This window comes from Meriones unguiculatus (genome assembly GCF_030254825.1).
Source record: "Meriones unguiculatus strain TT.TT164.6M chromosome 13 unlocalized genomic scaffold, Bangor_MerUng_6.1 Chr13_unordered_Scaffold_39, whole genome shotgun sequence".
In the NCBI taxonomy this organism is placed as follows: domain Eukaryota; kingdom Metazoa; phylum Chordata; class Mammalia; order Rodentia; family Muridae; genus Meriones; species Meriones unguiculatus.
In genome coordinates this window covers 4,129,525-4,201,613 of record NW_026843648.1, presented here as the reverse complement: position 1 = coordinate 4,201,613, position 72,089 = coordinate 4,129,525, and the positions used below count along the sequence as shown (strand labels likewise).

Here is a 72,089-nt window from a genome sequence, read left to right as displayed (position 1 = left end):
TTGGGAAGACAGAACTTCAGTGTGGGTGTAAGCCAACATTTCTTTACACGGCTTTATCTGTCACGAGTTCTGTTGTCCATATGGGTGTACAAAGCGCGTGTCCTGGGTTCACCACCTTGCGTGGCGGCCAGACCAGGAGAGATAGGGTGAGCCCCAGTAGGTAGGCAAGCATGGGCTTCTCAGATTGCCCAATACACTCCCAATTTTATGGGGGTTGCTCACCGAACCTGAGCTAAGGCATTCTTTGGAGACTTTCTAAGTAGAGAGTTTATGCTGCAGCTGCAGGTATTAAATAGCTACTCAGGCAAAGCCAGCAAAATGTTCTCAAGTCTCTGAGAAACTCTCAGCTAGGAGCCCAAGTCCTCACTAGACCCTAGCATCCATGAGTGGGGCTGTATCACCCTCTGCTGTTTGTCACACATGGTCCCTGAGAGTGGTGGACAGTTTAATAAGTGCAGTTTAATAAGTTCTCCTATGTGGGAGTCAGCACATAGCCTTAATGAAAGAAGAAAGAAAGAAAAAAAAAACAGTTTGCAGATGCCAACTGCCCCCCCGCAACTGCATGATGGCTTGCTGTGCCAGGATAGTTACTCGATGCCCTCATGCTGTGCAGCGAGCAGCTGCTGGCCAGAGACCAAAAGACAGACAGACAGACGTGCAGCCAGAATCGTGCGCCTCTGAGGGCCTGAGACCTTCAATGTTCCTTCTCCCCCTCCAGGCACCTCTTCCTTTCTCTTTCCCAAGTCTTTTTCATGCTCTCTTCCCTTGCCTCTCTCTCCCTTTCCTTTGTCCTTGCTTTCTGTCACCTCCAGAGCAGGTGAGGAGTGCTAGATTCTAAGCTTGAAGGCCAGGTGGCGCCATATACATGCCTACGTAGTAGGCTGTGTATTGTCTTGATCAGCCAATCCTGGAAGATCAATTATTGTGCTTTCCTGAAAGATTTACTGGCCATTTGAACACTCTGAGTTGCTTGTGTCTCTAGCTAGTATAGAATATCTGGAAGCTCTTTGGTTTGAAGGATGGAAGTGTCTGAGAATGGCATTAAAGAGCCCTAGCTAAGGGGCAGGATCTTTTCTTCCTTGCAGAAGAAGAGAATTATACACAATGAAAAGAACTGGGCCTGGGTCTGAGTCTACACACAACCTGATAGAGGCAGCTCATGCTTCAGAAGAAAGTAGCCTACATAGCATGTAGAATGTCCCCACAAGGCTTCAATTGTTGACCCCTTGATATAGGTAGTATCAGTCCCATCCAGTTCCATGCCCTATTTGATCTTAACAATTTCATGAGGCTCCCAGTGAGAGAAGATCATAAATTCAGCAACAGACCATCCTGGCCCCAAGTACTTCTTGCTAAGCAGTAACTCAGAACTGTGCCAGGCACTGAAGAGGCACAAGGCATGTATGCAAGAAGAAATGACTAGAAGCTCCAATCCTGTGCCAGTGGGTTCACGGTGGTCTGAAGGGCCTATGGAAACTGACAAGAGCAAAGACTACTTTGGCCTCATTGACAGTGGCCCAAGCCTCTCACTCATTTCCAAAGTTTGTCCCATAGCCACAGAGACATCCAGCCAAAACCTCACTCTGGCAGAACTTCAACTTACCAGACAAAGTTGCCAAAGACAGGTTGGGCACCAGCTTAGGGGCAGCTGCAAGCAGCGAACAGGCATCTAGCCTTCATCTGAGGGATTCTTATGACTTCAGGGAATTCAAGGCAAGTATAAGCACTGTGGTTCAGCTGCTCAACTAAAGTCTTTCCCATTGCTAAACCTGTGACTTGAGACATTTCGGAGGAGACAGAGACCCTCTTATGACCAGCCTGGTACAGTATTTGGGATTAACTAAAGGTCATCACAAAGCCTTGGACCCTACTCTGGAAGATGTTCAACTGACTTTATGGATATATATCCATCTCTATACAACAGCATTTTCATTTCCTGCATGGATTATCATTAGATGAAAAAACATCACAATTTGTTTAACTGTTCCTGTCTGCTGTTACACAATATAATTTCCTTTATTTTTCCCATTAAAAATGTTTCTTTTGCATTTATTTTTGGGTCATTTTATGACTTATTTAGGATAAATAATTGGAAGCAAAATGTTGGCAGCGTGAGGGGGGCAGAAGTAGGAGGATCTCTATGAATTCTAGGCTAGTTTGATCTACATAGCAAGTCCCAAGCCAGCCAAAGTTACATAGAGAGACCTTACAAGAAAGAAAGAAAGAAAGAAAGAAAGAAAGAAAGAAAGAAAGAAAGAAAGAAAGAAAGAAAGAAAGAAAGAAAGAAAGAAAGAAAGAAAAGACTATGATTTGGGCTTGTGGGTGTGGGCATACAGGTGGGGGCAGAAGACAGCTGTTGGGAGTTTGTTCTCTCCTTCCGATGTAGGCTGGGGGTCAGTGGGGAGAGTGCAGGAGGTCAGTCCTGTGCAGAGCTTCTGCCCACTGACCCACCTCACAGGCCCTTATGGTTCTCATACTGTCCTTTATATCTTGAGTACTTAAAAAATCCTTAATTTATTATCTTGTTCTAATAACATGGTTATAATTGTCAGCTGAATCTTCTTCATGCTTCATTTCCTACTATAATCTGAACTTTCTGGTTCATTTTATTAAAGCTTGTTCTGTGTTGTCTGTGTGGACTGGACAGAGGTGAGTCACTCCAGAGAGGCTGTTTGCTTCTTTTTGACTGGTGTGTGTGTGTGTAAAATATAAAATGACTTTTTCCTTCTATGGAGATCAGACAATGTCTTGATCCAAATATTTCCTATTGTATGGAACACTAACATTCAGCCTGTGTCTTGCCTCAAATGGTTCTATTTGTAAATAGCAGTAGGATACATTTTGAGTGCAAAAGCTTAAACAGAATGACTCCATGTCTTGTTTGTGTAAGTAAACAACTGGCACAGAGAATGAAGCAAAAACTTATAAATAACACACACAGCAAATACTAGCACCTATGAAGTTATCAAAGTAAATTGGGAACACATGGATATATCAAAACCCTGTCAGAATAAAATAAAATAAAACAGGCTTGTGAGTATACCAAACACACAAGACCAACAAAGGATGCAAACCTTCAATTGGTTCATGTAAAAAGAGGAACTCCTTGCCCTGGGGAATGGCACACATCAACCTGTCCTTAGACCATCAGGTATGCATGTCTTCAAGGCGCACCTGAATGCCTGATTCCTTCCCCAGGGCTTCTGCTCTGTGCTGGATCAGCTTTGTGACTGTAGTGACACCAGCTCTTTGCAATAACTCTGGGCTCTTTCACTAAGGTCATTGGAGTCCTGTTATCCTTTTAACCCTTTATTTACAATTCTGTAACATTAAATATATGTGTGTATGAGAAGTGTAATGTGTGGTCTGAGAGTTAAGATTAATAATTGTGGTTGGAATAAAAGACTTGTGTTTGCCCTTTTAAGGCTTTGGCTACCGAGTGATATCTGTAATACTTGGTGATATAACACCAAGGGAACTGATATAGCTGTTAATTTGTTAATTCAATAATTAAAAGCATCCATCTGTATGTATGTATATATGTGTGTATGTATATATGAGTCGCTATGAAGGGCTGGCTTGCTTGGAACTCAAAGCAATAGCCTGCCTTTGAATCCCCACTGCTGGGATAAAGGAACTACAAACTGGCTCAGGTATAATTCTGACATAGCTCCCTTCTGCCACCTTCATAATTTACATCTTCAATGGTCTATATGCAGTCTTTTTCTGCCTTAATATCTTAGAACATCCACTTTTTAAAATAATGTCATGTTTTGTTTGTTTGTTTGTTTATTCTTTAAACATTTTAATGTAAAGGAATTTATTTTTGCTTATGATGAGAGGCAGGGATTTCTCTCTCCAAACTGCCAGCCAGTTGTTTAGCATGCATATGAAATAAGATGCACACAGCCTTGCAAGCTGCTTTCTTCAGTCTCCACAAAGAAATCTGAAGTTCTCTGGGGTGACAATGGGGAGAAAGCTAGCCAGGCTCTGTCTTCTACTTCCAGGAAAACAGCTCCACTCCTTTTCTGTTTTATATGTTGGGGCTTCATGTCAGGTTTACATCTTCTTATAAATGGGTGCTATGATAACTTCTCCAACAGTAAATAGTTGAATGTTTCTGTTCCTCTCGTTCTCTTCTGTTGCTCAGTTTCTCATTTCCTGCACTACCTTAACAATATTTGAAAGCTTATTCTGAAACTGTTCAAACTCATGCAAAAGGTACAGATGATAAAATGAAGATTCTTATATTATTAAAACCCAGCAAATAAAGTTGGTTGTGGTATGGGCCAGCATCCTGTCAACTGTATTCTTTTGACTGCAGGAAGACTGACTGTCATCCACAGCACCCTGCAGGTCCTGCTTCAGATGATCCCAGTGTGACTGCTGAACACCACCCTCCACCTCCCATCCAGATTGCTCTACTCCACCAAAGACAGTCATGAGCTACCCTCACATTGTTAGACAGGCGGTAGTAGTGCATACCTTTAATCCTAGCACCCTGGAGGTAGAGGCAGGCAGATCTCTGAGTTTGAGGCCAGCCTGGTCTACAAAGTGAGTTCCAGGACAACCAGAGCTATACAGAGAAACCTTGTTCTGAAAAACAACAACAAAAATGCTCACTCAAGTTACACAAGTTGCACGTGGTCCAGGATTGCCAGGCTCTTGTTGCTTTTTCATTGAGCCTAGTTGGTAACCTTTGGTGTCAGTTTGATGGACACCAGTTAGAACAGCGATCCTTAACCTCTTTAGCCTATTACAAACACATGAACTTTGTAGAAACTCTGATAAGACCACCTTGCCAAACTAACTGAACTGGATGCTCTCTGGGCATGGCATGGCACCATTGCTATTTCGAGTGTTTAGCTCCTGAGACCACTCCACTTTGTTTAGCTCATACATTGTCATACCTAGGCATCTCCAAAAATGGATACATAACAGATTAGAACAAAAGGTGACTGGTTTATTTGTTTTAGACTCAGGGCTTCATCTAGTGGAACAGCCAGAAACAAAAGGGTTAACTGCAGCCAGAAGGGCAGGTGTTTAGAGAGAAGGCAAGCTGTAGCAATGGGAAGAAAGCCAGCTTGTGATGAGGCAGCATGAAACAGGTGTTCTGGTGGCCTGTGCAGGCATCCAGGAGGAGCTGCAGTGTGCTACTGGGCACCGGGAACAGCAGAGAGCAAGTCAAATTGTGTGAATTTGTAGTTCCAAGCCTCAGGCAGGAAGACTGTAGGTTCAATGCCAGCCTGGGATGCATACTGAGACATTGCTGCAAAAATCAAAACAACAGCACAAACTTAATAGTAAATAAACAAATGAAAAGAATGAAAGAAAGCCTTCTAGAAACAAGCACACCAAAAGAAGTCCTCCTTGGAATTCAGAAAAATAACTGGAATTACTGATGAATTGTATCCACCATTCATATGTTAAACTCTTAACCCTCAGACTCTCAGGACCTGACTTTGAAAGGAAATTCAGAAAAATTTAAGAGGGCTGGAGCCAGGACTCAGCAGTTAAGAGTGCTGCTACTGCTGCTGCTGCTCTCATAGTAAAACCAGGGTTCAAGCCTGCACATGCCTTCAATCCCAGCTGTAGGCAGGCAGAGGAAGGCAGATCTCTGTGAGTTCCAGGCCATTCTGGTCTGCAGAGTAAGTTCCAGGACAGCCAAGGCTACACAAAGAAGCCCTGTCTTGAAAAACCATTTTTTAAATAAGAGAGAGAGAGAGAGAGAGACAGAGAGAGAGAGAGAGAGAGAGAGAGAGAGAGAGAGAGAGAGAGAGAAGAAAGGAGAAAGGGAAAGAAAAGAAAAGAAAACTACAGTCTATTCCCCACCATCCACATCATGGCTCACAAACATCTATAACTTCAGTGCCAGAGACTCTGCTGCCCTTTTCTGCCCTCCAAACCCAGTGGCACCTAGCATGAATTTGGTGTACATGCACACACACAAATAAACACTCACACACATAAACTTGAAAAACGAACAAACGAATAAATGAATGTTTAAAACAAGAAGAAAATAATAATATGAGTGTCTCTTAATCTAATCTGTACCTTCTTGTTTCTATTTATTTTTGTGGCCATGAATTTAAGACTCTTTCAGCCTCCTGAGTGCTGGGATTAGAGATGTGCCCACCATTTTCTGTGTCCACAGGAAGGCCCATCCCTAAGTACACAGAGAGAAGTTAGCTATCTGTAAGCCAAGGAGAAGGGACATCCAACCCACAGAATCACAAGAAAACATATGTCTACTGCTTAATTTACCAGCCCTTAGTATTTTGTTGTGGTCCCAACAATTCAATACTTGTTGAAGGAATTTGCAGGAACAGGGCATAGCTAACACCTCAGAGACATAGTACTGTGGCTAGATCTCAGACAATTATGTGACAGGGTCACTAATTCAGGACAAATAGAATTTCGTGTGTGTGTGTGTGTGTGTGTGTGTGTGTGTATGTGTGTGTGCATGCTCACATACATGTGTTCCCATGATTATGCCAGAAGACTGTCCAGTGTCTTTCTTTATTGCCCTCATTTTTGAAACAGAGCCTCTAATTGAACCTGGAATTGACCAGTTCAGCTGGACTGGCTGAGCAGGTAAGCCCTAAGGTACCCCTGTCTATCTTCTCGGTACTAGGGTTAAAGGCATACTGCTACTCCTGGCATTTTATATACAAGTTGGGAATCTGAACTCAGGTCCTTGTGATTGTACAGCAAGCACCTTACCCACTGACGTATCTCCCCACCCCATGGTTTTTATTCATTCATTTAATAATTTACAGCCTTTGCATATACTTTGTACTGGGTCCTGTTCCAGGCATCAGGTATATTGCCAGTGGGATGCTCCAGATGAGAGAGGATGTTGGAGTGGATTGGAGTGATAGAGAATGAGGTATTGACATTGGAACAACTAGCCATGGAGGTGATATTTGTTAAGTCAGCTTGGCCTTGAATATACTGCTCACAGAGGGGATCAGAGACCCTATTTACAAAGAGGAAACTGAGAGTTGGATCAAATGGGTTATCTATACCCATTCCAAGTATACTATTTTTTCCTAGAGAAGGAAGCTGATTTTCTGTGCCTATAGTTTCCATTGGCCCTAGGTGAACAAACTTAAATATTCCCACCGAAGGCTCCATTTCGTTTCATTGATTTTTTTTTCTAGATAACAAATTTATTCTTTATAACAAATTATAATATTAAAGGAAATATTCTTTTTTCTTTTTTTTTTCAGTGCAGTTTATTCAGGAACATTGAACAATCCTCAGACCCCGGGGAAAGCCAGCCCACAGCTTAAATAGCCTCTGGGTAGCCAACCCAGGTGTGCCACGGGGGCAATGCAGATAGGTCCACATACATGGAAGCAAGCCAGATCCTCGGCCTTAGCCAAATGTGGAGTTGTTCGTTTCATTGATTTTATAAGCAATATTACAACTGTATCTAAACTTTGCTGGTTTTTCTGAAAGGCCAAAGCCCCCCCCCCAAAGTGGGAAGCTGGTGTTTCCATGCAGTAATTCCCATGCCACTGTAGACATCTGTGCCACTCTAGACAACAATCAGATACCCTAATACAGACCACACTCATGGTCCAGCACTATATGACCTGGATTGAGGAAAAAAAGGACCAACAACAAAAAATGTCCTCCAAACTAATAGTTTGGTTCCAGATAAAAATCCATCCCAAATTCTCTCCACCACTTTTTTATTACATGATAGACAAATCATTAACACCAAGTCAGAAGACTCTCACTAGTATCTAGGAAGCTTTAGAGTAAACTATCAGGTTAGACCTGACAAGCTGATAACAGGAAATAGCCAGGCCTTTAAGATCTTGCTCTTAGACACAGGCACCCCTGTCTGCTTTATCACTGTGGAGGACTCTTCACTCACCTCATTATTTGAAGCCCTGAATTAATGTGAGAGTCCAAGAGAGCCTGGGTGACTTATACTCTGGCCTTGTTTCATTTGGCAGTCAGTAGAGAGGACAGTAAAGGGGTTGGGTATTGAAATCAGGCAACCTTGAATTTGAACACTGACTCTCCCTCCTCCGAGCCCTGTAATTGTGGACAAATGCCTTTAACATCAGTCTCTATTTCATTAGGTATAAAGCCAGGGGAATCATGTTTACCTTATGGGCTGGTAAGGGTGAATGATACAAGGTGTAGGAAAGCTTCAACCCCTGGTTGGCAGTACAGTCAATGCTCATTAACTGGCCACTTTTAAAAGTAGTAACAACTAAGGATGCCCTCTCCTAAAACAAAAGGTGTCTGTTCTTGTGTGTGTGTGTGTGTGTGTCTGTGTTTGTGTGTGTTTGTGGTGTTTTCCTACATTGATACAGGTGCATGTGCCTGGTGATAAATGTGGAAACCAGAAAAAGAGTTTGAGTGCCTTGTTTTGTCCTTTCCCTTCTCAGTTTCTTGAGACAGGATCTCAAGAGCTATGCTGGCAGTCAGCAAGTCCCCATCATTGTTCTGTCTCCCTCCCCATTCTCCCAGCACAGACACACTGGATTTTCACATGGTCCCTAGGATCTGAACTCAAGTCTTCATGTTTGCTCAACAACTACTCTTACTCACTAAGCCATCTCTCCAGCCCATTCCTGTTCTTTTTCCAACTGAGAAGAGAAAGCTGAAGCAGTTGATAGACTGGTTTGGCATAATTCATATGCAAGAACTAGACTTGAGGATTTCTAACACCCCACCCCAACTCCAATATTCTAAGATATTTTGTTCAGGGAGAGATGAATATCAAAGAGACACAGAAAAAGGCAGTCATGTTTTCTAAGCAGTTCCTCTGGACACATGCTCCCCAGAACTTCCAGTCCTACTTACAAGAACCAGTTATTCAAAGAGACCATGGCTTGGAAAAGGAAGTCTGGACAGAGAAGACCAGCTAATTTCATGAATTTCATGGTGCAAAATGATTCTTTCTTTGCAGACATTTGACTCTTCCAAGATGTTTTCTTGGAAGGTATGCACACAATCTTGTTTTCTGAGAGATCCTTGAAAAAAAATCTGGTGTATTAATGATCTCTCTTAAAATACCAAATATGGTGGCCAGAAGGGAACTTTTCTTTCTGAATAATAACCAAGAAGGGAATTCTAATGAATATTTTGGCACACAGATGTCATTTTCTGGCTCTTTCAGGACCCAAGAGCAGTAGGTCATAATGAAAGCTGCTGATGGCAACTCTAGTCAATCCAAATGTTTTCTCCATGCTATCAGTTCTCTACATGAAATGATTTAACAGCATGTTTGTGTAGTTGAATGTATACACAGAGTGAAAATTAAATGTTGATATGAAGTGTGGAACATTTCTGTGAAAGATATCGCTTATTACATTCAGTGGATTTGTATAGAGTTTTCCTCAGCTGATAAAGTGAAATGACCCTTTCCATGAAGAGAGATGAGAAGTTCATCCTGAAGATGAGGCCTATCTGCTTCCCTCCCTCTTTGCCTTCCTCTTCCCTTCCTTCTTTTTCTTGATAGGATATCTTGAAGTTCAGTCTGTCATTGAACTCTGTGTATAGCGGAGAGTGACCTTGAATATCTCACCCTTTTGCCTCCACTTCCCAAGTGCTGGGATCTTGAGAATGTGTTGAAACCCTGGTTTTATGCAGTGCTGTTGATTCAATACTGGGATTCAGATGCTAGGTAAGTACTCTACCAATTGAGTCACACTCCCAGCCTCAAGACCATGTTTGATGTAGGAAAGTAAAATAAGCTCATTTGTTTGGAGTCAAAGCCACACAATAAGGCAATGAATGTCATCCCCATCTGGTATACCACCTATCCGGAGGCTCTTCTATGAGCTGTTGATGCTGTATGTTCGTGTTTGATTGTGTAACTTAAAAAAGGTCAAGGCAGCTCATTTTTCAGTTTGCATTCCATGCCAGAGTAAAAAAAAAAAAGTAACCCTCTACTTCCACCTGCTGTTTTCTTTGAAATACATTTTGTTGGTTGATCTTTGTCAAATGTCTTGAAGAATTTGGGGGCTGTGAAATGTTTGTTTATATAGCTCTGTACTAACAGATCTGATATGTTATGTTAGGTGCTAGGATAAATTGTATGGTCCCATGGATGCTTGCTCTATGTTAAGCTAGTTTAATGGCTATGTACACCATCCACTAGAATAAGCTTGCTGAGACTCAAGAGGACCTAGGGAGTACCTATAGGGTCTTGCCCAGTGAGACCCCCAAGCAAGGTCCAAGACTTAAGAGTTTGGGTGTCTCTTCCTCATGGAGCATCGATAGCATAAGAGCCATAACTGAAGGCTGGTTCCCACACAGGACTGTTCTCTGATGGGTATGTCAAAGGTTAGCATTCCCATCCCACCCCACCCTGGAAGCAAAAAATGCTCTTCCTAGTAGAACTGGTTGGCAGGCTTCAGATGGAGTTCACTTGTGATGTCTTCGGGTGTTTTATCTTTGTCTTCTTTGAGGAAACTGAGGCAGATGAAGGAAGAAGCATTTTCCGGGAAGTGAAGATAACACTCCCAGGTGGAAGACTCTAGGTTACATATGGAGATATTGGTAAAGAGTTCACAGTCTGGAGAGCTGGACTGGCCTGATAGGGGCTCTTAGTCATCTTATGGGAGTCATAGAGGATAGAGATGAGCTATCTTGACTGTTCTAGAAAGTGGGATTTTCCTCTTTACCGTCTTCGGGAAGATGTAATCATTTGCAAGAGTTTCTTTCTTGTTGTCCCTTAGGAATTCTCTAATATTTTTATTGTAATATTTTAATATTTTTATTGGCAGAGATTAATGTGCCTGATAAATGTTTTTTTTGTAGTATTCTTTTTAATGTCACATCTAATATTTTTAAAATGACATAGAGCATTAAGGAAATGACCTTGGAAATTTTCTCCTATCAGATGGTGCCTGATAAAACAAAGTATGAGTTATTGCACTCCTGTGTCTTGCACTACAGCTCATACACAAGGGCACATTTGTTGAATACCTGAGCCCAATCACCTTTCCACATATCTTCAGAAGTCCTGGTGTGGGTGGAGGTAGGGAGGAGTAGGAGGAAGCTTCCCAGGATAACTGAGACGGACAGTTCATGGCAAACAAACCCTGAGTGCTTGAGTGTGATAAGGAGATGGAAAGCCATACTGTATAAGCTTCAAAATACAGATGCATTTCCTACAGAGTAAAAATGACTCTCAAAAAACTAACAAGAAAGTCGTACCATGGAAAATCCCTTCCTCCCATGTCTGGTTCTCCAACTCTTGCCCTTGTTAATGTGGTTCACAAGCCTGCTCTTTATACATCATACATTTTCTTGTTTATGTCCTGTTTTTCTGTAGGGCTGTGTAAAAGCTTTGGGAACTTTCCAGCCTGGCACAAGCCATGTCAAGAGGCCAGTTATTAAAGTAGTATTTTCTTGGAGGGTGGGAGCAATGGGATCATGGAAATGGAAATTAAGAGAACCCAAGTTGAAAGAAAACTCCTGAAGGTCTAAGGTAATGACTCAATTGTCCCCTCCTCCCAAGGTACTCTTGACAGTTCTTATTTCTAGAAGATTCTGGGTTGTCTTACTTTTCTTTTCCAGTCAGGGAAACAACTGTTCAGGTGAATAATAAGGTGAGTGCTTACTGGTATACTTGATTTGAGAAGTGTGGGAGCCCACTATTCCTTGCATCTGTTGTGTCCTTGGCTTACCCCAGAAGCCTTACCCCAAACTCAAAGCTCCAGCCAGAAAGCGCAGCCAGCTTCCTCACTTTGAGTTTGTTGGGAGAGTAGAGACAGCTATTGCTGAGAGAACTGAATATGACCAGTAGGTTGTACAAATGAACCGATTAGTCATAAGGTCACCACAGCTGCAGCCTGAGAAAGGTTTTCAATAGAAGGACATGGGTAGGATCCATGATGAACAGGTGGACAAGGCTATGCCTTCTTTAGCAAGTTTGTCTGTTGATGAGCAATAAGTCTGTTGGGCAGTGTTAAGGCAGGATTGTTTTGTAGTGTTTGCCATGCCAGCTTTCATGTCTCTTGTTGTGTCTGGTGAGTAGGATGCTGTCAAGAAAATACAGTGAGGCTTCTCTGAGCTGAAAAAGAGCACTTTTGCAATTTGCCTTTTGTCCCTTCCGTCTGTTCAGTCTGTAATCTTAGTCACTACAGACTGTTTAAGTGAGTCACCTAAAGCAAAGCTGCAGATATGCTATTATTTCAGCCATAACAGGTTTGACATGCAAGCCAGCTCCTAGTTATCACTCATGAGGGAGCAAGGGACTGTAGCTGTACACTCCCATGTATTTTGAGGCCAACTTTAAGAACATCCAGAGAGCATGAAATGCCTCAGATGATGCATTGGTCCACACATCTTGGAAATTCAATATGCTGCAGAGGCAAAGGGTCTTTGCAAGCTCCACATTCCTCAGGACCCAAAACACATGAGGGTTTGCCCTCATTCATTACCTCTCCCTTTGCCCCATCCCCACATGAGTGTGTGCAGAACCTTAGGGAAATTTCCCGGAGGCCACACAAAGGGGTTAGAGGACTTTGAGAATGCTCTGAGAAGGAAATAAAAGCTTTAAACAGAACATTGTGCCGTGCCTTGAAAAGTCATCTAGTTCACACTTGTGTCAGAATCTAAATATTGTCTGAAAAATGGCTAAATTTGCCAGGATCGTGAGCACTGAAACCACTCAAAATAGCTCTCAGGAATCTTGAAAGCCAATGTGGCTCTGGTAGGGAGTGGCACTCAAACCTGTAGCTGATTATAGGAAGGTTTTACTCTGCAACTCTTGGAAATGGCAGATGCCTCTCATCTTCAAGTGAGTCAGTCTCTCTTTCATCAGCTTCAAGTGTGGGAAGGGGACTTGTGCCTATCAGTAAAGTCCTTAGTACTGTAGGCTCTGAGCCTTTTCTCCCAGTTGTGTCAGAGTGTTGCATCTTAGTATGCAGCAACAGCAGCAGCAACAGCATCTACCAGCTTTCCTCTGCTTCTGACCCCACCCTGGATTGGCTAAATCCAGGTTCTCTTCTGCCAGGCAGCTGCAGGGTAGAATTCCAGAGCTGTCCCAAGGCAGTTCCCAGCAGTGGATGGTGCTGCACTACAGAAGTCAGTTTGCAAGTCCATCCTTTGGAATCTGGAAGACTGTTCCTCAGGAGAACGTTATGCAGTTTGGCAAGATTTCCAGGCTAGCCCAAACCACTGAATAAACCCAGAATGGAGTTAGAAGGAAGTGCTCTGATCACACCATTGTAGGTGATAGAGACATTTCCTGTGTCCTGTGGGATGCACTGTGATGTGTGATTTTAAAGTTATCTGAACCCCTGCTTTGTAGGGTGTTGACATAGTAGCTCCCACACTGCACTTCCCCTTGGGCTCAAGTCCAGACTGAATCATAAAGAGAAAAAAAAAAGCTGATTGCTGGCACTTCTTTCTCTGCTTCCTGACTTCACACATGATGTGACCAGATGCCTTATGCTGTCACCATAAACTTTCCACCCACAATGGACTGTACTCTCAAACTGTGAGCAAAAATAGAACCTTCCTTCCTTAAACTATTTTAGGTGTTTTTGAAATTTATTTTAATTTTATGTGTGTGGATGTTTGGCTCACATTGTATCTGTTCACCACATGCATGCACATAGAGGCCAGAAGAGAGAAGCAGATTCCCCCAAGCTGGAGTTACATATTGATATGAGCTACCACATAGGTGCTGTGGACCCAACCCAGGTCCTTTGGAAGAGCAGCCCATGATCTTAACATCTGAGTCTGCCCCCGCTTTTTATTCTTTGTTAGGGACTCATGTCATTTGCTGCTTCCAGCTCTTGAATGCTGAGATTAGAGGCAGAGATCCAATGTGTGGCTCCTTCCTCTCTCTCTTTTTCTCCTCCTCATTTTCTGGTATTCTCCCAACTCCCACTTCTCATCAGGGCAAGGATAGAGAGGGAAGTGAGAATTGGGACAGATCCCTGGGCAGGGAAGAACTATTAACTTGAAGGGCAGAGAGGAACTTCTTTTAGAGAAATTATTGTTTTACTAATTATAGTTTATTCACTTTGTATTCCAGCCATAGCCCCATTCCTCATCCCCTCCCAACCCCACCCTCTCTCTTTCATCTCCTCCCATTTCCGTATGTCAGTCCACTGATAGAGGAGATCCTCCTCCCCTTCCATCTGATCCTAGTCCGTCCGTTCTTATCAGGATTGGCTGCATTGTCTTCCTGTGTGTCCTGGTAAGGCTGCACCACCCTCAGGGGGAGGTGTTCAAAGAGCAGGCCACTGAGTTCATGTCAAAGACAGTCCCTGTTCCCCTTAGTAGGGAACCCACTTGGACACTGAGCTGCCAGGGGCTACCTCTGTGCAAGGGTTCTAGATTATCTCCATGAATGGTCCTTTGTTGGTGTATCAGTCTCAGAAAAAGCCCCCTTGTGTCCAGATTGTTTTTCTCTCCTTGTGAAGCTCCTGTTCCCTCTAGATGTTTCTATCTCCCCCTTCTTTCATAAGATTCCCTCCCTCTGCCTAAAGTTTGGCTATGAGTCTCAGCCTCTGCTTTGATACCATGCTGGATAGAGTCATTCGAAGGCCCTATGTGGTAGGCTCCTTTCCTGTTCCCCGTTTTATTCCTCTTATGATATCCATTCCATTTGCCTTTTTAATGAAGATTGAGTATTTTACCCAGGTACCCCTTCTTGCATAGCTTCCTTAGGTGTACAGATTTTAGTATGTTTATCCTATATTATATGTCTAATATCCACTTATAAGTGAGTAGATACCAGGTGTGTCTTTCTGCTTCTGGGATACCTCACTTAGGATGATCTTTTATAGTTCCCACATTTTGCCTGCAAATTTCATGTTTTCCTTGTTTTTAATTGCTGAGTAGTATTCCATTGTGTAAATGTACCACAATTTCTGTATCAGTTCCTCAACAGAGGGACATCTGGGTTGTTTCCAGCTTCTGGCTATTACAAATAAAGCTACTGCAAACATGGTTGAACAAATGTCCTTGTTGTGTACTAGAGCATATTTTGGATATATGCCTAGGAGTGGCATAGCTGGATCTTGAGGAAACACTATTCCTAATTGTCTGAGAAAGCAGCAGATTGATTTCTAAAGTGGTTGTACAAGTTTAAATTCCCACCAGCAGTAGAGGAGGGTTTCCCTTTCTCCACATCCTCTCTAGCATGTGTTGTCACTTGAGTTTTTGATCTTAGCCATTCTGATGGGTGTAAGGTGAGATCTCAGGGTTGTTTTGATTTTCATTTTTCTGATAACTAAGGATGTTGAACATTTCCTTAATTGTTTCTTTGTCATTCGATGTTCCTCTATTGAGAATCAGAGAGGAACTTCTACAGTTTTGTTCTGGTAACAACTTTGCTCACAGCATCCTAGGTTTCAGACTAAATGGAAGATTTAGAGTCCTACAGAAGTTTGGTAAGACTGGTCTCTTGTGTCTTTGGTGGAAGTAGGAATCTAGGAAGGACAAAATGCCTGGTTAAGATTAAGGCATGGGAGTCTGGAGTATATATAATGGCTGAAAAGCATGACTTCCACATTTAGGCCCAGGTTCCAAATGAGAAGAGACTATAATAAAAGAATCACTTAACAAAGCCAGTATGGTGGCATTTTCAGGAAAGAACCAGGTTATCTGGTTAGTACCACTTTGTTATCTTTATATGTATAGTGTTTTGTTATATTTCTTTGTCTGTTCTCACATACTGTTTTCAAAAACATGCCGGAATGGAGAACAGAAAAGGCATGTGAGGAAACATTTCTTCACAGTAATGAGGTCAAGCAGGGGGTGGAAGGATTGTGAGATGGCTCCATGGTTAAAGATGCTTTTTGCCATACCCAATGACCTGAATTTAATCCACAGAACCAACATGTAGAAAGTTGACTCTCAGAAGTTGTCCTCTGACCTCCACATGAGTGCCATGACACTTGTATGTGAATGCAGAAATACTTCTGAAAAATAAATAATTGTATAAAAAATGGTCAAGGATGCCGAGTTCCAACAGGGAAATGGATGCCTCACTGTGAAAATAGTGTGTGGTCTGCCTAGAACAGGATCAAAACGCCACCATCTTATCTAGACAGTAGATTTATGGCTGTGTTGAAGAATTGCCCTAACCTTTGTTTTTATCAGCCACATACCTTTAATGCCTCAGAACAAATTTGTGGTCAATTAAAAGCCCAGTTGTTTTTATTTTATTTTATTTTATTTTATTTTGTTTTATTTTATTATTTTATTCTTTTTTTACATGAATTACTATCAATCCAGGTATCCCTGTGAATCTGTGCTCTTGAGGGTTTTTTGTTTTGTTTTGTTTTTGTTTTTTATTCTGTTTTTGTTTTTTTAATTTCTTTTTGGAAACTAAGTGCAAAAGTTTACAATGGTCCTCATTGAAAAGCAGGCCAGCTCACATCTTGCGTCTTTATCCAGCAGCTAAATTTAAACTTTTTCTTACCTTTGTATAAGTCAGACTTTAAAAATGTAAGTCGGGGCCCGGTATAAGACAAGTGACTGGGTCACATGGCAGGCTCCTTTGTGGGGCATCCAGTGTATCAACTTCTGTAGGGAAGGAGATTCAGACAGCTGGAAACCCAGCTCATAATAGCTTTATACCATTCATCTTCTGGGGCTCTGTCATCTCTGACTCCAGAGAGACTTTGTGTAGTATTTTAACATGATCAAGTAACACTACCCTTGACATTTCTACCTCTGGAATTTTGTCCCTGCGCTCAATTCCTTGCAGGTAAAGGATGCTCAATAAAAGTTTGTGGAATTACATTGAATCCTGTGACTCATAAGTCTCTCAACCATATATTTACAAAGGGGAGCAGAGGTGCATTTCTCTTGTTTTTTTTTTTTTTGTCTCCTTTTTTAAAATTAAATTTTTATTTTTTATATTAATTACAGTTAATTCACTTTGTATCCTGGCTGTATCTCTCTCCCTCATTCCTGCCCAATCCCACCCTCCATCCTTCCCATGCTCCTCTCCTCCACTGATAGAGGAGGTCCTCCCCCCTTCCGTCTGACCCTAGCTTATCAGGTCTCATCAGGACTGGCTGAAAAGTCCTCCTCTGTGGTCTGGCAAAGCTTTTCCCAGCCTCAGTGGGGGTGGGCAAAGAACCTGCCACTGAGTTTATGTCAGAGACATTCCCTGTTTCCCTTACTAGGGTACCCACTGGGATACTGAGATACCATGGGCTACATCTGAGCAGTGGGTCCAAGTTATATCTATGAATGGTCCTTGGTTGGAGTATCAGTCTCAGTAAAGACCCTGTGCCCAGATATTTTGATTCTGTTGCTCTCCTTGTGGAACTCCTGTCCTCTCCAGGTCTTACTATCTTTCCCTTCTTTCATATGATTTCCTGCACTCTGCCTAAAGTTTGGTCATGAGTCTCAGCATTGACTTTGATACACTGCTGGGTAGAGTCTCTCAGAGGCCCTCTGTAGTAGGCTCCTGTCCTGTTTCCTGTTTTCTCCTTCTTCCAATGTCCATACCTTTTGTCTTTTTGAGTGAGGATTGATCTTACCCAGGGTGCTCCTTGTTGCTTAGCTTCTTAAGTGTACAGATTTTAGTATGTTTATCATATATTATAGGACTAGTATCCTATAAGTATCCACTTATAAGTGAGTATATACAATGGGTGTGTTTCTGCTTCTGGGATACTTCAATCAGGATGATCTTTTCTTTTTTAATATTATTTTAGTCATTTTATTATATATGTGATATAGAATTTTATCCTGTAGACCATGCTGATCCAGAACACAGTGTGTAGTCCAGGTTGACCTTGACTGCACAGTGATTTTCCTGCCTCTGCTTCCCAAGTGCAGGGGTTGAAGGTACAAATTATGACCTCTTTTTGTTCTTATAAAACAGAGTTTCTCTGTGTAACCTGAGTCCTGTACTCACTTGTAGACTAGGCTGGCTTTGAACTCACAGAGATCCGCTTGCCTCTGCCTCCCTGAGTGCCGGGATTAAAGGTGTGCACCACCACTGCCCAGCTTTATTTCATTCTTAAAAGGTCACCATTAATGAAGAGTGTACTTATATATGTCCACTAGACAAGACTCAAATTCTTTAAAGAATTTTTAAAATTATGTTTATTTTATGTGTATGTCTATGCACATGTGTATCAGGTCCCTGAGGATGCCAGAAGAGTGCAATGGATCTCCTGAGACTGGTGTCAGGCAGTTTTGAACTGTTATGTGGGTTCTGGGAATTGAAAATGGGTCCTTTGAAAGAGCATCCAGTGCTCTTAGTCACTTAGCCATCTCATCTCACCAGGCCCCCTAGACTCAGATTCTTAAATGCTACAATAGGTTAGTCATCTATACTGTAATTCCCTCCTGCTTTTATGAAATAAGATTTATGGATGCACACAAAGTGGAACAAATAGTGCTTAGCTCCCAGTTCCACTATTTTTAAAACTTATTTAGTTTTTTTTTTGTTTGTTTTGTTTTGTATTTTTTGAGATAGGTTTTCATATAGTCCTCGCTTTCCTCAAACTTTTTATGTAGTTGAGAAAAAAGCTTGAGCTATTGATTCTCATGCTCTGGCCTTTCAAGTGTTGAGATCATGAACACACATCACCACACCTTCCTTCTGTTATTAACACCTTAAATCAGCATGGTGCATTTGCTACAACTACTGAATGTCATCCATCCAACCATTCATCCATCCATCCATCCATCCATCCATCCATCCATCTGCAGTACTGAGGGTTGAATCCAGGTGTCACTTGTGCTAGGAAGCTGTTTCAGTACTGAGCTATATCTTCAGCTCCTGTTACTTTTTAATTTATTTTGTTAAGGGGTTTTATGAAACCCAAGTTGGCCTTGAACTTGCCATGTAACTAAGAATGATTCCAAGTTTCTGATCCTCCTACCTCCAAGTGCCAGTTTCCAGGCTTGTGCTATTATCCACAGAATACATGGTGCAGGTGATCAACCCCAGGCTTTGTGCTCCTGAAGCAAGCATTCTACCATGTAGACGCTATCCCCATCTCCTTTCCCTTGCTCTTTATGCCCAGGTCTGCAGGCTTCTACTGGCTTTTGTTTCCTTCTCCTGGAAGTGCAAGCTTGCCTCCCTTCAAGACACTGAATTCACTTTTTCTAGGTGGTCCAGATAGAAGATGTCTTCAGTCAGGAATTAGAGAAGAAGAGGACAAGTTTAGAGAGCATTTATGTGGTTCTATGTAAAAGTAAGGGAATCTGTGAGACCAGATTATAAGTTTGAGGCCAGGCTGGTCTACATTGAGAGTTCCAAGATAGCCAAGGCTATATAGCTATCTAAAAAAAGTCTCATTTATTGATTTTTTTTGTCTTAGAGCCTGTGCTATTGGTGTTTTGTTCACGAAGTTGTCTCCTGTGCCAATGAGTTCTAGGCTCTTCCCCACTTTTTCTTCTAACCAATTTAGTGCGTGTCTGGTTTTATGTTGAGGTGTTTGATCCACTTGTACTTTAGTTTTGTGCAGGGTGATAAATATGGTTTATTTGCATTTTTCTACTTGTAGACATCCAGTTGTCCAGCACCACTTGTTGAAGATGCTGTCTTTTTATCACTGTATCGTTTTGGCTGTCTTGAAGCTCACTTTGTTGGCCATGCGACAAACTGGACTTAAACTCACAGACATAAGCCTGACACTGTGTTCTGAGTGCTGGGATTAAAGACATGAGCCACTAGGCCCTGCCCTATCCATACACTCATATACAACTTGAATTATTTTCTCTTCTTGCCTTTCATTAGCCTGCATTATAATTAAATCTGTTTATCTGTATCCTGCCCTAGAGGGAAACAAACAAAGCTTGATAGAATAGGGTCTATATAGGCAGTACCTATTAGTTTATCACAGTGCTCCTTTACATCTGGACACAGCAACTTTTTTGATAAGTAATTATCATATAGTTTCTGGAGAGGTTTGTGTGTCTATGAAGTGATTATTATATAGAACTATGGTAAGATAATAACAAACTACAGTAGGTGCTGGATTCAAGTCCTCGCTCTCAATCAATCATTTAGAGCCACTTTTGGGGAGTGCCAAAAATATTATGCAGAGCTGTCTTGAGACAAGCCCTAGAGTCTCTTCCCCATCTAACCTGTTCTACAATACTAGGAAGAGACCACAGATGCAACCGAAGGGAAGAAGCATTGTTAACCTTTTCTTATGCAAAGTATTTATCCCTTCCGGATTTCCATGATCCTGATTCATGTAAAGCATTTTCATTTAATAATGGAAAACTGTTCAAAATGGCCAACTTTATGCCTTGGAGGGCTGGATGGCACCCAATTCATAATGGGGAACTTAGCTCCCCTGATAACTTGGTGACTTGTGGTCAAGCATCTACAGTCATTCTTCAAAACACTTCTGTCACACACATGAAAAGATAAACCCACAAAGATCTCCATATACTGTTCAGTGAACAGCTAGGATTTCTAGGAAATTGGTTGCTTGTTTGGAGGGAGGGATGTTGGCTGGTTGTTTTGGGTTGGGTTTAGTTTTTTTTGTTGTTGTTGTTTTGTTTTGTTTTGTTTTTTTAACAGGTTCTTATGTGGGTATCCTAAACTTACTATGTAGCCGAGGCTGGCTTTGAAATACTGAATCTTCTGCCTCTATCCCCAGGCTCTGGGCTTACAACCCTATGTCAGTCATGTTCTCTTCCTCCTGGGAGCAGTTGTCTGGTACAGTGACAGGATGAACTTTCAGAGATTTGGTTACAGTGAGGATTGTATAAAGCTCCTTGGAGCATCATCTTCTAGGATGTTACACATGTGTAAATTAGATTCACACATGTTGCTGTATTTCTCATCACCAGTTTTTAGGGCTCCAAGAATCAAGAATAGAGATGTTTATTTTTAACTATTGCTTTTAGCAATTCACTAGGAATTTGTTTTTTCTTCTTGCTGCTACCACTTTATGTTTTCCTGGACTACAGGTCTTATTGACAAGGCAGGAATTGGGAAATGGCACATTGGCATGTATTTGAAAGCCACTTGGAACACCTAAGATGAACAGGAATGAAGAGCTCTCTTAAGTTTTTGAAACAGGATGTCCTAGTTAAGGTTACCATTGCTCTGAAGAAATACCACAACTAAAGCAACTTCAGGAGGAAAGGGTTTATTTGGCTTACATACTGGCATCATTTATTTATCGTTGTATATGTGTATGAGTGCTGCCAAGCAAGAGGAACTTACAGAAAAGTGTTTTAGACTTACTTCTCTCCTTGTTCTTTGGAACTGGGTGTTTAATTCAGGTTATCATGTTTGGGCCAGTAAAGTGCCTTTATCTGCTGAGGCATCTCACTGGCTCTTATTCACTTATTTTTGAGATAAGGTCTCACAGAGAGTGTGCTGCCTGAGGATGGCCCCTTAAGGCCTACCTGGGATATTTCAGCAACTTTTCCTGGGCTGGATTTTATTCCCATGCTCCATGTGTGTCTGACTCTGTGGGATATGCTGATCCTGGACCCAATTTCTCACAAGCAAAAATTAATGAGAACAACAGTGCAGTTTTCCTACATTTATTATACCTGGAAATTTGCCAATTATCTGTTACATGATGAATTTAAACTCAAGCTTATGAGGGTTCTACTTGAGGGAAAACTAGATATTGTGTTTGTTTGTTTGTTTGTTTGTAAAGATTGGGGATTTTTTTGCATGGTCCTTGTAGACCAGGCTGACCTCGAACTCACAGAGAGACCTGTGCCTTGTTTCCCTTAGTGCTGGGATTTACAGGTATGCACCAACATGCCTTGATATTATGGACATTCTTGATATTGGCTGAGTATTAAGGGAAGTACCAATTTATCCCTGTGGGATAGGACAGAACTAAGGCTGGAAGTCCACTGAACAGACCCTGGCAGGTATTTTTTTTAGGCCACATGATCTTCCCTCCTTTACGACTTGTCCTGTTTAGAAACCAAACTGTGTGCCTTTCCACCATTTCTCCTAACAGTGTCTTCTGGGAACAAGAAGCCACCATCTCAGTGATCCTCATTTATCCTTTTTTTTTTTTTTTTTTTTTTTTTTTTTTTTTTTTTTTTTTACCTGGTGTTGCTGTGTCTTTGTCAGTATTTCTATTATGGTGATGAACCACCATGACCAAAAGCAACTTGGAAAGAAAAATGTTTACTTCAACTTAAATTCTGTAGTCCACTAGACAGAAATTAATGATGAGAATTCAAGGCAGAATCTGAAGCAGAGGCCATGGAAGAATGCTGTTCACTTTCTTGATTATCACGAATTGCCAAGCCAACTGTCCTCCTCCTCCTTCTTCTTAAATTTTTAATGATGGAAACAAAAATGCACCTAAAAGTGAAGCTTCTGGAGAAACCACTTGTTCTTCCCTGTCTTGTATCATTCTTCAAACTTGACCTTGGCCTCCCACCTGGACTTGTACATCAGAGCTACATCGCTAAAAATAAAAATCCCCTTTGACAACAGTCTTGTCCAAGGGGATGTCCGCAGTATACCTTGTGGCCACAAGGTGATTGTAGTTATAAATTTTCACAAAGGCTTGATCTTTCATCTCTTGGCAATTTTTGTCTTCTCCATGGCAGCTGTCACTTTTGGGGAATAGCAGTCAATTCCAGCCACCAAGGCATGGCTGTAAGAGATCTCTGAGGTGTCATTATCAATATTCTTCACAATGATGGCTTTGCATCTGGAGTGGCATCCAGCCAGGACCAGCACCACTTTCCCAAGTTTCATGAACTTTCCCATTTCAACAGCAAGCAGCCAGGACCCAGCAGAGAAGAAAGAAGGACATTTTTTGCTCAAGCCAGCTTTTTAACAGTATCCAGGACCACCGGCCAGTCCAAGAATGGCACTGACCATAGCAGCCCGGAGAGACCCCATATGGACCATCATTTAAGAATACATACCACAGGGCTTGCCTACAGGCCAGACTGGTGGAAGAATTTTCTCAGCTAAGGTTCCTCTTCCCAAATGACACAAGTTTATGTCAAGTTGATGTCAATTAGCCAGCACAGCTTTCAGTATGAAGAGGATTACAAGGAGGATGTCTACTAAGCCAGCAAGACATCTCAGTCAGTAAAATCACTTGTTGCTAGGCCTGATAAACTGAGTTTAATTCCTGGGACCCACATGGTGCATGGAGGGTAACCATTCCCTCAAGCTGTCCTCTGACCTCTGTGAAGGAGAGTCTCTGGAAAGAAGTTGGGTCTGCAAAGTTTCATTGCTTAGAGATGCAGTGATGTGCAGAGATGGGAAAGTTGCAGCCTGGCACCAAATTGTATCTTAGCCTGCAAGTAGTTTTTTCCTTCCATTAGCTATTTTCTTGCCCACCTATGTGTTGGAAGAAACGTCCTGTAGTTAACAGATAAAAACCATCTGCTCAGTTAACTGAGCAGACCACTAGCATCCACCAACCTTGAAGCTGATGATGTCATCAGATAGCATCTGAGACCTGGGGAAGTGACTCCAGCATTTTGCTGTCACTGTCTCTTTGATGAACCCAACAGTGTATTTTAAAATGGCTCTGGTTTTAGGGTTTTCTTTATTCTGAAACTATAAAACATAAACATAAAACTACATTAGTGAAACCTGGGCTGACTTATCTGCATGTTTCCTGGGCCTCTGTCACTCAAATTTGGCTCCAGAATAAACTGAGTTTTTTTTTTCCTTTGAGGCCTGAGCTGTGCTTTTTGTGTCCATGTATACACCACTACATCCTTGTATCTTTATATTACCTCTCCTGCCTACACAATAGGAAAATGAAATGTAGTTTCTACAAAAAGATTTATTTAAATTTTTTCTATTATTTATTTTATGTGTATAGGTATTGTTCCTGTGTATCTGGGCACTTTGTGCATGTTTAGGGTCTGTAGAGGCCAATAAAAAATAATAATAAGATTCCCTGTAACTGGAGTAATCAGCATTTGTGAGGTGCCATATGGGTGTTAGGAATTAAAGCCTAGCACCCTGGAGGAACAGCCAGCATTCTTAACATTCAGGCCATCTGTTCAGCCCAAGACCCAGTTTAAAAAAAATGTCTATATGTGTATGTATCTGTATATATGAGTTTAAGAAGAGTCAAAGAGGCTGTGGGATGTCCTGAAGCTGGAGCTACAGGTTATAAGCCCTCTTTGGTGGGTGCTAGGAAGTGATACATGCTTTTAACTGCTTAGTACCTCTTTTACTCCAATAAAATGTAACTTTCTTTTTTTTAATTTTTATTAAGTTTATCCACTTTATATTCCAGCTGTAGTCCCCTTCCCCACATCCTCCCAATTCCACCCTCCCTCCCTCTTTTTCTCCCATGCCCCTCCCCCCAGTCCAATGATAGGGGAGGTCCTCCTCCCATTCCATCTGATGCTAGTCTATCAGGTTCCCTCAGGACTGCCTTCTTTGTCTTCCTTTGTGGACTAGTGAGGCTGCCCCCCACTCAGGTGGAGGTGATCAAAGAGCCAGCCCATGAGTTCATGTCAGAGATCATCCTTGTTCATATTATTGGGGAACCTTCTTGGACATTGAGTTGCCATGGGCTACTTCTATGCAGGGGTTCTATGTTATCTCCATGCATGGTCCTTTTTTGGAGTATCAGTCTCAGAAAAAAACCCTGTGCCCTGCTTTTTTGCTTCTGTTGCTCTCCTTGTGGAGCTCCTTAAAATGTAATTTTCAAAAGCAGGTGACTCATGGATTTGTAAATTAACATAGTAAAAATTATCAAAAGCCATTTACAAATCCGATGCAACCCCAATCAACTTCCCCTCCATTTCTTTCTTCATGGAAACAGTAAAACAAAAACAAAAACAAACAAATGAACAAACAAAAAACAAAACAAAAACTACCTTAAAATTCACATGGAATCACAAAAGACCTGGATAGCCGGAAGAACCATGAACCATGCTGAAGGAATTTCCATCCCAGATCTCAAGATACATTACATAGCTATACTACTAAAACAGTATGCTATGGATACAGAAACAGAATTGGAAACTAAGGGAATAAGACTGAAACCCAAACATGAGTGTATTTAGCTGCAGCTATCTAATATTTGACAAAGAACCCAAATAACAAACAAACAAACAAACAAGCAGCAATCAATCACTGGAGAAAAGACAGCATCTTCAACAGATAGTGCTGGGAGAAGGGGATGTCCACAGGTACAAAAATGAAATTAGAGCCAAACCTATTACCTTGCACAAGAACTGACTACAAATGGGCCAAAGACCTAAATTTGAAACCGAGAACACTGAAACTTCTAGAACAAACAAACAAACAAAAACCAGGCAATGTCCTGCATGGTGTAGGTACAAAAAAAAGAAGACTTTCTCAATAGGACTCCATTTGCTCAAAAATTAAAGCCAACAATTAGTTTTATGAGTGGGACCTAGGAAAACTCAAACGCCTTTGCACAGCTAAAGAAATGATGGAGTGAAGAAGAAGCTCACAGAATTGGGGTCTTGCCAGTTATACATATGACAGGATTAATATTAAGAATATTTGAAAAACTCAAAAAACTAAACAAACAAACAAAAACCAAAGAGACAAAAATAAAACAAAAACAAAGTATTCATTAAAAAAAATTGGGTCTTATCAGGAGTGGCTGCATTGTCTTCTTCTGTGACCTAGTAATGCTGCTTTCCTCTCAGGGAGAGGTAATTAAAGAGCAGGCCAATCAGTTCATGTCAGAGACAGTCCCTGTTCCTATTACAATGGAACCCACTTGGATACTGAACTGCCATAGGCTACATATGTGCAAGGGTCTTAGGTTAAATCATGCATAGTCCTTGGTTGGAGTATCAGTCTCAAGAAAGAAGGAAGGAAAAGAAGACCTCCCCTATCAGTGGACTTGGGGAGGGGCATGCATGGGGAGGGTGGAGGAAGGGAAGGATTGGGATGGGAGCAGGGAGGGAACCACAGTGGGGATTCAAAGGGAATAAAGTGTAATTAGTAAAAAAAAAAATGGGGCCTGGGACCGAAACAGAGAGTTCTCAAAAGTAGAAAAAAAATGGCTAAGAAATATCTCAAAAATATATATTATTCCGAGTAATTATGGAAATGTGAATCAAAACAACTTGAAGTTTCATTTACCCTACTAAGAATGTCTAAAAGCAACAAAACAATAAACAAGAATGCTAGAGAAATGCAGGGGAAAATAAAGCCTTATTCATTGCTGGTGAAATTGCAAACTGCTCCAGCCACCCTGCAATTCAGCGTGGAGACCCTTAAAAAGTTAAAAACCAACCTACAGTATGAGTCAGCTATACTACTCCTTGACACATGCCCAGAGGACTCACACCCTACTCCACAGATCCCCACATAGCCATGTTCACTCACAATAGCTAGGAAATGGAAACACCTCCGCAGCCCAGGTAGCCTTAACTCAAAAACATCCTGCATCAGCCTCCCTAGTTCTGGGATTACAGATATGTGTTACCATGCCTGGCATTTTCTTCTGAGTGTTTTCTATCTGCAGCCAGTTGTCTCTTTGAATATGCAGCATGTGGGTATGCAGCCAGACTCTCTTTACCACGTACAGCATGATGTTTTGAATACACATGTGTAAACACACACACTTATGGAATTATTCAACTGAACTCATTAAAATAAAAATTTCTTCACATATTTGTGTGTCTGTTTAATTATTAATTCCTTCACATTTATTTAGTTACTGTGCATGTGCACAGGCAGGCGTAGAATCCCAAGCCAAACCAACTTGAGAGAAGCAAGGAGTTCACTGACAGAAGTGTTTCCTCAAATTCAAGAACAAGTTTGCATCAGCCCTTAGGTACTGGCCCAGCTCTGCATCTCCTGTCCCCATGCCCTACTGTTTACCACCATCATTCCCAGATAGGTAGTTGGCTGAAAAAAATTGCTGGGTTGTTTTTCTTGTCAAGGTTGATTTGCTTCTTTTCTTAAAATTTATTTTATTTTATTTGGTGTGTGTGTGTGCACATGTGTCCATGAGCACATATGTAAGTTAGGCCACAAATGTGTGGAATAGATGTCTTCTATCTGTATGTGGGTTTCTGAGTCTTGAGCTCAGTGTATCAGGCTTGCATAGGGCATCTGCTGAGGGATTTCCTCACCTTTGGTTCAGGCTTTCCACTTAATAATAATGACAGCAAATATAAGCTAATTAACAAGAACTAATATGTTATTCATTTTGTACTGCCACCCCATACTGTGGGGTTTGGCACAGGATATGGGGACTTAATGGGTTGTGTATGCATACATGTGTTGTATTTGTAGTCTGTAAGCTAAGTTGAACTTTACATTTTTATTTATATGCACTAATTGTACAAAAATAATTGGTTTCACTGTGACATTTTCATATTTACATATATTGCACTTTGATCATAGTTTCTTCCTGGAATTTTAATTTAAAAATTGTTTAGAAATTAAATATAATTCTTTCTTTTTCCTCTTTCCTTTCTCTCTCTCTACAACCCTTCCATTGTACCCATTCCCTTGCTCTTTCTCAAATTCCTGGCCTATATTCTTTCATTGTTGTTACCTATTTGTATGTATATTCCTAAATTTATATATACAGCAAGCTTGCTCTACATAACATGTGTATATGATTTCAGGACTGACTACTTGTCATTGGATAACCAAATTGGAAGCTCTTCCTGAGGAAGACTATTTCCCTGCTCTGAGCATTCCTTAGTTGGCTGTAGTTCTTCTAGCATTGGGGCCCCTTGAGCCCTTCCTCTTGTCTACATGTTTTGTCTCTGTTCAGGTCTTGTTTAGGCAGCCATGTTGCTGAGGCTTCATTGGTGTAGCTTCTCTGACACTTCTAGGAATGCCTTGTTCCTTCTGCTCTTACAATCTTTCCACCCAATCTTCCACTATGATTCCTGAGCCTTAGCTGAAGGAGTTGTGCTTTAGATAATTTGGGGCTCAGCTCTACATCTCTGCATTGTGATCTGCTGTGGTTTTCTACAATGGTCTGTGTCTGTTGCAAGGAGATGTGTCTTTACTGAGAGGTAGGTTCTATGCTTATCTGTGGGCAGAAACTTTAATTTTATCCATGCCTTATCGATGAGGAAACTAAGACTAAGAGAAAAATAAGTAATTGATTCATGTAAATGGCTGACTTAGAATTTTAAGCTAGACCTTCTTGTTTTTAAGGACATTTGTTTCTTCTTTTCTCTTAGCTTTTTGGGGCTGGGTCTCACTATGTGTGCCTGAACTATCCTGGATTTCACTCTGCAGGTCCAAGTTAGCTTTGAATTCTCAACTATCCCCATGCTTCAGTTCTGAGTAAGGATGTGAGTCAGTACACCTGGATTCCAAGGGCTAACTTGTCAGGTGACAAGATAAGATACCTGCCTCACCTTGACCTCCCTTTAGTTCTGCTTCTCCAGCATATGCTCACACACCCAAAAACTTCCAGGTGTCAGCTGATCTGCTTGAAAGCCACGCTGGGATGAGTCAGCTACTTTTACTGATTTTGCCTCTGGGTTTGGTGTGCCTGTCTCTGTGGGATTCTCTGACCATGAGCCCAATTTCTCATGTATAAGAATAGATGGTTCTGAGAATCATGGGAAGTCATTGAAGCAAATGGTTTGGTCTATAGTGTTCACCGATGACTTCTGCTTCCAAATTTGACCCCTTGTCAATTAATTATTAAAGAATGTTTTTTTTTAAACTGGTATCCCAAATGTCTTACTAGAGGGATAATTAATTGGATATTCTTATTTTCTGCTACATATTAGATTTTTGTTTGTTTGTTTCTTTGGAGAGAGATATGGAAATATATGGAGGAGGCTGTGTTTTGGCCCAGAAAGATGGCTAGAATGTAAAAGCAATTGTCTCTAAGCTTAAATACCTGAGTCCAATCCCTATGACCCACATGGTTGAAGGAGAGAACCCATTCTCTTAGATTATCCTCTGACATGCCATGTACACAAAATGAACAAATAAAATGTAATATAAATGTGGTTAAAAGCTGGATGTGGTGGTGTGCATCTTTAATCCCAGCACCCTGGGAAGCAGAGGCAGGTGGATATCTGAGAGTTCGAGGCAAACCTTGTCTACAAAGTGAGTCCAGGACAGTCGAGTATACACAGACACACCCTGCCTAGAAAAAACCTTAAGCATTTTTAAATTATGAGTGTGTGTGTTTGTGCACATGAGTGCAGATGTCTGTGAGGTCCAGAGGAGAGAGCCCCTGGAGCTGGAGTTACAGAGGTGTGCTAGCCCTCCAAAATGGGCTTTTGGAATTAACTTGGATCCTTTTCAAGAGCAATAAGTGCTCTGAACTGCTGAGCAGTGTCTCCATCCCCAATATAGTATGATTTTAAAAAGGAGGGTATGTCCATGGGGAGAGAGAGAGAGAGAGAGAGAGAGAGAGAGAGAGAGAGAGAAAGAGAGAAAGAGATGGAGAAAAGGTTGTGGGTGTATGGTAGGAAATTCTCCTCTAGGAATGTTAGAAAGATTAGAGATGGAGCAAAGTGAACAAGAAGACAGTGGAGACAAGTGATTAATGCTTTTTTCTGATTTATTTAGCTTAAAAATAACTTTTGAATATACAGTTTTTTCTTGATATGCACAGTTGTTTAGTTCAAGATTCTCTCACACAGATCTAAATCTTTGGATGTCCCTGTCACATTTACTTATTAATTTTTTAGGCTAGCAAGAAAATGTACTGGGTTTCAACACGGCATCTTCAAACATATTCCAGTCTTTTACACTAAAGAATTTAGCATTTGTGTAAAACAAACCTTTTACAGACTTTAAAGTTGAAATCATCTTTAGGTGTCACTGTTACATAAGTAGTCACTAGAGTATTTCTTAGGAAATAGAAACAAGTAAAGATTATCTGTACATATTCAGAATACATGAAGTTAAAAAATGTCCTTCTTCCTTCCTCATTTCCTCTGTGCATCTTCTTCTCCCTCCCTTCCTCCCTCCTTACTTCCCTCTCTCCCTTCCTTTACCCCCTTCCTTCTATTTTCTTTTTCTTGGCAAAGCAGGTCTTACTAAATGTAATCTCTTCTCACTGATGCTCACTGTGTAAACCTGGCAGCCTTCAACTCTCCTGCTCACCCCCCCACACATTAGCCTCCAAATTGCTGGGATTACATGGGCCACAGACATGAGCCACCATGGCTGCTTTTGATTTTCCTCCTCAGTATTTTCCACCTGTATTCAGTTGACTTTGAAGATATGAAATATATGGGCATGGAGGGCAGACTGTCTTTAGGATGTTCAGCATAGAGCAGTTTAAATATTTGTACTTTGTAGAATGGCTAAATATTGTGATTAAAATATTTTATTACTTCATATACTTTTTAGTGATATATGAAGAGTTAAAAATTATATTCTTCCTGGGTGGTGGTGGCACACACCTTAGTCCCAGCACTTGGGAAACAGAGGCAGGCAGATCTCTGTGAGTTTGAGGCCAGCCTGGTCTACAGAGTAATGTTCCAAGACAGCCAAGGCTACACAGAGAAACGGTGTCATGAATAACCAAATATATATGCCAAGCCATTCTCTGAGGACTCTGTTGGATATCCTGGCAAAACAGTGATCTGTGGAGATGTTTGTCTGTCTTCACTACAGCTGTCATATTACATGAGGCTGTAGCAGAATTAACACACACACACACACACACACACACACGTTTTAAACACAGCACTCTTTAGCCTGCTTGGGAGACTTCTGAGTAAATGCTGATGTAATCTGTTTTCTTCAGAAACTATAACAGGCTTCTGAGTTAAGCATTTGCTCAACTGGTCTTTGCCAAAGACAGCTAGTGCTTTCTGTCACTGCCTGTTGACAATGACTGTGTTCTAGACTGACTGCTTTCTCTTTTGCTACATCATGAGGCTTGGGAAGGCAGGAGCCTCTGACTTTCTGATTGTCATCTGCCTGCCTCTTAGCACAAGGTGAGGCACAGGGAATGCACTGGCAAAAGCTTATGAGATGGACAGATCTATGCGATGATTCCCGAGTCCTCTCTTTCCTAATTCTTTACACTCCTTGGCACAGGCCCCTGCTCACCACAGGTTTCTCCTAAGAGCTTATGTCCCAGTGTTTCCTTCAAGTCCTGGAAATGGAAGTTCACTTTGAAAGCAGCTCTATTGTTTGTCCGGTTAAACCTTCAGCTGATCCAGAGCAACTGGCTGCATGTTTGGCCACTTTGTACACACAGTGTTTTTGTGATATGTAACATTTCCTTTCAGATTAAGTACAGCCTGCCATAACCGAAAGAGTCAGCACATCCAGAGTAGCTAGGATCCTAGGTTTCAGCTTTTCCTACTCTCCATTGGTATAATTCAAACTATGACTTCCACAGACCCTGACTTTCCTCTATCCAGAAAAATGGAACAAGGTCTGGGTGGATGAGATTGGACCTAAAGATTTTTTAATTTAGGTCTGGAGAGATGATTTCATGTACTATGTTGCTCTTGAAGAGAACCTGCATTCAGTTCCTAGCATCCACACCAGGAGGCCTATGACTGCCTGTAACTCAGCTCCAAGGGGTTTACTGCCCTCTTGTGGACTCCCCAAGCACCTGCATGCACATGTACATACTCTACTTCCATTAAAAATAATATAAATTAAAAATAAGGTTTTTGGATCACCTTTATGGAGAATGTGAAACAAAATAAACTTTTCATTTGTAAGAATTACATATCAAATTAATCAGACCCAAAGTCTAAACAACTTAACGAACTTATACACAGTTAGGACTGGCATTAAAAGTAGAAGCTGGTTTAACCTACTAAAATCTCTACTCCTAAAGAAACTAATCAATAGGGAGTACTCTGGCTAAAATGCTCAATCCCTATTCAGAAAGGCAAAGAGAATGGAAATCAGAAGAAGGTGAAAAGAGGGAAGAAGTCAGGAGCCTGACACAGAGGACCTCAGAAAGGCCTCTGCCCTGAAGACTATCAATGCAAATGCTGAGACTTATGGGCAACCTTTGGGCAGAGTTCAGGGAATCTTAGGAAGGAAGTGGGAAACAGTAAGATCTGGAGAGGACAGGAACTCCATAAGGAGAGCAACAGAACAAAAAAAAAATCTGAGCATAGGTGTCTTTCCAGAGACTCATATTCCAACCAAGGATCATGCATGGAGATAACCTAAGACCCCTGCACAAATGTAGCCCATGGCAGTTCAGTATCCAAGTGGGTTCCATTATAATAGAACAGGGACTGTCTCTGACATGAACTGATTGGCCTGCTCTTTAATTACCTCCCCCTGAGGGGGAAGCAGCATTGCCAGGCCACAGAAGACAATGCAGCCACTCCTTATGAGACATAATTGACTAGGATCAGAAGGAAGGAAAAGAAGACCTCCCCTATCAGTGAACTTGGGGAAGGGCATGCATGAAGAGGGTGGAGGAGGGGAGGGACTGGAACAGGAGGAGGGAGGGAACCACAGGGGAGATACAAAGTAAATAAAGTGTAATTAATAAAGAATCATTAAAAAAAACTAAACAAAAAGTAGGAGCTCTGGGGGCTGAAGAGATGGCTCAGAGGTTAAGAGCACTGGTTGCTCTTCCAGAGGCTCTAAATTCAATTCCAGGCAACCATATGGTGGCTTACAACCATCTATAATGAGATCTGGTGCCCTCTTCTGGCATGCAGAGATACATGCATGCAGAACATTGTGAACATACGAATAAATACATAAATCTTTTTTTAAAAGTAAAAGCTGTGAATGTTCTCATTACATTTTACACTTTTAGTATGAAATCCATTTTATACATGTATCCGCCATCCAAACCAAAAAGTCCAGACAGGGTCTCATAATGTAATTCTGGTTGGCCTGGAGATTGCTTTGTAGACCAGCCTGGCCTTGAATTCACAGAGCTCCACCTGCCTCTATCTTCTGAGTTCAGGCATTAAAACCATAACACCACCATGCTCTGCTATGTTTTGATTTTTAAAGACAAAGATAGTGGCAAGCCATGAACTCCTAACCTTCCTGCTTCTACTTCCCAAATGTTGGAATTACAGCTATGAACTAACCCATACTCCATGCTTTTCCTGCTGTGGGCTGAACCCAGAGCTTTGTTCATGCCAGGACAACACTGTACTGGCCATGTTCCAGCTCTAGCCATAAGAAAACAAAAAACAAGCAAAAAAAAAAAAATAAGTAAATGAAACCTTAATTCAGAATGAGGAAGTTCTAATAACTTGTCTCTAAGAACCTGAAATTTTTGCTTGGCAAAATTAGGTCAGTTGCTGTCATGAATTATAGGGTTGACTTTTCCAAACGGCTTTGTCATAATTTTATTTTGTTGCTGTGATAAAACACTTACCAAAAGCAACTTAAGGAAGAGATGGGTTTATTTCAGCTTGCACTAACAGGTCACAGCCCAGAAACCATTGGCGCCTCTGAAGATTGCGCAAGTCTTTTCCTACCCCCGCCAGCTTGGTGGCATATTTCTAAAATCCCCATCTGCACAACATAAACAGGAAACTTGCAGCAAAAAGCCTCGGCGGTGCAAATTCCAAGCTTCCAGCAGAGGGCGGGAGAATCTCCTCCCTGCTGCCAGTGGCAAGCAGGCAGCAGAGAAGAGCAAACTTTTCAAGGGACCCAGCGCCCCTCCACCTTCTTCTCCCCCTGCAAAAGGGAGAGAGAAGGTGGAAGGAAAGACCCCGCTCCAGGAAAATAAAGAATAGGGGAGGGGGACGTTGAGGCAGAGGCCCAGCCTCTAAGAGCTCAGCCTCCGTGGCGAGGCTGCGCCCGGCCGCCCATTCTCCAAGCCGCGGGTCCGAGCGGCCTCGGAGGAACCCGAAGTCCGAGCCCTCTCGGGTGGGGCGAAGGAGGGGCTGGCACGAGGTGCAGCGCAGGCGCAGTGCGCGCCTCCATTGTCAAGCGTGATGGAAGCGCCGTCGCTATAGATACAGACGCTGAAAGGTTTTCGCTGAGCTCGCCTGGGCCTGGTGGGCGGCGGCGGTGAGGGCGGCGATGGGAATCCGCTTCCCGGGCGTGGTGGCGGGGGTCGTGGTTCCTCTAGTGGACTACTTCATCTTGGTCGGCTGAGACTAGGAGAAGCCAGGTAAGAATGTGGGGCGGGCGCCGCTTGGGCTCCGCCTCCGCCCCTGGGCTCCGCCTCCGCCCCTGGGCTCCGCCTCCGCCCCGGCTCCGTTTCCGCCCACCTAGGCTCCGCCTCCCCCATCGGGCTCCGCCTACAACCCTTGACTCTGCCTCTGCTCCCGGGCTCCTCCCCCGTCTCCGCCCCGGGCTCCGCCTCCGTTCTCGGGCTCCTCCCCCGCCTCTGCCTCTGGGCTCCGCCTCCGCCCCCAGCAGCCCTCCAGTGGGCTAGGTGGTGCTGGGCCTGGCATCGCGGCTGGGAGGCGGGAAGGAGAGAGGGTTGGGTCCCGAGGTGGAGGAGCAGCGGGTCCACGGGTATCAGCAGCCATCCCAGTGCAGCCGAGCTTGGCTGGCTGTGGGCGTGTGTGAGGGACCCGCAGGATGGCGGTCGCGGGGAGAGACCGCAGCGTTGCAGCCGGGGGCTGGGCGGGTCGGGAGAGCCTGCCTGCATCCAGACAAGAGCTTCTGTGCTGGCTGCTGGTACCCGGGACTGTGCCCTCCTGCCGCCGGGGTTGGGAGGCTGGGGCGCAGTGTGCAGAGTTCCTCGGGATACACTTGTGCCATGCATCCTGAGGAAGAGTGATAATGGGCCAGTCCTCCCGGAAAGGAAGTGCAGAGGGTCCAGTGCTGCCTCTGCCTGCCCTAGGACAGGAGAGGTGGGGGAGCTTGGACCTCCCAGTCTAACGAATGTACTTGGAAAGGCCAATTATTTTTTAGGCCAGGTCCCAGAGTGGCAACTAGAAGAATTTTGTTAGAAAATCTAAGAAAGCATATGTATATGATTGTGGTTTGCATGGGTGGGGAACCTCTGTCAATGTGCTCCCCAAAGTGCTAAAGGGGAGGGGAGGGGAGGAGAGAGGAAGAACATGTTCAAAAATTTCCTGGCAAAAAAACAGAAAGGAAAACAAATCCTGCTTAATTAAGTTCCACCTTTTGTGTGTATGCCGAAGAATTCTTAAGTTGTGTTTATGTGTACATCCTTTCATCATAGTTACGTGCATATATATATATATATATATATATATATATATATTCTAAAAGCTTGCTGTTTCAATGTCTTCCTCACATTTCAACTGAATTATTTTGGGGCTCTAAATCTAAACCTAATTCTTATCAATATTTGGAGGTTTTGCTTGTACTGAATGTGTGGTTTTATTTTCATAGTTAACAGTGTGTACACAGTCCCTTACACCAGGGTCATCATGCTTACGTCTCTTAAAAAAGGAATGAAAAACAATAAATAGTTCTAATAATGTTAATGACTAAAATGAAGGTAACTGAGTGCATTTTACAATGATCTCAGATGCTCACTTCAGACAGAACATTTTATGATGAAATATTTTTCATGAGGCACAAAATGCCTGTTAAGCTTAGGGCATGTTTACAACATTCTCTTGAAAACAAGGTTCAAGATGCATCCTGAAGTCGTAACATCAAATGATGTACAGAGAGGAGGTAATCAGATTCACAGACATGGTCTCCTAGGGATAAGTATGGCAGAATGCAAAACCCAGGACATTTTTTGAGGATCTGACCTCTCATAAAATTTAATGAAAACATAGATTCTTTGCAGAAAATGTACATGCACATGAACCCAACTATGTACAAAGCAGGTACAGAGTGAATGTCAGGAGAGGGACCAGGTTAAAAACTAATACCAAATAAGTAGCACTGTTGCTGTATCTGTAATTTCTATCTTGCTTGGAAGGCAGAGACTGTTAACCTCCCTATTTATGGCAGAGCATCTGCATAAAGAAAAGCAATGCTTTGCTTCTCCTGTTCCTTTTCTTTCTCCTCCTTCTTTACCTCATATATGTGATGCAAATGTTCTACTTCCAAGCTTTATTCCGAGCTCCTGTACAAAACAGGTAGATACAGATAGTCCTTGCATATGATAAAGCCAGATGCTAAACCTCATTAAAGATTAAAGGAAGTAACTTGTTATGGGAGAAATGAAAGAGAACAGAGAGAAGGCAACAGGCATAGAGGAGGCTATACTAGTCACAACAGTAACAGAACAAGATAAAAAGACTCCATGAGAAGTTTATTACAGATAGCACAATGGCTGGCATTAACAAATAAAATGCTACATACTCCCATCCTCTGTGTGGGAATTCTGTATTACTATCAAATTATGAAGAAATTGTTAAAGCCATTTACTGTTTAAAAGGTTATTTGTCCTTCCCCAGATAGTTACTGTTTGTGCATTAGGTACCAAATACTGTGCTAAGTCCTGAACACACAGAAAATAATTCATGCAAACACAATTCTTTCTCTATAAGCTTACAGTTTTGTGGGCTACTCCACCATAAACAAACCCATAGACCATGCAGAGAAATGTGTACGTCACTATAAAATCTACTATGAAACCTAAAGAAAACAAGAGGGATTTAACAGCACAAGATGATAAAGAACATATCAAAGGCCCAGAGTTGAGAACATTTTAGTTAAGTAGGGGAAATGAAAGAAGGTGAATTTTCAATCCTCGTTTAGAAAGACAGATGGGATGTGCATTGAATGTATGACAGGAGTCTACTGAGCGCATCTGAAAGACTCTAACTAGCAGTGTTTTCAAAGCAAAGACTCAAGACCAAACCTTTGGCAGAGTACAGGGAATCATAAGAAAGAAGGGGAGTTAGTCTGATTGGGAAAGGATAGGAGCTCCACAAGGACCAAATATATCTGGGCACAGGGTCTTTTCTGAGACTGACATTCAACCAAGGACCATGTATGGATATAACCTAGAATCTCTGCTCAGAGGTAGCCTGTGGTAGCTCAGTAACCAATTGTTTTCCCAAAGTGAGGGGAACAAGGACTATTTCTAACAGGAACTCAATGACTGGCTCTTTGGCCTCTCCACCCCCGAAGGGAGGAGCAGTCCTGTTAGGCCACAGAGGAGGGCTTTGCAGCCAGTCCTGAAGATACCTGATAAAACAGGATCAGATGAATGGGGAGGAGACTTTCCAAGTCCATCAGTGGACTTGGAAAGGGGCAGGGAGGAGATGAGGGAGGGAGGGAGGGAGGGAGGGAGGGAGGGAGGGAGGGAGGGAGGGATTGGGAGGGAATGAGGGATTGGGACACGGCTGGGATACAGAGTTTATAAAATGTAACTGATAAGAAAAAATAAATAAATAATAATAATAATAAACGATGGGGCTGGAGAGACGTCACAGAGCTTAAGAGTGCAGGTTTCTCTTCCAAAGATCCCGAGTTTGATTTCCAGCACCCACGTGGTGGCTCACAACCATCTATAGTGAGATCTGGCTCCTTTTTCTGGTATGCAGACAGAATACTCTACAAATAATAAATTTTCAAAGAAAAAAAAAGAAATGCACCATGGATCATCAATAAAATTCCCCTCCCTCCAAAAAGAACACTCACTACCTCTTTAAATAATAATAATAATGAATTTTAAAGTTAGTTTTCTCCAAGGGGCCACAAACCAGACTAACTGGTTAGCCTCATGAGCAGTAACAGAAAAACTCAAGGGCATATTTGTGGGTTGTCAAGGCTACAATATATATTCAGTTCTTTTGTATGCATATGGCTTCTAATTTCACACTTTTATGGTATTTCTGTGTGAGTGAATATCTGTATCTTTGTACCCACGTTTCCCTCGTGTTTTTTCTTTGCTATTTTTATTGATAACATTAGACACCTCAACCGTTTTATTGATTTCTGGAAGATTGGAGCCTGACAATTTCCTCTTTATGAAATACGAAAGTGTGTGCCTGTGACATAAATCCACCTCCCCAAACTAATGATCTGGCCTGCCCTTTAGGGTTTTCTGGTCTAGGTTTTGGTACATCTCTGTGCTTCTTTGCTATCACTGCTGTGGTTTAAATCAATTTGTGAAGTACTAAGCCTTTCCTGGCCATTGTCAAGGGCAATCCCAGAATTCTAAGCGATCCCTTGATTATCTGCTGCTACTGCTTCTTCTACTATTTATTCTTTGTTGGCCACCACAGCACAGTCATCTGTATTACCCAGCAAGACACTCTGAGAGTCTGTTCATGATTCATTTGGGGTGTATATGTTTGAGAGAGAGAGAGAAAGAAAGGGAGACAGAGAGGTAGAGACAGACAGACAGAGAAAGAATACTGCTATATGTGTATGTGTGGATCTTTCTATAATTCTGGAACACTGAGGTGGTTTCTGGTATCAGTCGCCTGTCTGTCCTTCTCATTTGCTCTTGGATTTGACTTGTTGTCTGTGGAGTTCGGTGGGAATGTCTCTCCCACGTTGACAGATTTGCAAACCCTGAACCTGACCACCTACCTCGTCATAGGAATGAGAATTCCTACAGAGGAAACATGTGGACAGATCTGACTGACCAATCAGAAATGGAGTGAGGTGGAGACAGTATGTCCACAGCCTAATAACAATTTGTCTTGGCCCTCTTTAGCTCCTATTAGCCATTCCTTGCCAGCCTCTTTGTTGGACCTAGTATCCTAGGACTGATGAATACCTGTAGGGTGGTGCTAACTAGAACACAAGCGTCTGGCAGGCCTGATGTTAAAATTTTCACCTGATGGCATTGGAGTCCCATAGCTGTTTTCTATGCTTTGCCATAACCCACTTTTCTAAGGTCTAACTGAAGAGCATTTATGGCTGTTCTGATATTATAAATATTTCATGGGACTCCCTCCACATTGGAACATGGAATTTGGAGTGACACAAATCTATGCTCTCGGGCCATGGCAATTGTCATATTCAACAAGCACACAACTCTTGCTTTCTACTGTATCCTGGGATACCCAGCTGTCCTGTCACTGAGGAGTGTCTACTATCACTTTACTGGCTAGAGCTTTACATATTTACAGAAGCCAGGCTTCTGACACCCAGAATGATGGTGTTCTGCAATGTGGTTTCCACTTTCCTTACTAACCCCCATAGCACCGGGGGCAAGGTCATGCTGGCTGCAGAGCATCGCAGGATCCCAGAAATTTCAGTGACCTCCTTCTAGACTTATGGTCAATATTGTGAGAGGATTTCTTCCAATATGCCACAACACTGAGGACGAGATGATGGATGCCTTTTATAGTTCAGGGGCTACAGCGATGATTCAGGGGTTAAGAGTACTTGTTATTGCCAAGGACCAGTTCTGTTTTGCACCTGGTATCTACCCCCATCTGTAAGTCCAGTTCCAGGGACTTTAGCTCCCTCTTCTGCCCTCTTCACACACCTTCACCTCCATCTGATACACAGGCACACCTACCCATGCAGACAAAACACTCATACATATAAAAACAAACAATCAGATGAGAATTACACTTCCTAAGAGAGGGGGAAAAATCACACCCTTCCATTAGTAAGTAAAGCTAGTTTATTGCACACACAGCCCCAGCCACAAATTCACATAATCCCAGTTTAAATGTGTCCAGTTTAAATTCTTCTATTCAGCCAGGGCCCAACCAGTCCCTGCTCACTGAAAAAAGAATCCTGGGTCCCTGGCCCCCTTTATTTTAGTGAGTGCCGACTCTCCCAGTCAAAACAGGCCTGGTCTTGGGAAGGTAGACAGAGATTATAAATCATTTTTAAGGATTATAACAAAAGCCAGCTGTGATGTCATATGCCTGTGACCCTCAGTGGGGCAAGCAGTGGTATGAGTTCCAGATCATCTAGGTTTACAAAGCGAGTCCAGGACATGCAAGGCTACACAGAGAAACCCTGTCTCCAAAAAACAAGGGCTTGTGCCCCCTGCCAGCTCTTTACACTCACAACACTGGACATGTTCTAAGTTACATAGTATGACTTCAATCAGGCTACAGAAAAGTCCTGCCAAGCATGTTGGCACGCACATTTAATCCCAGCACTTGGGAGGCTGAGGCAGGTGAGTATCTGTGAGTTCAAGGCCAGCTTGTTCTACAGAGAAAGTTCAAGACAGCCAGTGTTACACAGAGAAACCCTGTCTCAAAAACCCAAAATAATAATAATAATAATAATAATAATAATAATAATAATAATAATATTGAAATAAAAAAAATATCAGAACCAGGCCTACTGGCACATTTTCAGGTTCCTTTCACAAGGAAGGCACACAGTAGAGCTTATGGGAAAAATAGCAGGTGGAAGAAAGATTTGAAACTTCATTTTATTTCAGTTTTAAAATCTCAATTACATTAATTCTAAGTGGATTTGAGAGACCAAAGACTTAAAATCAGTGGGTATTGTTTTAAAGTTTAAAGCAGAAGCATGAATAAAGGCTAGTTAGTTGGAAACACATCCAGCCACCTTGGGGAAGAATGAGCCTTAATGCCCTGAGGGGACAAATTACCCTTACTGCATTCTTTCCTGCCCACTAATTATACAGTTGCTAGGAAACTGGCCCGTAAGACCAGGCTAGAACTGTTTGTAGTCTCAGTACCTAAAGTGGACCAATCATTTCAAAAGTCAATTCCCCTTCCCCAATCATGTAATGCCAAAGCATGTAAGTTCCTGCTTGCAGTTTTGCCCCATAAAAACCATGCTTCCCTAGATCTCAGGGCTACATTCCTCTCCTGTGTCCACAGGAAGTTTATGTCCCATATCCAAACATGTATACAATTTTAAAAACCTCATGTATTTACAGCAGAGTGTATCCCTGGTCTTTTGGGGTTCCCGTACTGGACATAACAGTTTCACTCTGAGTAAGACCATTATTAATTTATAAATATCTCCCAACAACAATAAACACTTGTAGCCACAGAAAACAACCAAAAACCTACCCATTCCCCCTTAAAAAAAATAGGACATCATTATCAGTGATTTCTTCTAGCTGACATTTTGGACATGCAGAAATACTGCTGGGGACCCAAAGAAAAATGAAAACATGTTTAATTAAGCAAGCAATATTTGTGGTCCAGTCTTTGAATGTTGAGAAAATAATAAGAGTTAATAAAAGTCCTGTTTAGAACAGTCTAAAATGCTGGACCAATTAAGATTTGTAGCTTTCTTCAAAGCTCTCTTGGGAACAGGTCATGATGAGAAACACCAATTGAAGCAGTTGAGGCAGAAACAAGCAGAATTATGGAACATGCAAGATTCTGAAACAGATGTGTTAATGTCTCAGCATGCTGGAAGGAGGATTCTGTCAGGTTTGGTCCAGCATCTCCAGTATTCACTCCTTTTGTTCTGCAAACATATAATTTCTCACAAGCATTACACAGTTCTAAAATTATAAATGTAAGAGATGTTCAGTATGAAATTAAACTGTAAAGCAATTTTATCAATGCCAATTAAAAGAATGGCATAATAAATATTGAGGCTATTATAGCCAAGGAATTGTTGGCCATGCACTGCTGAAATTCCGCTAGAGACATTTTTTATGTCTCAGTCAGTTGTAGAGTTGTTCCCATGTGAAGGGATTATCAATTTATATTACCTGTTCTGTTTGGTCTTCTTGATTTCTCTCTTCTTGTGTGTGGCCAAGGTCTTCAGGTGATCTTCCTCTGTGATATCTGATTTTATTAGTTTTGAAGGAACCCATAATTTCTCTTCTCCTGTGTGAACATATGCAAAACCTCTTCCCCAGTGTGTAACACATTCCCTACTGTCCATTTTGAAATTGGGATATCTTTGAAATATATAGGCTGAAATAATTCAGCAGTTTTTTTTCTATAACCAAGTGTCGTGCATCTGTTTTTTGTTTTTCATTAACATTTAAGAAGTTTAAGGTCAATAAAGCATTATGTAATCTATCTCTGTGGTGTTTTAATACCCCTCCCTGATTGTTAAGCATGTCCCTTAAAGTATGATTCTATTTTTCAATGACTGCTTGACCAGCAGGATTGTGAGTTATACCTGTTACATGTTTTATCTTATAATATGTAAAAAAAATCTTTTCACTTTATTAGAGACATATGCTGTAGCATTATCAGTCTTAATCTGTGTAGGCATAACCATAACTTCCATCACTTCTAATAAATGTGTAATAACTGAATCAGCCTTCTCAGAACTTATGGCTTTTGCTCATTGGAACCCTGAATATGTGTCTATAGTATAGTGCACATATTTCAGTTTACCAAACTCTATAAAATAAAACACGTGATTTGCCAAATTTCATTTCTTTGGTTAACATTAGGGTTACTTCCTACAGGTAGTGGAGTTTAGTTATATAAAGAACAAGTGGGACATTTTTGCACAATTTCTTTGGCTTGTTGCCAAGTGATAGAAAACTCTCTTTTTAAGCCTTTGCTGTTAACATGGTGTTTTTTTAAATGAAATTCTGAGGCCTCTAATATTCTTCCTGTCAATAGTTGATCAATTTCAACATTGTCTTGTGCTAGAGGGCCTGGTGGACCCATATCAAATCTGATCTATGTTATATCAATGGATTATTTCTATTTCTGATTACTCATTGTAACTGAAGAAAGAGTGAAGTTAAGTCCAAATTATCCTGAATTAGATCAGAAGTTTCTATATGTAGAACAAATCTTTCTGAATATTGAGAGTCAGTGACTATATTAAGAGATTCTTGAAAATTTGATAACACCAAGAGAATTGCATATAATTCTGATTTTTGAACTGAATCATAAGGACCCCCCCACCACTTTACTCAGATTTTCTGACTTACAACCTGCCCTTTTTGATTTATTGGCATCCGTATAAAATGTGGGAGCTCCAAAATTTGGAGTTCCTTTTATTATACGAGGGAGAATCCAATTGTTTCTTTTTATAAACTGAAGTGACTTGATTTTTGGGTACCTTTTGCTGATTTCTCCCAAAAACTCACAACAAGCTCTTTGCCAATATCTCTACCCATAACGATACAATCTCAGCATTGGTACAGGGCACCAGAATTTCAGCTGGATCTGTTCCAGCCAACTGATGAAGTCTCATTTTTCCTTTTAGGATCAATTCAGGAACTTTTCTATATAGGTTTTAAATTTTTCATTTTGTTTGTGTGCCAAAAATATCAATTTTAAGACACAGTTGACCTTCTGCATAAGAATTCCCGCGGGAGAATGAGTGGAAAGCAAGATAACCAAAATACAGGTCCTATTTGGATCAATATGGTCAATATATGCATCTTGTAATTTCCTTTCTACCAGAGCCAATTCACTTTCATCTTCAATTGATAATGTTCTTGGACTTTTAAAGTCCTTATCATCCTGTAAGTTTTGAAATAAGTTATTTAGCTCTTGAGTAGCTAAACCAAATGTAGGCTAGAGCCAGTTAATATCTCACAGCAAGTTTTGAAAATCATTGAGAGTTTTTAATTGGGTTCTTCTAATTTGTACTTTTTGTGGTGGAGTTTTCTGTAGACCTATTTTGTACCCTAGGTAATTAATAGAATCTCCTCTTTGTACTTTTTCGGGAGCAATCTCTAAACCCCAACAAGACAAAGTTCTATTTATTTCATCAAAAATATTTTCTAATGTTTTTCTATCTGAATCAGCTAATAAGATATCATCCATATAGTAAATTATGGATTGAGGAAACTGCTTATGAATTATCTCTAACAGCTGTTGTACAAAATATTGGCACAAAGTAGGACTGTTCAACATCCCCTGTGGTAAGACCCTCGAGTGATATCTCTTTATTGGACAGCTTCTATTAAAAGTGGGTGCTGAGAAAGCAAACCTTTCCCTATCATGTTCATGTAAAGAAATTGTGAAAAAGCAATCCTTTAAATCAATCACTATAATAAGCCATTGTTTAGGTAAGATGGAAGGCAATGGGATTCCGGATTGTAATGACCCCATTGCCGGAATAATTTTGTTAATGGCTCTGAGATCTGTTAACATCCTCCATTTGTCAGATTTCTTTTTTATGACAAATACCGGAGAATTACAAGGGCTGTTGGACTCCTCTATATGTTGAGCCTCCAGTTCTTCCAGGACTAGCTGTTTTAATGCCAGTAATTTTTCTTTACTCATAGACCATTGTTCAATCCAAATAGGTTGGTCAACCAACCACCTTGGTAAGGTGGTGGGGGTTTTATTAGCAGTGGCTTCCCAACATGAAGTTGAAAAGAATGCTTGTATCTGGTTTATGGACAGGCTGGGCAGCCTGTATCTTTTTTGATGGCATTTTAAAATAATTTTAACTTCTTTATCAGGAGTATTACCTGTTTTGCCTCTGAAACTGGGGGTTGTTAATCTGGGTCTCCCATTGTTGTAACAGATCTCTTTCCCATAAGTTTATGGCTATCTCAGCCACATATGGCCTTAATTTTCCTATTTGACCTTCTGGTCCTATACATTTAAGCCACCTGACTTATTGTTTCACTTTAGATAAAGTTCCAACTCTTTGGAATTGGATATCGACCTCTTGAATTGGCTAATTTGGGGGTCAAAATTTAGGAGTGATAATTGCGACATCAGCCCCAGTATCCACCATTCCTTCAATTTCAATATTATTTAAAATTATCTTTAACTTTGGCCTATGATCATTTATAGAGGTTTGCCAGTATATTTGGTTTTTTCCCTTCCTGTTTTTTTTTTTTTTTGTTTTGTTTTGTTTTGTTTTGTTTTGTTTTGTTTTGTTTGATTTATCTATAAAACTTACCCTGGCCTCACTGTTGAAGTTTTTAATGTTTATTCCCAGGGCAGTGGCATTTAACTTTCTTGTGGAAGAGTATCCCTGTCCTGTATTGAGGCCTGAGAAAGGTCCCCTCAGGCATTTTTGATAAAGGATTACCCTATTTCTCTGTGCTCTACATTCACTAATCTGATGTCAACCCTTGCCACATCTTCTGCATATTCTAAAAAGTACAGACTCCCTTTTGAATTATTATTTTTTTTTTTTTTGGTAACTCCGTTTGCCCATCAAAATTAAGACATTTCCCAATGTCTTTAGGGATAGCTTCTCTTATCAAGGCCAAATTGGGTGATTGAGGTCTGTTGTCAATTGTATTTATAACCCATTTGTCTTTTTGTGCACACCTTGCTTTGAATGGCCGTATTACCTCTTTGCATTCAAAATCTTTGCATTTTCAAAGGCTTTTCTAGCTAGTTGATCTGATATGCTTGTACCACCAGCTGAGGTCAATCTTTGCAAAACGTTAATGAATGGTTCACGTGGAGCTTGTATGACCTGAGAGAATGGCTCAATCCTTTTCCCTGATTCCTCAACCTTGTCCCAGGTATTTAAGGCTGCTAGGTGACATAATGCTAAGGTTTCTTCATTATATACAGCTTGTATCTCTGTGTCAGCCTATTGGCCATCACCAAGCAACTGTTCCTTAGAAACACCAACAGCCCTGGCTCTATTTTTGTATGCTATCTCTCTAGCCTCTTCTCTTCATCATGATAGTGATTGTAAATATGGGTCAGGTTCTTTTATTGCCTTTGACATATCCTCCCAGTCCTTTGGGATTCCTCTACTGATTGACCAGAAAGTCAGCATTTGTTTTACAAATGGTGAATGCATTCCAAAATTGGTGACACTTTCTTTAAATTTTCTTTGGTCTGGCACTTCCACAGGGTGCCATTCAGTCTCATGGTAATCCTGTGGGTGATCATCATTTGCTGGTCTCTGTTGTACACCGACTGGATAAGCTAACGTTTGGTTTCTAACCACCTTTGTTTGGCTTTCTTTATTATTATCTTTTGCCTCTGCCTGAGTATGTTCTTTACTTAGTATTCTAAACTCTTTTTCTTAAGTCTGTACCCATATTTCATACCTATCTCTCTGTTGTTTGTTTTGTTCAATAATCTCTTCAATCTCTTGTTTTATGCCTCCCTTCTAACTTTTAATTTTTCTTTGTAGTGTTCTAATTGTTTGTGTTTTCCAGTATCTTTTCTAAATCCTCTGCCCTCATTTCCTGTTGTTTATCATGTTCTATAAGTTTTTGTGTCTCTTCTTTTATGTCCTGTTTCCAACCTTCATTTTTTTCTTCACATTGTTCTACATGTTCTTTGTGTTGTTCCAGTATCTTTTCTAATGCCTTTGCCTTTGAGAAGACATAAAAGGCTAAATCAATTATTAAAGTTAAATTGAGGAATATGAATGTAACCATAGTCATAATTTCTAAACTTTCCTTTATTTCTGTCTTAAAACCATAGAAGAGATTATCTGCCAAGCTCAAAGAAGTCTGTATTAATGTTTCTCTCATCCTGTTAGAATATAGTGGCAGCCAGTTTTGTTCAGTCTCAGTTCTGCCCAAAGTAGGCTGTCTTTTGCTCTGAGGCATGTTTAAGAGTCTCTCTTAAAGAGCCAGTAATTTATCTGGGAGTTTTTAGGTTTAAAGTTTGGGTTGTATCGCTGAGAGCTTATTCCTCTCCCCCACCAAATTATATTAAAGTAGGATTGAAAGTGTGTGGATACTAGATTAGTTGGATACCATTTGTTGTAGATTATTAATATTTACTATTGATAAATCTTTTAGTTAAGCAGTGGTTATTCCTAAACAGCTGTATAACCAAATCACCACACAGAGACTAGGATTTATTTAATTAACCTAGAGCACAATGCTAGCCAAAATTTCTCCATTCTAAACCTCCAAGTCTGCAGAGTTTCCTATGATTCAGATTCACCCATCATACTTGCTTTTTGTGATATTTTAGTTCCAGTTAATTTCTGCATGCGGTGCCAAGCCCTCTCCTGCAGATTCTCCTAGTCTCCTCTCCTGTCTCCTTCCTCTTCCTCCCACTCTGGACCAGAATGTCTCACCTTATCCTCTCCATTACTCAGTATTGGGGCTGGTTGTTTTGATTGACGATATAAAGAACAAATGGTGGCATGTTTATGCAAACTTGAGACAGGTGATGCTTATAAAAAGCATCACAATGCAGTATCTGGATTTAAACCAGACAACGGAGCAGAGAAACCAGCTTTTGAATGAACAAGGGTAAATTGTATACATTCCAACAAAAGAATATTATAACAATATAATATCTTGTATCATATTAAAACAACATGGTCTAAAACTAGACCTCAATAATAACAAAAAATAGTAAATAGCCTGCATATGCATGGAAACTGAACTCTAATCAATCACAGCTGGATTATGAAGAAATAAACTAATTAGACTTTCTAGAATTTAACAAAAATGAAGGCTCAACTCACCCAAACTAATGAGACATAATGAAAGTAATTCTAATAGGAAAGTTCATAGAACTAAGTGACTTCATAAAGAAATCTGAAGCATCTTAAATCAACATAACAGCACACTTGAAAGACCTAGTCAAAAGGAAGCAGACATACACAAGAGGAGTATATGGCTAGAAATAATCAAACTTAGGGCAGAAATCAATAAATTAGAAACAAAGAAAGCAATTCAAAAAATAAACAAAAGCAAGAGCTTGTTCTTGGAGAAAATGACAAAGATAGAGAAACCTTTAGCATAACTAACTAAAACACAGGGGGACACTATACAAATCAGCAAAATCAGAAAATAAAAGGAGGTATAATTACAGACACTGAGGAAATTAAAAAATCATTAGGTTTTACCTTAAAAGTCTATATGCCACAAAATTTGAAAATCTAAATGAAATGGAATATTTTCTTGCTAGATTCGACTTATCAAAGTTGAATCTGGATCAGGTAACTAAATTAATAGACCTATATGCCCTAATGAAATAGAAGCAATCATCAAATTCTCCCTGCCAAACAAAGCCCAGAGCCTGATGGTTTCAGCGCAGAATTTTACTAGACCTTCAAAGAAGAGGTAACACCAATACTCTTCAAACTATTTCACAAAACAGAAAAATAAGGAACATTACCAAACTCATTCTATGAGGCCACATTCACCTTGATACCTAAACCTCACAAAGGCTAACTAAAAGGCAGGGATACACTAAAAAAAGATAATTTCAAACCAATCTCTCTTATGAATATTGAAACAAAAATACTCAATAAAATACTCGCAAAATGAATCCAAGTAAACATCAAATATCTCACCTATCCTGACCAAGTAGGCTTCATTCTAGGCATGCAGGGGAGGTACAATCTACAGAAATCCATCAGTGTAATCCACGACTTAAACAAACTGAGAAACAAAAACCACAAAATCATCTCAATAGATGCTGAAAGGCATTTAATAAAATCCAAGTTCCATTAATATTTAAAGTTTTGGAGATATCAGAGATAAAAGGCACATGCCTAAACACAGCAAAGATAATATACAACAAGCCTATAGCAAACTAAATGGAAAGCAATTTAAATCAATCCCACTGAAATCAGAGACAAGTCAACTTTGCTCACTCTCTCCTTTCTCTTCAACATAGTACTGGAAGTTCTAGCTAGAGCAGTAAAACAACTAAAGGAAATCAAGGGGATACAAAGCAGAAGGGAAAAAGTCAAAGTATCACTGTTCACAAATGATATGACAGTATACATGAGTGACCCTAAAAATTCTACCAGAGAAGTACTACAGCTGATAAACACCTTCAGCAAAGTGGCTGTATACAAAGATGCTAAAAAATATCTGAAGCCCTCTTGTATAGAAAAGACAAGAGGGCTGAGAAAGAAATTAGGGAAAAAAACAACCTTGCAATAGCTACAAATAGCATAAAGTGCACTGGTGTGACTAACCAAGCAAGTGCAAAATCTGTATAAAAAACTTCAAGTCTTTGAAGAAAGAAATTGAAGAAGATATCATAAGATGGAATGATCTCCCATACTCATTGACCAGTAAGAAAAAACAGCAAAATGGCCATTCTACCAAAAGAAATGTAGAGATTCAATGCAATTCCCATCAAAATACCAACACAATTCTTTACAGACCTTGAAATAACAATTCTCAACATTACATAAAAAACACAAAAAATCCAGAATAGTTAAAAGAATTCAGTACAATAAAAAACTTCTGGAGGTATCTCCATCTTGGATCTCAAGCTGTACTACAGAAAAACAGTAAAAACGGTGTGGTACTGGCATAGAAACATACTGGTGGATCTGTGGAATTGAATCAAAGACCCAGAAATAAACCCACACACCTACAATGCCTGATTTTTGACAAAGAAGCCAAAACCATTCAATGGAAAAAAGAACATCTTCAACCAATGGTGCTTGTCTAACTGGATGTCCACACATACAAATAGATCCATACTTATCACCCTGCACAAAAGTAAATTCCTTGTGGATCAGATACCTCAACATAAAACTAACATTCTTAATCTGTTATTAAAAAAAATGAGGAAGAGGCTTGAACATATTTGCACAGGAGACAACTTCTTGAACAGAACACCAGCAGCACAGGCTCAAAGATCAACAATCAATAAATGGGATCTCATGAAACTGAAAATCTTCCCTAAAGCAAAGGACACTGTGAGCAGAACAAAAGGATGGCTTACAGACTGGGAAAGGATCTTCACCAACTCTACATCTGACAGAAGGCTAATATCCAGAATATATAAATAACCCAACAAATCAAATAATCCAATTTAAAATATGATTCAAGGCTAAACAGAAATTCTCAACAGAGAAATATTGAATGGTGTAGAAACACTTAAAATGCTCAACATCCTTAAAAATCTGAGAAGTGAAAATCAAAACGACTCTGAGACTCCACTTCTCACCCAACAGAATGACTAAGAGAAAAAACTCAAGGGACAACTCATGCTGGAGAAGATGTGCAGAAAGGAGAACCCTCCTCCATTGCTGGTGAAAATCTAAACTTGTACAGCTGCTTCGGAAATCAGTCTGGTGCTTTTTCAGAAAACTGGGAATACTGCTACCCCAAGACTCAGCTAAAAAACTCCTAGGCATATATCAGAAAGATGCTCAACCATACAACAAGGGCATTTGCTCAACTATGACAATAACAGCTTTATTCATAATAGCCAGAATCTGGAATCAAACTAGATGTCCCTCAATGGGGGAATGGATACAGAAATTGTGGTACATTTACACAAGGAAATACTACTCAGATATTAAAAACAAGAAAATCATGAAATTTGCAGGCAAATGGATGGAACTAAAAAAAATCACCCTGAGTGATGTATCTCAGAAGCAGAAATACATGTATGGTATATATTCATTTACAAGTGATTATTACCCATACAATATAGATTGGACATACTAAAATCTACAGACCTTAAAAACCTAAAGTACAAGGAGAAACAGAGAAACATAGGGAAGATGCTTAATTCTCATTCAGAAAAGAAAACAGGATAGACGCCAGAACGCATAGAAGAGAGAGAACAGGGTAGGAGCCTTTCACAGATGAACACTAAGTCACTCCACTCAAGAGGTGATTGAAGCAGATACAGAGACCCACAGCAAAATTTTGTATAGAGCACAAAATGTCTTATTGAAGAAGTGGGAGATAGAAGGACCTAAAGGGGACAGGAGTCACACAAGGAGACCGACAAACAAAAAAAAATCTGGGTCCTGGGGCCCTGCATAGACTCATGCATCAACCAAAGAGCATGAGAGGAATTAGACCCCCTGCTCAGATGTAGCACATAGACAGCTCAGTGTCCATATGGGATTCCTAGTAAGGGGAGAAGAGACAGTCTCTGAACTTGGCTGCCTGCTTCTTGATCACTTCTCCCTGGTGGGACCACCTAGTCAACCTACAGATGAATAGGATACAGGGAGTCTTAAAGGAACCTGATAGGATAGGGTCTGATAGGACCTTCCCTATCAGAGGACTACAGGAGAAGGATAGGAGAGAAGTAGGGAGGGATGCTGGGACCTAGAGGAGAAGAGAGAGGCAGCTAAAATTGGGATACAAAGTGAATAAATTGTAAAAATTAATGATAAACAAGGGTGACAGAATAAAGCATAAATAAGACACAATTGACTGAGAAAAACACAAAAAAATACATCTTTAATCATAGATCTAGCTAGGAAAAAAAAACCTTAGGCAACCATTACCTCAAATGACAAATAATGTATGTTTAGTGTCCTTCTTGGTACTATAGTAAAAGAGAATGTGATAGGATGCACACAGTATCATTGGAAATCTTTCTTCATGCACTGAACATGGAGTGACTTGTAGGAGTTGAGATGTTGATTTACTTTCTCGCCACAGATCAGCAGGAGTGTATCCCTTGCTGAATTCAAGAGTACCCAAACCTTGAGAGAAACAAGTGCCTGCCCATGGCAGTGACCTTCCTGTCATTTGAGGATCCTCTGGGTTTGGTCCTGGCCTGCATGGCTTTGTGTTTATCTGTCAGCACAGCTATAGTTTTGGGGATCTTTCTCAAGCACCATGACTCACCCATCATTAAGTCCAATAACCAGACTATAATAAAATACCTTAGTGTCTTCAAATGAAATTATTTACCCCTACTTTTAGTAAGTTTATATAAAATGTATTTCTAACCGTAACTAAATGAGCCCTTCATTTAAACAATGTTATATAGATACACTCTATTTCAGAATAGAAACCACTTCTGAAAAAACATTTTAGTAAGTTATACATGTTACTTTTTAATTCATGGACATATAAGTATTCAAATTTTAATTACATAATCGTAATTGTGATAAATAATACAGGTACTATATTTTTTCCCTTAGTATTTTATTTTTCTGGAGGAAACAGGAATTAGGCTGACAGTTGACATCTTCTGTTGGACAGGCAAAAACCTGGACCTCTGGCAAAGGGTGCTTGCAAAATTGTATATCCACAGTGGAAATCAGTGTGCAGAATTCTCAAAATGATGAAAATAAATCTACCATATGAACCACTTATAACTTTCCTTGACATATGCACAATGGACTCAACATACTCCTTCAAAAATATTTTCTCAACCATGCTCATTGCTATTCTGTTCACAATAGGTACAAAATGGGAACACCTAAATATCCTTCAACTGATATAGATAAGTGAAATGGTATGCACATAAGTAGATAGAAATATAAATGACAATATTGATTTAGGTAACTAAAATCCAGAAAACAGATATCACATGTCCTATCTACTCTGAAGCATGTAACTCTAGATCTTCAGTTGTGAGTAGTCACCCTACTGTGAAAGAAAAGAAAGATTGTCATGAAAGACTGGGGACCAGCCCCAGCAGTTGATAGTTTCCAGAGAAAAGGGAAGGATAAGGCAGGGCAGAAATGAGTCAGAAATGGTTGTCCAAAGAAACTTAGAGTCTTGACTGACTGGCAGTCATAGTACCTCTTTATTTAGACAGATTTCAATAATAAAAGATGGATTCACATTGTTCTAAAACATAGATGATATCCTTTTTGTCCCCAGACGTGTGTTTTAACTGTCTCTTGGTCATAAATTTAGTCAGCATTGATAAACCTTATATTTTACTATCATTTTTCTTCATCAGTCCCATAACCTGACAGTTTTGAGGATCTGGAGGCATATTTGCCACAGCCTGAAAGCCCATTCTCAGGTTGGAAGCATTCTCAGATTCAATGGCAATAAATAAAAAATCTTTAAGCAGCCTTGGACATATTGCTTTGTCCTGAGAAGTATATTATCAAATTTTAATGGACAACCTCAAGAAAAACAATTTAGGCCAAAGCAGCAACAGTTATTATTCAATTCCTGGCATAAATCAATGTCTATACCTCATATCTTTGTAGAATTTATTTATGTGCTAAATCTAAGTATTTTTTTCATTATTTTGGTCATACAACACTACAGTGATACTGTGAAAGCTGATATTTCTAGGAAAAGGAGGTCATAATACCTCACTTTTAAAATCATTTTTACAAAACATTCTTTGTCCATCATTATAGATCCTAGTTTAAGGTGATGATATCTCCAGACATTCATTTACAGCTCCATATAGTCATGGGGGGCATATCATATGTAACTCCTAATCTCATATGCAAAGTAATCACCTGAGGATACAGCAGTATGAGGTATTTATTCTCCAATGATATCAACTCTCCTAGCACTACAAACTTTGTTTGCCTTTTTAAGAGTATGTTGTTCTGATTATTTTCTTCTTGAGGAAGCATAGGGGTAGATTTTTCAAGACTGTCTTGGAGCTGAAGTCTCATAAGGAGTTCTCTGCCATTTTTATGTGAGTTACAACTTCCACAAGGAAGACATTCATGTAGGGCCAGATAATTGATATTTCTGAGAGGGGCAGTATGCTCAGAATTTTTCTGGGGAAGCTTAGAAGCAGTACCACAGAGTGAAGGCATAAATGATTCATTAAAAATTTTCTCATTGCTCCAATGTCCCCAGGTCATACATGTACTGAAAGCCCTCTAAGCATGTAGCAAGTGGAGATCAAGACAAAGCCTGGAAGATAGCATGAAGGCTACTATAACATGCAGCTCAGCTGTGCTGGATCTTTGTCAAATAGCTGTGCTGACTTCATGGCTTTAACTGTATATGAACTTTGGTGAGGTTTTAATCCATTTGGAGGTGACGTTGAGTGAAAATAAGCACCTATTTCTATGTTTCTACATATAGACATCTAGTTTGGTCAGCACCATTTATGAAGATTTTATCTGTTTTTCCAATGTGTATTTCTTGCATTGCAGTGTGTATTTCTATTTTTTTTGTTATAGTACTAGTGCATTTACATAATCAAATATTACTCAGACATTTAAAAAATCAAATCATGAAACATGAAGGTAAATGCAGATTTGCAGGTAACTGAGAGTGAGAGAACCTAGACCCAAAAAGAGAAATAGGGTATGTATTTGCTTTACATATGTATTAGTTGCAAGATGTATAATATGCAAGCAACTGAATATAATACCACAGGGATACATACAGATTAAGAACTGGAGGTTAGGGCAGGCAGAGATTTCTCCATAGGAAAGGGAAATAAAATACTTGGAACAAATGGAAAGTGGGCTAAAAAGATAGAATTGAAGGGGATTGGGAAAGGAAGAGGGCAATGAAAAGGTAACATGAGAAAAGACAGGTAAAATTAAGGGTCATTGGAAACCTAATGCAATAGAAACGTTCTAAATCATATTTATAAAAAGAGTCAATATAAATGAAATCACCACACAAGAAGAAAGTCCCAAATGGAAATTTCTTGACACTAAGTAAAGCATCCAGTACTGGTAATATTTAACTGAGGTACTGGTTAAAGTAGTGTGATTGTAATGCCAAAACAATACAGGCTTTTGCCAAGACTATAGGATGCTCTTCAGAAATTGACTACAATGCCCTCTTGCTGGAGACAACACTTACACTTACCTGGAACATAGATAAATAGAGCTTGTGCTTACATAGAACCTTCACACTTACATTCTAGCAACTTTGATATGTGATGTACTTTGCAACTACAAGAGGAGAAATATAAACACTAACCCAGATACCAAATTTTTGAACTATAACAATGCTCTACCTGTAAGACATATTAGTGCAAGAGTTGTAGGAGTAAATACCAATCTATAGTTTGACTTAAGGCCCACTTCACATGATGGAATCCACACCTAACACTGGTTTTTTGATCAAGAAAAGGAAATTACACAGCCCATGGTTGTGGGGGAAAAACAAATAGTACATTCTACTGAAAGTAATAAATGACCATTGACACCATTCTGCTATACTCATAGACCAGTATCTTGTTCAGCCATCATCAAAAAAGTATCATCCTGCATCTGATGGAGACAATTTCAGAGACCCATAGAGAAAATAGACAGTCAGTGAAAGACCTCAGAATATGCCCTTCAGGCTCTTCAGTAATTCAGCCAGAAGAGTGTAAGAGCCAGAAAAGAAAGAGGATATCAAAGAACAAAGCAGTATAAATTAAGAGGACTGAAGAATAGATAAACTGTGAGAGACTGAGGCACCATGCACAAGGCCTTTAGAGTTCTGCCCTAGCCCTATCTCTAATTGATAAATGTTTGCAAATGAAAATGTAGTTTTCTCCAAGGGACACTCATTTTATCCAAGGGACTACTCTTAATTGTATTTTTAAGAGTACATTCCAATAGGCAGATGCCCAAAAATTTCCCTCACTGACAAGTTTGGATTCTCATGTCCTGGAATTCTGGCATTCATTTAAAATGTTTTTATCATAGTTCTCATTTTAATTTGCTGAAGATTTTTTTCTATTTTTAAAGCTACATGTCCTCTGTGTGTATACCATTGTTTCAAGTTTAATATTTTGTGAGATTCCTGCATGTTTGAGCAAGTCTACATCATTTCCCAACTTGGGCTCTTTTTCTTTTTTTTTCCTACTTGGATGTGTTTGTTTTTGTCTTTTTGCTATTTTATTTTCTTATTATACATTATAGCTCTCCTTGTTTAATATGAGGGTGAATTTAGACAGAATAGAAGAGGAGATGGGAAAGAGTTGCCAGGATTAGAGGAACAGAAAACTTTAATCCGGATAAATATATAAGTAAAATGACTATTTTTAAAAGAAGAAAAGGAGGAGGAGAAGGAGAAGGAGGAGGATGAAGAGAAAGAAAAAAAGAAGGAGGAGTTGGAGAAAGAAGAGAAGCAGGAGGAGGAGAAGGATGAAAAGATGAAGATGAAGAAGAAGAAGAAAGAAGAAGAAGAAGAAGAAGAAGAAGAAGAACAAGAAGAAGAAGAACAAGAAGAAGAAGAAGAAGAAGAAGAAGACAAGTGTGTCAAAAGAAAGGTTAAATAGCTATGCACAAAAGATCCAGAAAATCTAAAAAGTGCAAAAAAGTAATTTATGAATAATAAAAATAGAAAAAAAAGACAAAACTCAGATCAAAAATTCTAGAAAATATTTTCAGGAAAATAATAGAAGAATGTATCCTTAACCTAATGAAGAAGGGGTAGCCTATAAAAGTACAAAAAGTATATAGAACAACAATTAAAGTGTACCAGAAAAGAAATTGTGCTCAGCACATAAAATTAAAACATTAAATGTGAAGAAAAGTATATTAAACAAAGAAGGGATATTAAAAGATGCAAGTTGAAAATACTAACTTGCATATAAATTCAGGCTCTTTAGAATAACTCCTGATCGCTCAAGAGAGAAAGAATGAATAATCCCAAGCATCAAATCAGGAGGCAAAAACCTCACACCATAACTACAAAATAAAGGGAAATAATAAACATTGCTCATTGAAATCTCTCAACTTGGATGTTCAATTCTCCAATAGAAAGTCAGGAACTAACAGAATGGACTAGACAACAATGTCCATTTTTCTGCTGCATCTACTGAACACTCTTTATCATCCAGGTTGGACAGCATCTCTGTTTAAAAGGATGGAAGGAGACAGTAGAAGAAAGTGGACCAAAAAAGAAGTTTAGGGGAACTTTATTTTATAAAGTTCACACAAACAAATACTAAAATTCTTGAGTCAATTTAAAAGAGAGTATGTACTGTACACACTGAATGAGGATATGCAACAGATGACTTGGACTGGTCCAGCACACATCTACACTCATGTTTACTGAAGCAAAGCTTACCGTATGCTAAGAGAGAATGGACTTGATTGTCCTGAATCACATGAGTGCAAAATATATTATTCAAATTTTATTCATGGAAAACATGTACTTTTGTTTTTTGAGATTTTTAATATAATCACATTATTTCTTATTTCTCTGTCCTACCTACAAAATCTCTCATATATCCCTCTTTTGGCTCTTTCAATTTCAAGTCTTGGGTTGCCAATAACTGCTATTACATGTATCGTGTGTGTGTGTGTGTGTGTATATGCAAGAGTGAGAGAGAACATTTAACATTTCAAGAAAGGCAATCATTTTACTTTGAAATTGTGGATGAACTCAAAATGTATCAAGTTATGACCTGAGCTAGACACAGAAATGAAACATTGTCTGACTTATAACTGGGTTATAAGCACTCAGTGCTCTGAAATAAGAACTGAATAGTCAGTATTAGAGCCTGAACATCAGGGTGTAGTGGCATGACTTGTCAAAGAACACATTTCAGTGACAAGAGGAATAATATAAAGAAATACTTTGGGGTGCATGCATAAGAGCTATTAATAATAGCTTACATTGTTTACTTGAGAAATATTCTCTGTATATTTTTTTAAATCTCAATAACCAAAATGTTATAATTACTGTGTAAGAGATATTAATTTATTTATATATTATTTACTCTTCCATCAATTTTCCTTCCATTTTCACCCTCCTGAGTTTTGAGTAATCATTCTTTGCTCTTTTGAAAATTCAAGCCACTTTTTCATAAACTATTTTTACACACTTAACATACCAAAATTTGATTTGTACAATATTTTACAATATTACAATACTAGGAATATATGACAAACCACTGAATTTTATTAAGGGTATTTATTATATATAGTATCACAGGAAAAAGGAAAATGAGTAGAGATGAAATACTATTCTTTCTAGTTGTTTTTAAGAGACAGTTGCCTGAGTCCATCCATCTCATGAAAAAAACACTCATTTTTTTCTTTTTTATTGATTATTACAATTTATTCACCTTGTTTTCTGGCTGTAAGCCCCTCCTTCATCTTCCACCAGTTACAACCTACCTCCCTCTTCTACCCCTATGCCCCTCTCCTAGTCCACTGATAGGGAAAATCCTCCTTCCCTACTATCTTATCCTAGTCTATCTTATCAAGTCTTACCAAGAATGGCAGCACTTTCTTCCTCTGTGGCCTGGCAAGTCTGCATCTTCCAGGAGTAGCTGATCAAGGAGCCTTCCACTGAATTCATTTCAGAGACAGCCCCTGTCACCCTTAATAGGGAACTCACATGGAAACTGAGATACTTATGAGCTACATCTGAGCAGGGATTCTAGGTGTTCTTCATTCATGTTCCTTGGTTGGAACAGGACCCCCCAGGCCCATATTTTTGGGCTCAATTGGCCTCCTTGTGGAGGGCCTCTCACATCCAGGTCTTTCTACCTCCTAAATATTCCATATAAATCCATGCTTTCTGCACAAAATTTGGCTATGAGTTTAACCATCTTCTTCAATACCCTGCTATGTAGATTCTTTCAGAGGCCCTCTGTGGTAGTTCCTGCCCTGTTCCCTATCTTCCCCCATTACCGATGTCTACCCATTTGCCCTTCTGAATGAGGATTAAGCATCTTCCTTAGGGTTCTTCCTGTTGTTTAGATCCTTTAGGACTCTAGCTTTTAGTATTTTTAATCCTGTATTATATGGCTAATATCCACATATAAGTGAGTATATACCATGAGTGTCTTTCTGCTTCTGGATACCTCACTCAGAGTGATCTTTTCTAGTTGCATCCACTTGCCTGCTGATTTCCTTGTTTTTAATTGCTGAATAGTATTGCATTGTATAAATGTGCCACAATTTCTGTGTTTATTTCTCGGTTTGGGGACATCTAAGTTGTTTCCAGATTCTGGCTATTGTCAATAAAGTTGTTATGAGTATAGTTGAGCAAATGTCCTTGTTGTATGGTTGATAATCTTCTGAATATATGCCCATGGTTGGTATAACTGAATATTCTAGTAGCACTATTCATAATTTTCTGAGAAAGCACCAGATTGATTTCCAAAGTGCTTGTACAAGTGTATATTCCCACCATTAATGGAGGAGGGTTCCCTTTTCTCCAAATCGAGTCCAACTTGTTTTGCAGATGGTGTGGGAGTACACATGAATGACCCTAAAAATTCAACCAGGGAACTCCTACAGCTGATCAACACTTTCAGCAAAATGACTGTATACAAAATTAAATTAAAAAATCTGAAGCCCTCCTGTATATAAAAGACAAATGGGCTCAGAAAGAAATTAGGGAAACAAAACCCCTTCACAAAAGCCACACATAATATAAAGTACCTTGGTGTGACTCTAATCAAGCAAGTGAATGATTTGTATGGAAAAAAGAACTTCAAGGAAGATATCAGAAGATCTCCCATTCTCTGGGATTGGTATGATTCACATAGTAAAAATTGCCACTCTACCACAAGAAATCTAAAGAGTCAATGCAATTCCAATCAAAATACCAGCACAACTCATTGCAGACCTTGAAAGAACAATTCTCAGTTTCATATGGAAAAAAAAAAAAAAAACAACAACCCAGAATTGATTTTAAAAAATGCCTGTACAATAAAAGATTTTCTGGAGGTATCTTCATCTGAGATCTCAAGTAGTACTATAGTGAAACAGTAATAAAAATGGCATTGTACTGGCACCTGTACTTTAAATCTTAAAGGGGTGTGCATCTACTCATTAATCATTTTTATTAAATCATATCAAGAAGCTGAGGGGAAAAACAAATATACAGGAATCAACTGCTGTCTCAGTTTTAGACCCAGTTTGAGGGAGTCCAGACAGCCAATGCTACCTTGGGCTATTGTTTCGGCTCATCAACCTTAAATCATCCCTGGCTTTTTTTAACGGTGTACTTTTCTTAACTTTAAATTGTTCTTTAAGATATTTTACATCAGAGCCATTAGCAAAAACATCTTCCCTGACCTTGTTAAACAATCTATTTTACCAAATTGTTTCTAAGTATAATGGTCATTGCTAACAATCTACATCTATGGCTCCTTTCAAGGGCAGTGGTTAATTCATTAATCTGCTCCAGTAAACAGGTGGAAAGAGATCAAATATTGTTAATTTTAAATGCCAATGATATCGCCCAGTGATGGGCTAGAAGCCTCTTTAGAGTTTTCATACAACTCATGTTATGAGGAATATGGGCATCATAAGGGCAACAAGCAGAGATATGCTACATAAGAGCACAAAGTCCTCAGGACAAGCAGTTCTAGGGATTATGCTTCTCCAAGACAAACTCCTCGTGACTATGCTAACAGGGGAGCCACATTCCATGAGTTCTACAGCCCTTTTGCTATTGCTACTGAATGGCTCTTGACAGGACCGGGTAGCCAAAATAGTTTGCCTATATATGGGTGAAGGGGAAGTGAGGTTAGCTCAGGCCCTGGGAAGGAGAATTCAGGGTATTGCATGGGCTATACTAGCCTGGAGGACCAGACAACATCGAAGAACTGAAGGATTGCTGGGAGAAAATGTCAGGTAGGTTTGATTTGATATGTTAACTAGGAACCTCTGCCATTAGTTCCAGGTTTGAATCCTACTGCTATGGTAACATAAAGTTCAGAGAGAGAGAAGCATGGTCTCCATTGGATAATGATTATCAAGTGAGCCCACAGGGAAGAAAGGTGACAAAGACAAAGATTATGTTTTTCTTTTCTTTCTATATATCTTCTTTCTTCTCTTTGAGGAAGGGCAGTAACCCAAACTAGACTCAAAATTTTGCTATTTTGCTCTTTTGTTTTTTTTTAGTATTTTTTTATTTTATTAATTGTTTTTATTAATAAAATAAAAATTTTATTTTTCACAATTTATTCATTATGTATGATGGTTGAAGGTCACTCCTTCAACTCCTACTGCTCCTACCCTCACTTCATCTTCCCCCATCCCCTTTCCCTAGCCTACTCAAAAGGGAAGTAACTCTCCTCTGCCATCCACCCATACCTTATTGGAAAAGTGCTCAGCTACTAAAAGCAGAGAAATAAAATTTCTGCTATTATTTCTTTTCCATCGGCCACTATACTCACCTTAAAAGATTTCATACCATGAAGCTTTCCTGCAACCTTGCCATGAAAGAAACACTAGGTATAACTCATTTTAAATAGTCCAGCCCCCAATATAGTGTTTAATTTACCATCTCACATGCAGAAACATGTGAAATTGAAATGCTATAACCTCTGAAACATATTATCACAAGCATTTCAGAGAACATGATTCTCTTGCTGCCTAGAAGGCTGTTTTCAACCAACCCAGAAAGGCATGAGGGGCAGAAGATGAGGTATAAAGCTTGGAAAGCCTACAAGCATAACAGTGATGAGCCACACTGGGAATCACCTCAGAAAGTAAGTTCAACTTTAATTCCAGAAAACAAGCTTATACCCCTTGGGGAGTGCCTGGGATGCTCCAAGCATAGGTGTAGATAATTGTTTAATACTAGGCAATTCAAGGGTACTCGATTTGCATTAAACAGCACATTCCTATCATATGAACAAGAACAAGAACAAATAATTAAATTTTCTGATATTTGAAGGGAGGAGTGATCGGGTATCTGTGTCAAAGGCCATCTAACAAATTTGATTGGTGGTGTCTATGTCTAAAGACACTCTCCAGAAAAACTCACCCTTGACATGGTTACACATCTAGGCCAGAAGCAGGGTCATACATGGAAAAGAAAGCCTCCTCCCTCATATCTCAAAATTCAGTGTTGGTTGTGATGTTTTTCAATAGTACCGCTGGAACAATAGGTATGTGTACACAAAGAAACTTCTACAGGCTACCACTGTTTTCATACTCTCAGAGAACTTCCTGGCTGGTGTTAGTTCACCATTCCCTACATATTCATCCACTGGACTAAAAGTTTCTTGTGTAATGTGAGGCAATTGAAAACAGTAAATGTTGAGAATCAGGATTATCAATAAGTCTTCCATAAACACCTTATTATATAATACTGTTGCATGTAATTGATATTCAATATTCATTGTATTCTTTTTATAAATAAGTTTATTTACTTTAAATACCAATCGTAGTCCCCCTCCCTTCTCTCCCCCAGTACTACCCTCCATTCCTATTCTCCCTATTCCCGTTCCCCTTTAGAAAAGGGAGGTCATTTCCATTGAGCTAGTTTTACAGTTCTGTTGGATCTCAGTGGACCAAAGTACACAGAGGCCTTTCCACATTGCTTATACTCACAGAAATCCTCTCCAGTAAGGATACTTTTATGATAATGATGACTCTAGATTTGTGCAAGGCCTCACCATTTTAACACATTCGTAAGTTTTTCCTCCATTATGAATCCTTTCATGATGATGAAGATTATACAAATGTGGAATGGTTTCACCATGTTAAAAACACTCACAGGCTTTCTGTCCATTAGGATTTCTTTCATGAGTGTGGAGATTATTCTGAAGTGCAAAAGTTTATTCACATTGGTTACAGTCATACAGCTTCTTTCCAGTATGTGTTTTTTGATTTATTAGAAGTTATGTGCAAAGGCTTTGCCACATAGTTATATTTATATGGTTTCCCTCCACAATGTGTTGTTGTCTTAGGAGATGAATATTACATACAAAGGCTTTATCACACTAATTACCCTCACCAGGCTTCTCTCCACTGTGTGTCTTTTCTTGTTTGTGGATACTACTCGGCTGTGCAAAGGCTTTATCATATTGGGCATATTCATAAGGTTTCTTCCTAATATGTGTTCTCTTATGGCTTATGAGATGACTTTTTTGTGCAAAGGCTGTACTGCACTGGTTACATTCATAAGGTTTCTCTCCAGTGTGTGTTCTTTTATGGATTAAGAGATGAGTGTTTTCTGCAAAGGCTTTACCACACTGGTTACATTCATAAGGTTTCTCTCCAGTGTGTGTTCTTTTATGGCTTAAGAGAGTACTGTTTCGTGTAAAGGCTTTACCACACTCGATACATTCATAAGGTTTCTCTCCAGTATGTGTTCTTCTATGGCTTATGAGATGACTCTTTTGTGCAAAGACTTTACCACATTGATTACATTTGTAAAGCTTCTCTCCAGTGTGTGTTCCTTTATGCCGTATGAGATCAGTGGTATTGGAGAAAGCTTTACCACATAGAGTGCATTTAGTAGGTTTCTCTCCAGTACAACTGCTTGCATGCCTGCAGAGATAATTACCACATGTGAAAGATTTACCACAGTCAGTGCTTTACACTAATAAATATATTTATCTTTATTAATTAATTTCATAATTTGGTCATAATTTCATAAAAATGGTAAAGGAGAATCAAATTTTAAAGTTTTATCATGTTATTTACATTAATGATTTTTCCCTTCATTATGGGTATTTTCAAAGATCCCTGTGATGGTAAGAGCATTTGTTCCATGGTTCACTTTCATAGCATCATTTTTCTATAAGAGTATTTTTTTATATTTATATAGAGAGAGATTATTGTAAGAATACAGAGATTTACCACAGCAATCCCATTCGCATTGTTTTTACTGTATGAATGACACTTCCTTTGCAAAGTGAGACAAGAGAAGCAGAAGAAGTTCCAAATTCCTAGTATTCATAGGTATTTTCAGCAGTATTAGTTTGCTGATGAATTCTCATTTAAGTTGCAAAACCAATTAACAGTAACCATTTATTGCATTCAGAAATTCTACTCAAAGTGGGGACTACTACAAAAGTAATTGTTCTTGGAGAAAGACAGCTACACTGCTTCTTTCAATATCCCTCTACTCATGTGCCTTACAAACATTGTGACATATGCTATACCTATTTAAATTACAAGAATAATAAAGGATTCCCTCATTGAATTAACACAGTTTGTTTTTTGTTCATCATAGACATGTCATATAGGGATTAAGGTTTCTCCACAACAATATTCTTGACTCTCATAAGCTGCTCCTTTCACTAAACTTTCCAATGTTACTGCATGAATATGAGTAACAGTGGTTGTTATTAGGAAGTTTTGGACACATACTGATCACCTATTCAATATGTATACCTCTTACAATATCTGAGTAGATAAAATGAGACTAAACAGATTGGCAGTTCAACTCAGTAGTTGTAATGTCTATATGATTTAAATGGTATTTTCTGTTACAACATTATTTAATTTTCTTCTATCTTAGGGAATGCCTTGCAAACACAAATCAGATACCTGACATTAAGGTAAATGGAACTGTGGGAATTTAATGATCATCAGCACACTTAAAGAAGTGCTGTTTTTACACTGTTGCTTTTCTTCAAAACCTCCAGGACACAGCCAGGTATGGTACATGCCTTTAATCCCTGCATTCGTGGAGGCAGAAACAGGCAGATATGTGTGATTTCAAGGTCAGGCTGTTCCACCAAGCAAGTCTAAGACAAGCCACGGCTACAAAAAAAAATTCTTCCAAAAACAAAAAATAAAAAGCAGCCAACAAACAAAAACAAAAATAAAAACAAACACTTCCAGGACACATTAAAATTTCTTAACACTCGTGTCTGTATCAGCATGCATATAAATTTACCTTCTGTTACTTGTAGAACTTTGAAAATGTTCTTCAATATTATGGTGTTCCCATTTGTAACCTAAAATATAGTACCAGAAATATATATTATTGGAAATATCATATTATTATTAAGGAAAAACTTAAATCACTACATTCTGTGACCCTTAGTACTATGCCTGATTAAATCACCTCATTCCTCCTCATTCTCAATTGGAATTGCAGAAGAGGATCAACAACAAAGTAAGAGTTGTCTCCTTATTTTAAAAGTGAAAGAAAATTCACAGTCTTACCTATTTCAGTGAGGTTTTTGCATGTCTCTAGCATCACATCTTTGTAGAGTTGCTTCTGGGAAGATTCCAGCAAAGCCCACTCTTCTTGGCTGAATTTCACATGCACATCATTGAATGTCACTGAATTCTAAAATATAATTGTACAATATACAATTGTACAACAGAAACATTGGCAACAATATAAATTTATACTTCTTTGGAAATATAACCATATAATTCTAGTGCTTCTTCCATATATTTTCTGACACAGAAGTGCTAATGTTAGACAGTTGGGTGCTGTGCATTGGGTGAAGGAGGGGAGAAGAAAAAGCCTAAAGGTTAGATTGTAAGAAAAACCAAAGGTGTGCTTTGAAGAACTGTGTTACAGGAGTTTCATCACTTTGTAAGACAGGAATCTAAAGTAGTGAGCAGTTGGGTTCTTGAGCGATCTATGAATCCTGGTCAGTTCCTTGATCAAGTCAGTCAGGACTCTGTCATGAGACAGGTGGAAGGAAAAGGAATCACAATATTTTATCTAGCAACAAATGAGATGTGGTAATCAGGGGACACAGAATAAATGGATAACCTCAGTCAAAACACAACATGGCACTGAATATCATCTTTTTACCATGCTTCAGGGAAGTGGCATATCAATATGTGAAAAGGGAGATTCATATATTTGTGGAAGGGAAAGTGGACTACAGTAAATACATGAATAAAAATAATGTGAGGTGTCAAACAACAACAATCATAGCTGATAAGATCATATTTGTGAATGACCAGACAAAAGAAAAGATATAGACCACATTATTCTTTTTTGATAATTGTTTTATATATTCTCCTTTCCAAATCATGTATAGTCTATAGTTGAAGAATAAAGATTAAAGCTTTTATATTAAAAAAAGAATTGCTAATGTTATCAATAATCATTCTCAGAAGAAAATTGAATAACTGTCATATCTGAACTTTTTGAATAGGATATAGCCTTGGAATAGACATGCCAATTAATGTGGACAAAGACAAACAGAGAGAAGAGAGTGAAATAGAAAGAGAAAGATAGAGACAGAGACACAGAGAGAAATGAACAATGAACAGTACTGAGTACATATCAGAGAAATTTATGAACATTTATTAACTACAAAAATGATGAACAAGCTGGGTATATTCAGTTATGCCTCTAATTCCATCACTCAGGAGGCAGAGGCAGGTGAATTTCATTGAGTTGGATGCCAGCATGATCTATGCAAAGCGTTTCAGGACATCCAGACCTATATTGTAAGTCAGAGTCTTCCTTAAATGTCAATCAAACAAATATAATAGGTAGAAAAAACTCAGAGGTCTTTACTGAAGCTCCTACAAAGAATTATACATTCAACTCAATTCTGTATTAATCTTCCAGAAACCAGCAGTGCCACAGCTTAAACTGTAACATTAATAAGATCTTACTAAAAGGGAAAGCATGTTTAAACAGGTAAAAATTGAAAGAGAAAAATATTAGCAATGTAAATTCTGGTCATAAATAAGCAACATAAGGTGGGAGAGATGGCTCAGCAGTGAAGAATTCTTGCTGCTTTTGCAAATAATTGGGATCAATTGTCAGTGTTTACATGAATCCCACTACTATCCATTGTTCTAGGTTCATGAGTTCTGAGGTGATCTTCTGACTATGAGGAGCAGGGACACAAGAGGTGCATAGTCATGCATACAAGCAAAATACTCATATTCAGTAAAAATTAAAAAAAAACAGATCCCAGATGGCAGAGTTGATTGCACACTGTGTCTGATCAGCAGGGTAGCAGAGACTGCACAGTGACCAACAGTTGGAACAGTAGGCCACAAAACACCACTGACTGTGTTTCCCAGGTGAAAGGAAACCCAACGGTGAGGGAAAATTGGTTCCAACCTCAGATCACTGAGCTAAACCCTGGAAAAAGTTCCTGGGATGTTGAAGCAGGAATGTGGGTTTTCAAGCAAATGGACACAAGAAACAAGCAGGAATAGCAATTCTAATATCTAATAAAACAAACATTCAACCAAAATTAATTGAAAGGGATGAGGAAGGATACTTCAAACTCAAAAAAAGGAAAATTCCACCAAGATGGTGTCTCAATTCTGGGCAACTATGCCTCAAATTCAAGAGTACCCACATTTGTAAAAGAAACATTAATTAAGTTCAAAGAACATTTCAGTCTCCACACATTAATAGTGAGAGACCACAACAACTCAATATCATCAAGTGACAGAGCAGTGAAACAGAACCTAAAATGAGATATAATGACACTAATGGATGCCATGAATTAAATGGACCTGCCAGATATCTAGAGAAATGTTCACCCAAACAGAAAAGAATATATCTTCTTTTCAGCACCTTACGGACCCTTCTCTAAAAATGACCATACAGTAGTCACAAACCAGGCCTCAACAGATACAAGATTGAAGTAATATCTTGCATCCTATCATACCATGATGGACTAAAGGTGGATCTTGACAATAACAGAAATAGCAAAAAGCCTACACATACGTGGAAACTGAACAACTCCCTACTCAATGAAATCTGGGTCAGGGAAGAAATAAAGAACTTCCTATAGTTCAATGAAAATGAAGGCACATCATACCCAAACTTATGAGATGCAATGAAAGCAGTCTTAAGAAGAGATTTAATAGCACTAAGTACCTTCATAAGCTATTGGAGACTTCCCATACAAGCAACTTAATGGCACATCTGAATACTCTATGAAAAAGAAGCAGACACACCCAACAGGAGCAGACTACTAGATAACCAAACTCAGGGCTGATATCAATTAATTAGGAACAAAGAGAACAATTCAAATAATCAACAAAACCAGGAGCTATTTCTTTGAGAAAATAAAAAAACAGACAAATTCTTAGCCAAACTAAGAAAATGGCAGAGAGACACTATCCAAATCAACCAAGTCTGATAAAAAGAGAGAGATAACAGACACTGAGAAAATCCAAAGAACCATTAGCTCTTATGTCAAAAGCCTATATGCCACAAAATTTGAAAATCAAAATGAAATATACAATTTTTTTATTGATTCCACTTACCAAAGTTGAATCAAAATCAGGTAAAGAAATTTAATAGTCTTACATCCCCTCAGTGAATAGAAGCAAACATCAAAAGACTCCCAACCAAGGGACAAATGATTTCAGAGCAGAATTCTATCAGAGCTTCAAAGAAGAGAGAATAGCAATATTCTTCAAACTATTTTATATAATATAAATGGAAGCATCATAACCAAACACCTTTTGTAAGACTGAAGGCACCTTGATAAATCCTCAAAGAACCAAAGACCCAAAAAAGAAAGAGAACTTCAGACCAATCCCTCTTAAAATACTCAAATAAAATACAAACCAAATCCAAGAACATTTTAAAGATATCATCCACCATGACCAAGTAGGCTCCATCCCACGCATGCAGCGGTCGTTAAATAACATGGAATCCATCAATGTAATCCATCATATCAATAAATTGAAAAAAAAACAACCACACAATCATTTCCTTAGATGCTGCAAAAGTATTTTACAATATCCAACACTTATTCTTCTTTAAAGTCTCGAAGAGACCGAGGGTAAAAGGCACATACCTAAAAACAGTGAAGGCAATACACAGCAATCCTATAGCTAACATCAAACTAAATGGAAAGAGAGTTAAATCAATTCCACTGAACTCAGGGACAAGGCAAGGCTACCTACTCTCTCCAAATATCTTCAATATAGTATCTGAAGTCCTATCTAGAGCAATAAGACAACTAAAGGAGTTTAAGGGTGTACAAATTGAAAGGAAGAAGTCAAAGTATCACTATTCATAGATGAAATGACAGTATACATAACTGTCCCTAAAAGTTCTAACAGGGAACGCCTACAATTGAAAAACACTTCAGCGAAGTGGCTGGATACAAAGATAACAAAAAATCAGTAGCACTCCTGTGTACAAAAGACAAACTGCCTGAGAAAGAATTCAGGAAACAACACCCCTCACAATAGCCAGAAAAACAAACAAACAAACAAAACATAAAGTATCTTGGTGTTACCCTAACCAAGCAAGTGAAAAACCCATATGAAAAAAACAAAAAACTGTCAAGCCTCTGACAAAAGAAATTGAAGATAACAAAAGATAGAAAGATCTCTCATGTAAATGGATCAGTAGGATCAACATAATAAAAATTGCCATGTTACCAAAAACAATCTACAGATTCAATGATATCCCCATCAAAATATCAACACAATTCCTTACAGACCTTGAAAGAATAATTCTCAGCTTCATGTGAAAACAAAACAAACAAACAAACAAACAAACAGAAAACACCAGAATAGCTAAAACAATCCTGTACAAAAACAGATCTTCAGGAGGTTTCTCCATCCCTTATCTCAAACTATTCTATAAAGCAACAGTAATAAAAACAGCATGGTACTATTACAGAAACAGACTGGTGAATCAATGGAATTGAAGCAAAGGCTTATAAATAAACCCACAAACCTATGGACACTTGATTTTTGACAAAGAAGCCAAAACCATGCAATGAAAAAATGGCAACATATTCAGCAAATGGTGCTGGTATAACTGGAAGTCTACATGTAGAAAAATGAACATAAATCCATATTTACCATCCCACACTAAACTAAAGTCCAAGGTGATCAAAGACTTCCAACATAAAACCAGACACGCTAAATCAGTTAGAAGAAAAAGTGGGAAAAACACCTGGATCACATTGACATAAAGATAACTTCCTGAACAGAACACCAAGAGTACTGGCTCTAAGATCAACAATTAATAAATAGATCTCCTGAAACTAAAACTTTCTATGAATCAAAAAATTCTGTCAATAGAACAAATCAACAGCCCACAGCCTGGGAAAAGATCCTCACCAACCCTATCTATATACAGCATAGAGGGCTAGTAACAAGATATATAAAGAGCTCAAGAAATTAAACTCCAACAAACCATTTTAAAACTGGGGTACAGAAATAAACAGAGAATTCCTCACAGAGGTATATCAGATGGTGGAAAAACATTTAAATAAATGCCAAATATCAATAGTCCTCATGGAAATGCAAATCAAAATGACTTTGATAGTCCATCAGAATGACTAAGATCAAAACCTGAAGAGACAGCACATGCTAATGAGGATGTGGAGAAAGGGAAACACTCCTCCATTGCTGGTGAGAGTGCAAACTTATACAACCACATTAGAAATCATTCTGATGCTTTCTCAGACAATTGGAAATAGTGCTACTTCAAGTCTCAGTTATATTATTCCTGGGCATATTTCCAAAAGATGCTCCACCATTCAACAAATACATTTGCTCAATTATGTTCACAGCATCTATATTCATAACATCCAGAATCTGGAAACAACCTACATGTCTCTCAATGGAACAACAGTTACAAAAATTGTGGTATATTTACACAGTGGAATGCTAGTCATGTATTAAAAACAGGGAAATCGTGAAATTTTCAGGGAAATGGATGGAACTAGGAAAGATCATCCTGAGTAAGGTATCCCAGAACCAGAAAGACATGCATGGTATATACTCATTTATAAGTGGATAATAGCCATAATACAGGACAAACATACTACAATCCACAGACCTAAAGAAGATAAATAAAACGGAGGACCCTATGGAGGATGCTCAATTCTCATTCAAAAGTGCAAATAGAATCGATATCAGACATGACTGAAAAGAGGGAACAGGATGAGAGCCTAACATACATGTCCTCTGAAAGACTCAACCCAGTAGGGGATAAAGCAGATGCTAATACTCACAACCAAACTTTGGGCAGAGCACAGGGAGTCATAGGAAAGAGTGGGGGGATAGAAAGACTCAGAGCTGACAGAAGCTCCATAAGAAGACCAACAAGGCCAACAAATCTGGGACTGTGGGGACATGCGGAGACTGATGCACCCACCAAAGACCGTTCATGAAGAGGACCCATACCCCTGCTCAGATGTAGCTGATAGGCAGCTCAGTCTCCATGTGGGATCCATAGTAAGGGGAGCAGGGGCTGGCTTTGACCTGGACTCTGTTGCCTGCTCTTTGATCACTTCCTCATGGTGGAGGAGGAATTGGTACACCACAAAGGAAGAAGGTGTAGACAGTCCTAGTGAGATTTGATAAGTTTGGATCAGCTGGTAGGAGTGGAGGGCTTCCCCTATCTGATGAAATGGGATACGCGGGAAAGAGGAATGGAGGATGAGGTGAGGAAGAGACAAGAGAGGAGGCTACAATTGAGATGTTAAATTATTTTTAAATTTTATTTATTACAATTTATTCACTCTGTATACCCACTGTAGACCCCTCTGTCATCTATTCCCAGTCCCACCCACATTCTTTCTTTTTTCCTATGCCCTTTCCCTAATCTGATAGGGAAGGAACTACTTACTCCCCTTCTATCTAAACCTAGTTTATCAGGAAACAGGAAACAACCTAGGAACCTGCTACAGAGGGCCTCTAAAAGCCAGAAGAAGAAAACAGGAAACAACCTTGGAACCTGCCACAGAGGGCCTCTGAAAGCCTCTGCCATGCAGACTGTGAAAGCCGATGCTGAGCCTGATGGCCAACTGATGGGCACAGTGAATGGAATTTTAGGTAAGAAGTGGGAAATAGTAAGAGCTGGAGAAGACAGGAACTCCACAAGGAGAGCAACACAAGAAAATTTGAACACAGGGAACTTCCCAGAGACTCATACTCCAACCAAGGACTATTCATGGAGATAACCTAGAACCCTCACAATGCAGCCACTTCTGATGAGAACTGATAGACTAAGATCAGAAAGAAGGAGAGGAGGACCTCCCCAATCAGTGGACATGGGGAAGGGCATGCATGCAGAAAGGAGGGTGGAGGGTGGGACCGGGAGGGGAGGAGGTAGGGGCTTATGGGGAGATAAAAAATGAATTAAGTGTAATTAATAAAAGTTAAATAAAAATGTGAATAAAATGAATGAATAAAGTTAAAAAAAACACAACAGGTTGGAAGAATGTCACACTCCTGCAATTCAATGACTCAGGAAGCTCAGTGTTAATGTCATGAATACATGCCCCTAAAAAATTAAATATACTCTCTGGCAATTACAAATGCAAGATGTGGATGAAGATAGCCACAAAAACCTATGCTTACACAGACAAAACAAAACAAAATAAAAAATCCAAAACCCTACATTCCAGACTCAGCAGCTAATGATGATGTTATTGATGCCAGGCATGTTAGCCTAAATTTTACCCCAAACTCAACTGGAGTTAGACCTGTAAGTGCAAAACCTACCTGGTGTACATACTGATTTTCAGGACAGAAAATTTTTCATTCAATGTCAAAATGAGAAACATCATCTTCTCTGGGAGCTTTTTTGATTCGATCAAATAATTTCTGACCAAATTCACTATTGGCTTATGACCATCCCATGATGAAAAAGTAGTCTAACTTCAGTGATCCTAAAATTTGGCAATAACTCATACACTGTTTAAATGTCCAAAGTCTCTTCTGACATATAAGAAAATCTCTTGACTGCCACATCAGAAGCAAGTTACATCATTCCAACATAGATACACAGAATACCCCTTCCCATTCCAGTAGAGAGGAATGTATACACAGTGAGAGAAGACTGTACCAAGGAAAGAAGACCAGCAAGGAAAACAGCAAATCCTGTTGCTGTTTCAAAAGGCTTAGAGGGTCCTATCTATGCAACGTCTCATACATCTCTCAGATTGGTTACTTCCACTCCCTATAGGCAGCACTCCATGACAGGTATCTCATAACTTAGGGATATCAACATCTTGTAGTGTCAAGATGCAACTCAGGCTTCACCCCTCATGGTGTCATGCAATGAACCTTTACAGTATCTTCACTGGTGATCTGACTCTGCCAAACACAGAAGGCTGGCGCAGTGCTGAATAGAAACCACAAAGAATCTATTACGTTAAATTTTACATCTTTCTTGTTTCCAAAAAAAGCACAACATGGGTGAGCCTGTCAATTTGGATTCAAAATTGGGATGGACGGTGTCACTCTTGGACCGTTTGGAGCAGGCTTTATATGAAGTTCATTCCTGGCACTAGGAATCACTTTGAGTCCTCCTTCCATTAACAGAAGAATT

At 39.6% G+C, this 72,089-nt stretch overlaps 1 pseudogene; it reads left to right on the top strand.

The window, feature by feature from the left end:
- The first annotated feature begins 33,859 nt into the window (after nucleotides 1-33,859).
- On the top strand, nucleotides 33,860-64,768 carry LOC132651050 (single-stranded DNA-binding protein, mitochondrial-like; annotated as a pseudogene).
- The last annotated feature ends 7,321 nt before the right edge of the window (nucleotides 64,769-72,089 follow it).